Below are 71,417 nucleotides of genomic sequence, written 5' to 3' on the forward strand. Positions count from 1 at the left end.
CGGCGATCGAGAGAGACAGAAAGGAAGATTCTGTCCTGTGGCTGGCGGTGCGGCCGCCGCCGACGACAATGACGCAACAGTGAGGGACTCAGGAACAAAGAGCCACGCTCAAAAAAAGTTCCTCATCAAAGGCCCAAGCACATACGCATAACGCAACCTGCTCATACACACCTGTCAAACCGCTCGGCCGCAGCGGCGCTGTTTACTTTGAGAGCTCGCACATCCACATGGCTCTCACCTCTATATCGACAAATCTAAAAGGTGCATTCCCAGCTGTTATTTTCTCGTTTTGGGGGCACAGCGGCCTAAGCAGAATCTTGTTTGCTCGGTTTATGAAGTATAAAATACAATACTTGGCTCTGGCGACATCACACTTAAAGGCCAAGTAGTGCCATGATCAATGTCGACGAGCCATCAAAATTGCTGGCAGAATAGTGTCCAAGGGATGCGAGGATGTATGCAATTTCGGCGGCCAATCGCAACACGCCAGACGGTGTTGAACAACATATGCCAGGATTTGCATATTTCATTTAAGCGATCGTAACTGGCGGGACAAGATTGACCATCGCATCCCAAGATGTGTGCTTCACTTGCTACCCATCGCAACTGATGGGGTAATATTTGGCAGCCAAGCTCAGTTTGTGTACTTTGTTGGAAGGCCACCCCAATTTCCAGGGCAATATTGACCAGATTATACCAAGATATGTCTGATGCTCACGAGCCATAAAAATTGGCATGACAACATCCACCAACGAATGCCATGATGTATGCAACTCTGGCTAGCCACCGCAACTGCCGGAACAATATTCGCCATTGAATGCCAGGTTGCACGCGATGTTGGCAGGCGATTGCTTCTAGCTCTCTATCGTAGGTCGTGGTTCACCAGGTTAAGCCAATGTTGGGAAATAAAGATAATAGCCGAGCCATTAATGGACGTGTTTTCGCATCGAATCGCCATTATTGGTCACGCATTGTCAAGAACGGGTCACCATAGGACCACGGATCGCCAACGCGTTTACAATATCGGGCCGATGCTATGTGCTGCCTGGGCCTGAACAGTGCACAAAGAAGCCACCTGCGGGCAGCTCCACATTGGACAAACAATGTTTGCTATCTCTTTGCCCTAAGGAGTTTTTAACAATAATACTCTTGAATATAGTATGCTTAAAATCCGGTTATTACTGTCACTTCATTTTACAGTCCATAATGGTGGTTTTTAAAGAAAATTTTGAATGGCGTGCTCCACTCATGTGTTTAAAATATTTTCGAGTACCATTTTCATCCAGTCTATGAGTCCTCAAAGTCGCACTATAAAAGCAAAAGTACTCAGTGTAAGGAACACACAAAAACATGATATATATTTGGTGCTCAGTTCTTTTATTTTCGAAAAAATTAGAGTTCTTGGATTTTACCTACATGGTGCAAGGTAGTTGTGTATGTCAGCCATTTTTCTCCGAGACAGCTTTTTTAAGCACTTTACAAAAACATTTTTACCAGCACGTCCTCAAAACACTGTGCCCTCAAAACATAATTTCACTGGTGCATTCCAAGTATTCTCATTCCATTGGATGTTTGATACCACTGAATTACGCAGACCGCTGTTACAATAGCACTTCATTATCACAAATGTCAGTTACTGAGCTACATACGTAAATTAAATATGATCATATGAACATCAAAGGATGCTTAAGTATAACATGTCAAGCTTATTGAACTAAAGAGATATTGAATGGTCCGCGTAAAGTAATAAACAAAATGTGACTAAGATCTGTAGATTGCATTTTACATTTCCCTAAAACAGAGGACAATAAACAACATTTTCGACCACAATTTTTGGACAGGTATTAGAGATAAGGACGAATTTGAAATGGGAAGCTAAAATTAATCAAAACGTTTAATAGCACATTGTGAAAACTCATGCAGAGATGACTTCAGCACTTGTTCTCTACACTTCAGGCTAGCTGGCGTACTCAGATAAGGTTAGCTAAAAAATGTTAGGTACGGGACAACACAATTTTCTTAAACTCAGCGAATCATTCCCTGTAAAAGCACCGAAGTTTCAGCCAGTTGGTAATTATCCATCTTGAAAAAACGAAGCAACACGAAAAAACGGGGACGAAAAAGATACACATACGACAGGACGAATGCTGCACTTCCAACTGATTTTGATTGAGATTACCAAAGCTTAAGTACAGCGCTACTGTCGCCTTGTGGCCATCAACCGCAATGATCCAAAAACGCCATTTCATTATCAAGAAGAGACAAGGAAGCGATGCTGACTCAACGACCACCTACTTTTCAGAAAAGCAGGTGGTCACTGTGTCAGCACCGCTTCCGCTTCGATGGTGATGCAATAAGGATAGGGAGGCCATCGAACAAAGACTGGTGGCTTCAAGGGAACACAGACAAGCAAAGAGGGCGCAGTTATCTGAAGAGGAAATAAGCCAAATATGGGAATGTTATCGAAAAAATAAACAGCAAATGAAGTTCCTCGTCAGGCTAATATACAGCAGTCCTCTGTTCGCTGGCTAGCAGAAGTTCGCGATGCAACTAAAGGAGGGCCAAGAAAATTCTAGAACCATTTAACCTGGCTGAGTAAAACGAAACAATATAAGCAGAAACATATTCGAGATGTTCGAGATGCTGAGGAAATATGTTTAGAGGGAGACGACGCTGAGAGCTACATTGCATTAGTTATAGTTGAGTCAGATGTGCACGATGATAGGGTAACCTTCCCAAATGAGGGTGTGCGTACAGGCTGAATGCGCACGAATGTCAACTTGAGGGCACCAAAGTCTAGTCAAAAGCCCCCCTTCTAACTATTATCTCGAACCCTGCAATTCAGAACTCTTCAGTGCTATGCCTAGCGCTGACCGCACTCCTGAATATGAGGTGAAGCATACCTTTTTGCGCTGTTCACTTTTCCACTCCATTGGCTTTTAATTTTGCTATTGCTTCATTGTTAATGGCGGACCACGCATTGGTGCTACCTATAATGGCTTTCGGGTGTACTCAGCAGCGTTTAAGTGCGTTTGGGAGTGCATTCTCCTCCATAAATGCACGCGGGAAGTAAAAGTAAAATTGTTTCTTGCATTCCTGCTTCCACTTCAAGCTGTGCTTGTTTCGGGCTGAACACGCGATATCTGACGCTACCAATTCATTAAAAAACGGCCTGGATGTGATGATTTGCAGCTAAACTCAGATGATTTCTTCGTCGTTTATTACCTATCTGGCGGCAGTGACACTGCAAACTACGAAACACACAGTTCGGTAGTTACAGGCAAGTGTTTTGCCCTCTTTACCAGCAGACTGTCGTTATAATCGTTCTTGATTATGCTTTGAGCGTTGCTGTGAATGAGAAAACCGATTATGAGCTCGTACCGCGTCACAAAAGACACGGCGCGGTAGTCCTCACTGAGAGCGACAGTTAAAAGAATTATGAGATCTGTGGCAGTTAAATAAACCTTCGACATTTTCTAGAAAAAACACTGACCACATAAAATAAACCAACTAGAGCAGTTGCTGTGGTTGTAGGCGCCATTTCGTTTGGGATTTCTGCTAGTCGACTTGCGCCAAACCTAAATTCTGACGCGTATTTGGCAATTCGGAACAAAGGATGTGCGTAATCCTGTATGATCGACGGACGAAATGCAAGCCAAGAGCGTCACAGTCGTGGTACACACCTTCAAAGAAAAATTTCGAATCAACAAGGTGGCCAGTGAGTTACAGCAGGCATGCGAAGCTATGTACTGTCAGAAATGATCTGAAACGAAATTCTTTTTTCGTTTATAGCATGTTTACAACAGTCGACAGCTACGCTGCATGCTGCCATCTTTCCCCAAACGAAGTTTCCTTGTTGAAACTCCGGTATTTGCCTAGATTCTGCAAGCGTGTAAAGCAGGTGGCAACACACAAACCGTTGCATTAAGGTGGCGCTTTCACGTTGTCCAGAAACGGGCATGGGCGGAAATGGCAGCTCGTCCCTCAAGAATCAGTGCATTAACTCGAGACACTAGTGCCAAATCGTGCTTCAGCTCCATTCGCAGCGGTTGGAGCATGCTGGTGTGCCAAACGGACTGAACCATTTAGGCGCTGGTGTACGTTGTCTGGGACGGTCTGAAGAACCGGGCCTAGAAGTGATGCATTGGTGGTTGGACTTCGGAGGTCGCATGCGGCACGCGCTGCACACGCGCTGGAGAGCTCTTTTCACATGCGCTCCCTTTTTTAACGCGCCTGCGTTAAAGGTGCCGTGTCGCAGAAAAATGTATATATATATATATATATATATATATATATATATATATATATATATATATATATATATATATATATATATATATATATATATATATATATATATATATATATATATATATATATATATTGTAACAGTTGTTACACTGAAAAGGAACTGCAGCGGCTGAACGAGGGTACCAGAGAAACGGACCTACACTTCAGCGTCGTCTACTTCTAGAGGCTGCGATCTCTTTCTTCTACTTCCAATCCTCGTGTCACTGCCCCCTCTTCAGGAGCATCGCCCCGATGCGGTGTTACCGTCAGACCGAATAGCGGGGAGAAAAAGTGTTCAAGAGGTACACCACGAGTCTGACATCACGAAATATAACTACATGCAGCCGGAAAGTCACTCGGGGGGTCGCTCGTACACTCTAAGAAAAAAAGGAGTGGTCTTACTCCTTTAAGGGGGTAAATCCACTGACGCTGTGGCGACCCCCTTTGGGTGCAAAGTTACTCCTTCGTCGGGGGACTAAGTGCGTACGAGTAATGTTTAGGCTGTTATCGGGGTAATGTTACTCCGTTTGGTCAAGTGTAAGTATAAGCCTTTGATGACTAACGTTACCCTTCCTCAGAAAGAGTAACGCTTAGGCCATGAAGGTGCAAACATACGTTTTATTTTCTGGTGCATATTTGCACCCACTCGGAATAAGCTTATGCTCAATCTCAGAGCGTAAACTTATCCTTGCAAGGGTTATGGTTAAGCCTATCTAATGAGCTTACTACAACGCTGCTAGAGTACAACTTTGCACCTTATCAATGGGTGTAACATTGCTCGGCGAAAGCATATGGTTTTCATTTTAAACCAGCCAGAAGACGCGACACAAAGGAAGAAGCAAACAAGACGAGGCTGGACTAACAACTGAAGTTTTATTGAAAGGAAGAAAACAACGAAGACTCGCACTGAGATGCGCGCGCACATAAGCCGTATCAGTGAAAGGGCACAAAAAAAAATTCAATGTCAGGGTCTTACTAACAAGTTATCTAAAAAGGCAAATTCCTTAGCGTGAAGGTTTACCGACGGCTTAGCCACACACGTGTCCTTAGCCTTAGCAATGTAGAAGGCTTCAACTATCTCGCGAGAGAATTGTTTTTCATTTCTATAAACTACAGTAGTGTCGCTGAAGTCAGGCGTGCAAAGAGACAGATCATCGTCCGATTTGCATTCTCGAAATTGCACGTGCGACGCCAGATTAGAGTTCGCCTTCCCACCCAGAGAGTTAGAATGCTCCGTCAGGCGCACATTTAGACGTCTGCCCGTAGTAGCATCGACCACAAGGCAGCGGAACGCGATACACCACATTCTTTCTGCAAGGGGTGAGCCGTGTCTTATGTGACACTGTGCAACGGGAACGATCACTTGATGTTTTATCAAGCCTCCTTTTTTACGCTGGCGCACAAGCCTCCTATCTTGTTTTTAGCTGTGAAGACAACGCCAACGTCATACTTCGCCGCAAGTTTCTTGAGTCGGTGTGAAACACCATGGAGGTAGGGAAAGGCGGCCACCTTTTTTCGCCGCGCCTCCACGTCAGCATCTTCTGGCCCCGTGTTGCTCTTTCTCAAGCGAGTCAAAACACGTTCAGACAAGCGGGCAAGGTGGGCAGTTGGAAACCCAGCTGCCATTAACTTTGAAACCTGCTTTCGAGAATGAGTCCTCAACGCGGTGATGGCAGGACTTACGTAAAGCGGTCTTGATGCATGCGACTGCCAAGCCATCCTTTACCAACCTCGAGTGGTCAGACTGATAGCTAAGCAGAGGCTTCCCTGACCTGGGGCTGTAGCCCCAACATACGTGATCGTCCCCAAAGCACAGGTCTAAATCAAGAAACTGCAAATGGTTATCTTTAGGAAATTCAGACGTAAAAGACAGGCCCTGACCGCCCTCCTTGAACATTCCTAGAACATCTTGTGCCAACCTATCAAAGTCATCCTTGCCTAAGAAAATCAAGTAGTCATCAACGTAGCGAAACGCTACTACGCCGATGGCTTCGAAACCAGGCTGTAAAGCAGTGTCAACTTTGGAAAGAAAAATGTCGCTGAGCAAATGTGCGACCTGTGACCCTATGCAAACGCCTGACCTCTGGACGTACATGCTGTCTTGCCAACAGACAAACGTGGAGTTGAGGTAAAAAGACAACAGCTCCATGAAGCTAGCCACCTATACTCCGCACGCATCAATGAAATCCTGTTCATCATTATCCACCGTGATGCAATCTTGCACACACCTTAGGAGTCTGTCCTGTGGCAATGAATAGTAAAGGTCCTCCACATCGATGCTCATTGCTGAGCACGTGCCCGGGTTCTTGTCCATAAGAAACTGGATCACAGTAGAAGAACTTGGAATCAAAAACGGATCCTGAACTTTCAGCGTCTTCAGGTGCCTCTGCAGGAACCCGGAAATCTCGTACTGCCAGGTGCGACGTTCTGAAACAATAGTCCTGAACGGAATGTCCACCTTGTGCGTCTTCGCCGTGAAGAAAACGTCCAAATGGGCTTCTGAGGCCGCCTTCACCCTTGAACTCAATGACCTCAGATTGTGATCATCAAGCCATGCAACAGCCTTCTTCCTGTAAGATGATGGCTTTGCTTTAACCTTCTTAAAACTCTTGGCAATCGCAGCCGAGGCCTTTTCAGAAAAGATGCCGTTGGGCACAACGACAAAGAAGCCTTCCTTGTCAGACACCAGCAGACGCAATTGGTTGTCAACCAGGTAGTCACACACGGGTTTCAGTCTGTACTGTGGCCTCTGCTCACGTTTCCGTGCCGCTATTACGTCCGTGGCTTCAGTCAAAAACCGACTCTTCTCATCTTCCGGAACGTGACGAGCAATGTTTCGAGACATCGCCAAAAGATCAACTGGACTTACGTCAGGTTGCAGACAGAACTTCGGCCCACGCTCCAAGATGCGCTTGTGCCGTGCATCTATTTCTTCGTCTCCCAGGATTAGCAGTTTGCCCTGAGCAACTGTGCGCCTCTTCTGAGCAGGCAGCGTGAGGCGTACAGTCTTCCACATGAACTCCATTATTCCGTCTTCCGTCTTGCTCCAGTCTGCCAGTTGTCCTCTCCGTCGAGTACCACCGTTGCTAACACAGTGCGCGCGTAACAGTTCCCTGTAAAGACGGGCTTGCCTCCACCACTCCGAAGCCAAGATGCGGCTTATTCTACTCGAATGGCCCGGGGAAGGCTGCAACCAACCACACAGGGACTGGACATCAGGAGGGCAAATTTGGTGCTTGGCATACCATGACGCCGTCCGGGCTCTACAGATGCAGAGCGCTATCATAGCCACCAACACTGACGGGTTATGTACGTTGAAAGTGACCCATGGAAAAGAGCCCAAAGAACTAGAAATGAAATTCAACAAGGTTGAGGACTGGGCGAGTTGGTAAGTATTCATTTTAAACCAGCCAGAAGACGCGACACAAAGGAAGAAGCAAACAAGACGAGGCTGGACTAACAACTGAAGTTTTATTGAAAGGAAGAAAACAACGAAGACTCGCACTGAGATGCGCGCGCACATAAGCCGTATCAGTGAAAGGGCACAAAAAAAAAATTCAATGTCAGGGTCTTACTAACAAGTTATCTAAAAAGGCAAATTCCTTAGCGTGAAGGTTTACCGACGGCTTAGCCACACACGTGTCCTTAGCCTTAGCAATGTAGAAGGCTTCAACTATCTCGCGACAGATTTGTTTTTCATTTCTATAAACTACAGTAGTGTCGCTGAAGTCAGGCGTGCAAAGAGACAGATCATCGTCCGATTACCATACTTACCAACTTACAATACAATACTACCATACTACAATACTACAATACAATACTTACATTACAATACTTACCAACTCGCCCAGTCCTCAACCTTGTTGAATTTCATTTCTAGTTCTTTGGGCTCTTTTCCATGTGTCACTTTCAACGTACATAACCCGTCAGTGTCGGTGGCTATAATAGCGCTCTGCATCTGTAGAGCCTGGACGGCGTCATGGTATGCCAAGCACCAAATTTGCCCTCCTGATGTCCAGTCCCTGTGTGGTTGGTTGCAGCCTTCCCCGGGCCATTCGAGTAGAATAAGCCGCATCTTGGCTTCGGAGTGGTGGAGGCAAGCCCGTCTTTACAGGGAACTGTTACGCGCGCACTGTGTTAGCAACGGTGGTACTCGACGGAGAGGACAACTGGCAGACTGGAGCAAGACGGCCGACGGAATAACGGAGTTCATGTGGAAGACTGTACGCCTCACGCTGCCTGCTCAGAAGAGGCGCACAGTTGCTCAGGGCAAACTGCTAATCCTGGGAGACGAGGAAATAGATGCACGGCACAAGCGCATCTTGGAGCGTGGGCCGAAGTTCTGTCTGCAACCTGACGTAAGTCCAGTTGATCTTTTGGCGATGTCTCGAAACATTGCTCGTCACGTTCCGGAAGATGAGAAGAGTCGGTTTTTGACTGAAGCCACGGACGTAATAGCGGCACGGAAACGTGAGCAGAGGCCACAGTACAGACTGAAACCCGTGTGTGACTACCTGGTTGACAACCAATTGCGTCTGCTGGTGTCTGACAAGGAAGGCTTCTTTGTCGTTGTGCCCAACGGCATCTTTTCTGAAAAGGCCTCGGCTGCGATTGCCAAGAGTTTTAAGAAGGTTAAAGCAAAGCCATCATCTTACAGGAAGAAGGCTATTGCATGGCTTGATGATCACAATCTGAGGTCATTGAGTTCAAGGGTGAAGGCGGCCTCAGAAGCCCATTTGGACGTTTTCTTCACGGCGAAGACGCACAAGGTGGACATTCCGTTCAGGACTATTGTTTCAGAACGTCGCACCTGGCAGTACGAGATTTCCGGGTTCCTGCAGAGGCACCTGAAGACGCTGAAAGTTCAGGATCCGTTTTTGATTCCAAGTTCTTCTACTGTGATCCAGTTTCTTATGGACAAGAACCCGGGCACGTGCTCAGCAATGAGCATCGATGTGGAGGACCTTTACTATTCATTGCCACAGGACAGACTCCTAAGGTGTGTGCAAGATTGCATCACGGTGGATAATGATGAACAGGATCATTGATGCGTGCGGAGTATCGGTGGCTAGCTTCATGGAGCTGTTGTCTTTTTACCTCAACTCCACGTTTGTCTATTGGCAAGACAGCATGTACGTCCAGAGGTCAGGCGTTTGCATAGGGTCACAGGTCGCACCTTTGCTCAGCGACATTTTTCTTTCCAAACTTGACACTGCTTTACAGCCTGGTTTCGAATCCATCGGCGTAGTAGCGTTTCGCTACGTTGATGACTACTTGATTTTCTTAGGCAAGGATGACTTTGATAGGTTGGCACAAGATGTTCTAGGAATGTTCAAGGAGGGCGGTCAGGGCCTGTCTTTTACGTCTGAATTTCCTAAAGATAACCATTTGCAGTTTCTTGATTTAGACCTGTGCTTTGGGGACGATCACGTATGTTGGGGCTACAGCCCCAGGTCAGGGAAGCCTCTGCTTAGCTATCAGTCTGACCACTCGAGGTTGGTAAAGGATGGCTTGGCAGTCGCATGCATCAAGACCGCTTTACGTAAGTCCTGCCATCACCGCGTTGAGGACTCATTCTCGAAAGCAGGTTTCAAAGTTAATGGCAGCTGGGTTTCCAACTGCCCACCTTGCCCGCTTGTCTGAACGTGTTTTGACTCGCTTGAGAAAGAGCAACACGGGGCCAGAAGATGCTGACGTGGAGGCGCGGCGAAAAAAGGTGGCCGCCTTTCCCTACCTCCATGGTGTTTCACACCGACTCAAGAAACTTGCGGCGAAGTATGACGTTGGCGTTGTCTTCACAGCTAAAAACAAGATAGGAGGCTTGTGCGCCAGCGTAAAAAAGGAGGCTTGATAAAACATCAAGTGATCGTTCCCGTTGCACAGTGTCACATAAGACACGGCTCACCCCTTGCAGAAAGAATGTGGTGTATCGCGTTCCGCTGCCTTGTGGTCGATGCTACTACGGGCAGACGTCTAAATGTGCGCCTGACGGAGCATTCTAACTCTCTGGGTGGGAAGGCGAACTCTAATCTGGCGTTGCACGTGCAATCTCGAGAATGCAAATCGGACGATGATCTGTCTCTTTGCACGCCTGACTTCAGCGACACTACTGTAGTTTATAGAAATGAAAAACAAATCTGTCGCGAGATAGTTGAAGCCTTCTACATTGCTAAGGCTAAGGACACGTGTGTGGCTAAGCCGTCGGTAAACCTTCACGCTAAGGAATTTGCCTTTTTAGATAACTTGTTAGTAAGACCCTGACATTGAATTTTTTTTTTGTGCCCTTTCACTGATACGGCTTATGTGCGCGCGCATCTCAGTGCGAGTCTTCGTTGTTTTCTTCCTTTCAATAAAACTTCAGTTGTTAGTCCAGCCTCGTCTTGTTTGCTTCTTCCTTTGTGTCGCGTCTTCTGGCTGGTTTAAAATGAATACTTACCAACTCGCCCAGTCCTCAACCTTGTTGAATTTCATATGGTTTTGCTCTTTTAGGTGCACCTTTACGCCGTGTTAGGAAGGGTAACCTTAAGCGTAAACTTACCCTCGCAAGGGCTATAGTCAAAACCTACCTAATGAGTTTATTACAACGCTTCTAAGGTACAACTTTGCACCGTGTCAATGGGCATAACATTGCTCTGCAAGTGTGCATGTTTTGCTCTTTTAGGTGCATCCTTACGTCTCTTTTGGAAGGGTAACCTTAAGCGTAAACTTACCCTTCCAAGGACTGTAGTTAAATTTATCTAACGAGCTTATTACAACGCTTCTAAGGTGCAAATTTGCACCGCATGAGGGGGCATAACACTGCTCCGCAAGCGTGTATATTTTGCTCTTTTATATCTATCTTTACACGACTCTTGCACAAGGGTAACGTTACCGTCCAGAGGAATGTACTAAACCCTTATTACAGTGTATTGTTACATATTCTCGAAAGAGACGCACAGGCACGTTCGCTGTGATGCGAGGCACCCATTGTTGTTAAAAGCAAGGTCGTTTCTGGGCCTGTTAAGGAAACCACTTCACTTTGTAGGTGTGCGCTAATGGTGCATCTACTGCAATGTATAACTCACATTGCAACTAAACTCAGCATTATCATACACCTGTAGAACGAAGCTGCTTGCCGAAAAGGCATGATAACCACCTCGATGGCCGGCAGTTCAGAGATGTTTTTCTCTCCCACATTCCTGGTTATGTTAGTGTTAGTGCGATAATCTGTGGCGTGCCGCGCAGCACTTCAGTGTGCACTTCTGCACGCCAGTGATAGAACATCAGTGCGCACGACAGGGTTTATTTTTTTAATGAATTTAAAATTGCAACATAACACAGCAGTCTTCTGCCAACGCCATGATGGCATCCATGCTCCAAGTGAACCTGTGTGAAAAAAAAAAAGATCGTTGAAACATGACGGACAGTGCACACATTTAACGCATGAATTCACCATTAGCGGAAACCTGTCAGTCATCCTGTCTGTAAGGCTTGTTTTCCAACCAAAAGATCTCCAACCCAAACGACACACTCTCATTCTTCGAGCGAATGAAAACTGCGGATGGTCGCAATCTGCCTGCAGCAGTCTAGGAAGGAAAAGGAGGGAGACCGTATTTTGTCATAGTGCTGTGGGGAGTAGGTTGTTCCTTGTTCTGGCCACGGGTGTATTGGGGTAAAGGGAAGTTAGCGCGAGGGTGTTGTTCAGCAGGAAGTTTTAAGAAAGTGTAGTATGAGGTAGCTCAATACTGCTGGCACAGGAACAAAGGCCCAGTTTCTTCTAGTTCCTGCCTAGCCTCTACTGCAGTGCTACAGAAGGTTGACCTTGAAGTAAACTGGAGACATTCCTGAGTTTACTCAGAAGGGGGAACTTGACTATTTTCTTTTCCTCAAACAATGCGAGAGCGTCGTCTGGAAACGAGACCGTTTGGTTGGAAAACAAGCCTTGCGGAGAAGCTGATTTACAGATTTCTGCAAATGATCTGTTTCATTTATGAAATCAAAATTTAAGCTTCGGCAGTTTTGGCCAAAAGCGTGAAGGTGTATGTGTGGCGTTTTCGAATCGAGCATACTGTAAGGCGTAATAAACAAAAAAAATGAACCCCCTTTGGACACCAAATCATCGCAGTGGCTCAGTGGTTATGGTGCTCGGCTGCTGACCAGAAAAACGCGGGTTTTATCCCGGCCGCAGCGGCCGAATTTTCCATTGAGGTGAAATGCTACAGACCCATGTACTGTGCGATGTCGGTGCACGTGGAAGACCCGCAGGTGGTCGAAATTATCCGGAGCTCTTCACTACGGCATCCGTCATAGCCTGAGTCGCTTTGGGATGGCAAACTTCCATAGAACCAAACATATCTGAAATGCAGTGGAAGTTGGGCGCAGCTCCCACTTCGAAATGGCCTAGTTCTTTATCTACAGTGTTTTTCTGGCTTTGATTCAAAAGGGCATACTATGACCCTGGAACATTTTTACTAACAAAAACAAGCTGAAATAAACATTGTTCAGCTGATGAGCAGTAATGCTTTTGGCACAAGCAAAATACAACTTGCGTAATATCAAGCACCCGCTACAATTTTCCAACCGAAAACCCTCAATCACAAACGGAAATCTGACATTCTTCTTCGAATAGGGAGGGGAGATGTCCCTTTATCTGTTTGAGAGGGAAGTTGTTGGACGGACACAATAGAGCAGGGCTGCGATTTTGAGGAGCGGGCTAGACAGGTACTCGTCAAGGAATGTATTATTAGACGCCTTTAGCATACCGGGAACACACCGGTTTACCCGACCCCTCCGGCGCACGCGCAGTGGTTCCCCCTAATTCCAACAATGCCACTGCGCGTGCGCATGAGGGGTCGGGTAAACCGGTATACGTCTCAATTATGCTAAAAATGTCTATAACCTTTCGACGACTTCCGTTTATATCTACAAAGATGGTGACGAGCATCGACTTCAGGTTCTCCCACACTAGGGGGCAGTCCCCCTCACATTTTGGAAAAAGAATACAATGGAGGGCGACTGACTCATCTCCCCTCGCGCTAACTCTTTCATTCAGCAGAGCAGGAAGTGAAAACGCGGTTTGAACTAAACCATCTATGGTCCGCCTGGTCGGGTTCTTGAGATAGTTAAGAGAAAACTGACGCCAACCATCCGACTAATGAATTCAGAATCCAACCCCCTCGCCGACCACTCCGAGCGCGCCGACCACCGGATAGCCTTCGAGAAGGTGAGCGTCTTGCACCATGGAACCAAACATGTTCAAGAGGCGACATGTTGAGTCATGGCACATCCGGCTCACAAAGGAGACAATGAATAGGACTCCAGGAACGCTCCCCTCCGCGTACGTTATTGGACTGCGCCACGTGCTAACAAAGGCAGAGCGAAGGCAGCAACCCGCTGCTGCGGCTGGCACAGAGTTTTTTTTATATAGTCACCCCTGAAGAAGGGACCGAGTAGGTCCAGAAACGTTGGGCAAAAATAAAAATATTGGTTGGCGTCAGTTTTCTCTCAACTTTGAAAACGTGGTCTGTGAACAAGGGTTTTTGGTTAGAAAACAACTTCCCGTAAGTCAGCTTTCTTGCAATTTTGCAAGTTGTCCATATAAAAGGTTCAACTCCACATCTCACCGCCTGCGTGCAACAAAATCGCATGCGCACTGATTCGTGAGTTTCTTTCTGCAACAACTTGCAAAAGTATATGTTAGCTTCTGCAGCAGGATATTTTCCGACTGAAAGCTCTCGTATACAGACAGCAGTCCCGCATTCTTTTTAGAAAATGAAGGTGGGAGAAGTCCCTTATTGCATCTGGTGACCGACTGACGCATTTTGCATTTTGTGGGCAGGGGGAAGTAAGTGAAAACGCAGACTGCGAAAAATGTCTTCTTTGTTGGAAAATATCTTCTAAGCCAGGGGCAAATTTTGCAAGTTGCCAACTGTCATGAGGACTTAGTGACGTGGAACGGCGATAGAAAATTGTTTGCGGGTGAAGCTGAAGCACGCCCTTAGGGCTTGGAGGGAATGCTAGAGTACGGGGGGAAAAATACGCCGTATTTTTGCATTAAAAGTGAAAATAATCCTGCGCGCGTATCTCAGCTTCATCTGGAACAAAGGCACTAAATGGATTTAGGCCTCACAAAAAGAGGCCTGCACTACAGTTCAATTAATTTACATTTAAACTATTCCGAACAATCATCAGGGTTCCGAAAAGAAAGTAGGACTCACCATTTGAAGCACAGTCAATATTAGCTGCGCTCATGCTGGAGGTTGCATGCATTTTGCAACGTACACCCGCCGTAAAGAGTTTATGAAAGGCGACTCTGTCGAAATTAAACATCTAATCGTTTTGCGTTCAAAACTTACTGCTGGAGATATAAGGGTGCACTGCGCAATTTTCACCGTGAAAATTAGTCTGCGTACGGTGGGCACAGCTGGCAAAGGAAAGGGTTAATTGGAGAGACAGGGGAGATGCCTTTGCCCTGCAGTGGACGTAGTCAGGCTGATGATGATGATGATCTATTCTAATGCATGGGAAGACGATGACAAAATTGAATCATTTTACTAAAAGTGCTATAAAAGTTTGACGACGGGTGTACGTGAGCATAAGTAATTTTTCACCCCCGCCCTACTACCAAATACGAGCAGATAAACGTTTGAAAGTACTTACCAAGATTGATGGCGTCATTGCGACCTATGTTAGCCTGTGGCAGGCTATCAAAACGCGTTATTCGCTCGGCGACTGCGCACCACAGATACAGAATCTGACAGCAGATAGTATGACGCATCGTCCAGAGACGCGAAGTGCAAAGCATAGCTGCCAGTACCAGTCAGTGCTCTCTTGTGGCTACATGGGGGGAATGTGCTTGGCTTCTGCCAGGTGCCTCGATGCGCGCCCTCTCCCCACTGAGGGTGGTGCCACTCTTGGAAGGGGTCGTAGCTGCCAAAACCGGTTCTCGGGAGGTGCCGCCGCCATTTTCTTGCATTCCGCTCCCGCCGTCCCGCCGACTCCCACGCTAGACACGGAAGGCGGCATTCTTCAAGGATGCTCTCATGGGAACAGCAAGCAATGAATATGCCTCTTTTGACAATTCTCAAGGAGTGTGTGAGTGATGGACGGAACTTGATTTATCCGAGCAGTGAAGTGATCCGCACTCTCAAGAACTAGGAGGAATACGTTACAGGCGCTGCCGCGTGGTGTACAATCAATATACACACGATGAAGTCCCCGATGAAATTGCTTACAGAATACTTTTCGAAGGTAGACCGGCCATGCGCAGATCACAAAGAAGCAATAGGCAAAATGCTGATAGCCACCTATACAAAACTGCGGCTGCGCATCCATCTGCGTCAGTCCCCAGCCACACATGCTGGTGGTCATGGAAGCAGAACTTGTGCTGGTGTTAGTCTCCTGTAATCTGTGTAATCAGACGCTGTAATCAGTGCGAACTTTTCGTCTACATGCACAAAAGCATGAGACAAATTTAAGCGTCAGAATCATAAGCTGCATTATGCTTGCAGTGAATCGTCGTTCGTAATCGTTTTGAAGATATTGTATTTGTGCATTAGGGTATTAAATCATTGTTCTTGCATGCGCCTAAGTCTGTGTTTTGATTGCATAGTGTATGCATGACACAGTTTTCCGCCATTGCATAATAGTGTAAGTGGACGTAAGCATGCCATGCGTTCGATCTTGAATATGCAGCTGTTCATTTGGCGTACTTCACTTTCTTTCCGCTATATCACACGTAAGCGCAATGATAGCAAGTTCATAGCGCCGGCATGACAACGACGGCGAGCAGTTGCCCGCCGTGATGGCCTATTGCAAAACAAAGAAAGATATCCGCTATACTCTCGCTAATCGTCTCGAAATATCTACTGCATCATCGACTCTTTACTCTTACTTTTCATCTAAACTAGAAAAAGAATGATTATCAACGGTAAAGTCCAATTCAAGCTCTCACTGCCGGAGGGGGGGGGGGGGGGGGGGGTGCACCTCATTCCAGGCGCGTCACGCAGCAAACGCGCATCTTGCGACCAGCGTATGCAAGAAAATGGCGGTCGCGCTAGCAGACGACGCGGTTGTCTGGCGGAAGGACGAATGAGCGAACCCACGTGTCCCCTGCACCCTCTCTTCACCACCTCTCACCCTTCGGACCTTGTGCAAGCCGATTCTTTATTCTCTCCGCTTCCTTCTCCGAACCGATGTTGCTGGTTCTAGTAACATTGCCCGTGTATGCTTTCTTGGTATTTACTCACCTCTAACGTTTTACGTACCCTTAAAACAGACAAAATGAGGAAAGACAGATGAATTTGTAAAAATATCTTTTCCTTTTTTCCCCACCTTTTTCGTAATGAGCATAGGTACAAACCGCATTGCGTGGTTAACTATCGGCATTAAAAATCGCCTGTTTTCTTTACTTGCTGAGTGCTAAAAATAGTGAGAAGTAGGCAATATTAGAAATGTACACATGCTCTGCGCTTGTCGTCCCTAACATGGCACCACCTTGCACGCTTGCACCACCATGAAGGTGGTTCAAGAGTGCTTTAACATAAGTTTTCGGAGATATTGCACATAAATTAGAAAATGAGCTAGTCACGCACCTGTAGGGACAAGGCCTGTTCTCGGATTGTGTTTCTGCCGCTTCTTACGTGTACCTCAATTGCTTTTACTACTGCTAGAAAGAAAACTAAAAGGTGACATAGCTCCATTAAATATTAGATTTGCACACGTTATAGAAAATAAGCAACCGATTACATTTAAAATGACTCCATCTGAAATGAAACTGATTATCGTGGTGAAGTACAGTCCCAGGAAAGTAACTTGGCAATTACAGAAAGGTAATCGACTACTGTTGCGTCACTTTCTTCCCGACATTTATATTACCATAAAGGGCCAACTCAAAGGGCCCTTCCTGGGCGTACGCGCTCAGCATTGGCGCTCTTGGCGTACGCCAGAATCGGTCTGCGCATGTGCACTGCAGGAGACGCCAGCAAACCTCATCTGACCATGCTAGATATCGGCGCCAGCGCACGGGCGCTCGCGTACGCGTCGAAAGCGGGGTCTGGTTTACAACAATAGGAGAGTCGCGGGGCTCTCGGTGGCTCTTTTCTTCATGGCTTTAAGCTTTTCAGGCCCAGCCCCCCCCCACACACACACACTTTTCTTCGCGGTTTAAGCTGTCCTTTCATCGCCCCCCAACCCATTCTCTTCACGGCTTGAAATTTTCTCCGTCGGCTCGAGAGGGGAAGAGAGCCTGCGCCACGAAAATGGAGATGCATGCCTCTTTTCGACGCCCGTTCGGCGTACCCCAAGAGCGCCGACGCTGGGCGCGTACTTCCAGGAAGGGCCCTTGTAGTTTGCACTTAACACAAATTTACTGAGACTGGAGTGAACTACAGCGGCCTGCTTGATAATTTGTCCTACGCTGTTAATTTCCGAGAGGAGTTGTTTGTCGAAGCTGCGGTCGGTAACCTTCCTATGTTTCCTTGTGAAGCGGTCAGCTGCTGCACTGAACACGCCCTCAATTCATGCGCTACACGGAAAAGCCGTACTATAAGTTAACATATGAACACCTTGCGCCGGTGTTGGGTGTAAGGGGGGGGGGGGGGTGTACAGGGCGGTCACATGATATTCTCGGGTGGAGAACTCCCGTCGACGGCGGTGGTAACCCGGATGTGGTCCGGACATGATCGTGCGCAATGCTTCTCTGCAGCCGGTTCGTTGTCACTCGATCACAAAGAAAACAAGTCCCCTAGCACCAGTGCCGTCACGAAAGCTGCACCGTTGGTTACCACTAATTTTTGAAAAAAAAAATAGCTGATTACGTGTGATGAACTGCAGAAAAAGTAACTGAATTACCTGAAACATCGTTTGAAAGAAGCAATCGATGCACACAAGCTGGGCTTCTACCGCACGAGCCGGATTTAGGGTTGCTGGACGGCGGAACTTAGCTCTGATCCGCCTTATTTCTGATCCGTCAAGACAGCGGTTTGGCCCAAGAACCTTTTCCCAAGCATCTCACCCTATAAGAGCCGAGCACAAGGCCGGGGAAAATCTTGTAGCCATCAAAAAACAGGCGGGTACCCGGTGGCACTGCGGATCGAACCCAGTACCCCCCGAATGTTAGGCTGATGCTCTACCACAAGGACACCACTTCGGTACGAAGAAAGCACATTCCAAAGTAACACGAAAATGCAACTGCTTACAAGTAATCAATTACATGTAACGCGTTACGTACAACTTTGGTACGTATCATCAGTTCTTCCATACTTTACGTAGTCTTCTAAGCGCGATTAATTAACGTCCAAGAGAATGTGACAGATATCAAAAGAAAGCAAATCTCAGGACAGCGAATCAAGCCAAATGTATTAAAAATGCAGGTACTTGTTTACTCTCAGACACGAAGACTTAAGCACACATACATATATTCGAAAAATGATGCATGAAGAGATGGTCTAATGGACCACAGGCTGTGAGACACACAGAGATATGTGCGCTTATATGGACGCATTGAAATTTGCTCAATCAAATTATATATACATTTATGTCAATACATCCTAGCGGCAACTGCATTTGACGTCATCCTCGCGGAGCAACATGTAATTAGCAAGAACATAGATATAAAACATAAAACAGTTTCACAACGTCTATTTCATGCATTGTTTGCACATGATCTAGTATCCACACTGACTTGCGCTAGCATTACCACATCAGTCAAAAAGTTCGTAATGCGGGATAACTTCAAACCCCTGACTGTACTCGTACATGTCCAACGCATGATTGTCTAGTTCTTGTCCTGGACGCAAAAGCAAGTCTGTTCCAGACGGCGACACACCATAGCTTTGACGATGACGTGAAAATCCTTTTGTATGAAATTTCTCCAAGCAAAGAAAAAGGCAATTTCGAAAAATCAGCAACTTTTTCACTTCAGCAAAGACAGGAGCTTCATTTTCCCAGCCTATGTGTAGAACATCTGAACACCTGTACGAGCAAGCGTCGACGCTGGCATTTGCCACAGAGAACATTTTCACTTCCTGATCTGTGATGCCAAGTTCAATGCGCACGAACTCTGGTACATCTGCTGGCTTGACCAAGGACGCATGAGAAGTGCTCAAACTGTCACTGACGACCATAGCTGACTGGTCGTAGCATGCTCGCAGCTGATGCCTTTCGCACAAAGTACGACAGATGTTCCTGAAGTTCCTGCTGCGCGTGCCGATATTCTTGAAGTAAGCATGCTTTGCTTCAAACCGCATGCTCCAGTACCGGCGTGGAGGACCGAACAATGAAATGAATCTTGGGTAATGGATTAAGTAGTGAATCTTGGGAATGATATGCACATTTGGATATCTGGATCCAAAATTCTTTAAAAAATAAGAAATTTGGACCTCCAAATAACTGCAGCAATCTTCAGGAATTTCTTCTGCTAAGACTATATTAACTATCTCCCGGAACTGAAGATATATCTCCCAGTCAGGGTCACCTTCTGGCACTATGTCGGCGAAAAACTGCGGCAGTAAACGGAATAAGCACTGCTTCTGGCTTGCTGTGCCTTTGAGCACGATGCCCTTCCGAGAAATGCTGATTGCTACTGGGCGATTTCTCTTATCATTTTGTTGGAAACTATAGTTACAAATGTTCTTCAACTGCTCGGTCTTTAGCACACCAGAAGACAATAAGCCCTGGAGCACACGTTTAACCACGAATCCTATTCCTCCCTCCAGAATATCGTGCATACAGTCGGGAAGCAACTGTTGTGTGACGTCGAAGTCAGGGATTTTCAGGAGGGAAGACTCCGCATTAACGCCATACAGTTGCGCATTGTCTCTGTCAAGCGTTACAGCCGTGAGGTGGCTGCTGTGTGCAGCTGCTGTTCGCACAGTCACATCTGATGCCGACAGTAGTGTGTTAAACTTCTTTTTGTGAGCACGGCAAAATCGGCAGACCCTGCCGTTTGCAAAAGATGCGCGGAACCCGCCTATCTTATGCAGTGACAGGTTGTCTCCGGTAAAACCAACTACAAAAACACGGAGTGCAATCTCGGAACTGTTGAAAAGAAATGTTAAGCCCTCCTCGTAAAGACGCTTTATGTCATTCACTAGCGGAGCAATTACTTGACATATGCCAAATCTTCGCACATCGGTGTATTTGGCAAGGAGCAGCAGGTGAATAGAGCTCAATTTGCTCCTGTATTTTGGGTGGAGATTCAGGATCGAAAAATACACTGCCAATATTTTGTGCGATCCGGCAGCCGAGCCGAGAGGATTGCAGATTTCGAATTCGTCAGTATACAATAACAGAAGTACTGATTTCGCTGAGCCTTCTATGAGTAAAGCGTGCTCTTTAACAAAAGCGCCGTCAGAAAAATCCCGAAGCTTTTGGCTGGAATCAATTCTTGCCTGATGCAAAACTGCTTCAACTACTTCATGAGACGTCAGCAGAGCTTTAAGGGAACGTTCCAAGGGTACATAAAAGCACACACCACAGACTCTCGGGTCAGTTTCTCCTGAAAGTTTAACTTCCTCTAGCTGAACATATTGAAGCCTTTTCTGCGCGTATGCCAGAACGGCATGATCACTTTGAAGGTCAGCCCACAGAAAATTGACAATGTCAACTCCCAAAGTTTCCACTTCATCACACAGACTAGTGCGGCCGTTCTGCCCGGCCTTCAAAGTGCGCCGCAGAACTGCAGATAACAGAAGTTGCACAAACACCTTAATATCATCAAATATGTCATGCGCAACACTCCGTGGCAAACAGCGCGTCTCTGTCGTCTTCAAAAAAAAGAGCATCAAATGGCGCTTAACTTCGTCGAGCTCATATTCAGGGCTGTCGTCAGTAGGTGGATTTCCATTTGCTCGCCGAGTCTCGTCGGACGTGGTCTCGATGGAGTTAGGTGATGGGCCTTCGTCCACGCCGGTATCCGATGCTACGTTGTCACTGCCGCTGCATGGCTTGTAAACTTCGGCGGTCTTGATAAATTCAGAGTGCTTTCTGTTGAGGTGCTGGCGGTATGACTTGTAGGAGCCGTAGACGTTAGGACAGCCTTCTATCCCGCACACTACTTTAAAGTTCGGCTCTTGAGAGTGAACCTTCCCTATGTGGTTCACTACGCTCGCGTAGCTTGACGCATAGTAGGGACATCTCTCACAGCTGAAAACCATGACTACTTTAGCATTCCACAGTGCTCGACTTGTACATGCCTGTATTGACCAAAATGATCGTCTCAGCGAAGGAGAAATACGTTCTCATGAGCAGGGAGTCAGCACAGTGCACGGACAGCAAGGTAATCGCACGGAGAGTGGAGAGCACGTAGCGGGTATGGGGGGTGAAACTAAAAGGCTCTGATGAACAAGAGGGGTTAGCATGGCTCCCGAGCTGCGCGTCCGCGTCTCTTTCCCTCCTGTGCTATTCTTTAGCGATAGAGTGCTTTGAATATTCGTTCGTTCTTTATTTGCCCCATCTTTATCGCTCGTCTTTTCTGGGAGATTTTCGGTGTCACTGAAAACTGCTGTTCCAAATGTGTTTTCTCTGGAAAATGTGTAAAGATTGTGAGAAGTCCTTCATCGTGGCGACCAGTTGTATGTAAGTGATTATTTATTTAAAATAACAAAAGGAATGTAAAAGATGTTTGCTCACCCCGGCATCTGCCATCACTAATCGGTGGCACCTGAGCTGGGGTAGCGGAAATAAAGGATAGCAGGTAGTTTGAAGAAGTGAAACGAAAGAGGTGAGGGGATAGTAGGAAAGAGATAGGGGTGAGGGCGCCAACGAACATTGCGACCAGTTCTGGGAACAGAAATTTGGCCCGTTTTGTTCTTTTTCCTGCTTAGCCTTGGCTGCAGAGCCACAAAAAGCTGTCCAGGAGTACAATGGACAACTCGCAAAACTGCAGGAATGCTGACTTACAGGAAGATATTTTCCAGCCAAAAACCATTGTTCAATTACCGCGTTTTCACTTCCTGCTCTGCTGACTGAAAGAGTTAGCGCGAGGGCAGATGAGTCACCCAGTCGCCCTCCACTGTATTCTTCGTCCAACAGGTGAGGGGAGAAACGGAGGAGAGAATCTGAAGCACGACGCTCGCCGCCAGATTTGAAAATAGAGTGTAAAGGCATACGCCAGAACAGGCGTCGAAAAGGGGTATGCATCTCCATGTTCTTGGTGCTGGCTTGCTTCGGCTCTCGAGCAGACGGAGAGGATTTCAAGCCGGGGAGAGAAGGGTTTGGGAGCATTGAAAGGACAACTTAAACCGCGAAGTTCGTGGAACCTGAAAGAGCTTCAAACTGTGACGAAAAGAGTCATCGAGAGCCTCGCGATCCTTCCATTGCTGTAAACAGGACCCCGCTTCAGTCGCGCTGGCGGTGCGTGTCCCCAGGGAGCGATTAACATTCTTTCGTGTCTATTGAATGTGCCACGCCTCGAGTAGAAGCCTTCTGCGCGGGTTATAACTGTGCTACACGGGCGTTTCGAATGCCTCGAATGCCTTCCAACGAATGTCATTCGACTCGACTGCCATAGCTGCGCTGCTACACGACGTCTTTTAACGGCATTCGGTTCACATGAAATTCGAGTCGACGGAGCTCCGCGGAGACATTCGAAATTTTGGAATGCCTTCGAGGCGCAAGCGCGACTACTCTCCACCGCAGCGTCTTCGCGCCATAGGTGGCAGCATAAGTTTTGAAGAGCAAATACGTTCGTTAAACAATGAAATTCTAAATACTATTTATATACACTACACGGATCTTTTCCAGACGTTTTGTTAGCAAGCAAATATTTTCCGCATACTCTGGAACCCATCGTAGGAAAGAAAGGCAGCCATTTTGGCCCGGTGCCAGTTTTTTCACTTTGTGCTGTTGCTTTTGCTGTGTTTTGTCATCATCATCATCATCATCATCATTTATTAACCCTTAAGGGTCCCGTCAGGGACATTACATAAGGGGGGGGGGGGTGGTACAGGGGTGTTCAGCCGTCATACATGAATATAAATAGAATGAATATAAATATAGAAGGAATATAAAAATACAGAAAAATATAGAAAATATAGAATAGAAAAAAAAGTAGAACAAGACGAAAAAAGACAGAAGTAACAAATTCCAATAATCACGTCATGACAGAGTGTAGCAGAAATATAAACAAAAACAAATTGCAACTTTGGAAGTAGCACAGGATGGTCAGTTAGCAGGGCTTGGAAGCTGGCATAGTGTGCAGGAAAAAATTATTTGTCGTTGAGATGGTCGATTAGGAGCTGTCTGAATCTGGAAGGATTAGTCTCAATGACAATGTGTTCGGGGAGGTTATTCCAGTTTTCTATAGCACTGGGAAGGAAAGATTTATTGAAATAATTGGTGGAGCCGTGCAAACGCTGTATGCTTAAGGAGTTAAATAAACGACGAGATGATCGTACCGGAGCTCGTAGAAGGTTTTCTCGAAGTGCTGGAAAGTTAAAGTACAGTTTGTGAAAAAGACAAAGAATTGTAGTTTTCCTGCGAAAGACTAATGACTTGATGCCGAGAGATGATTTAAACGCTGTGATGCTGAGCTGAGATTTATACTTTGAGGTGATGAAGCGTGCTGCCCGATTCTGGATGGCTTCGAGTGAATCTATCAAGTAGGCTTGCTGAGGATTCCATATTGTTGAGGCGTATTCTAGTTTAGTTCGAATGTACGTTTCATATGCTAGTTGTCTGGTGGCTGCGGTGGACATGGAAAGTGATCGCCTGATGAATCCGAGTGATCTGGAGGCAGTAGCACATAGTTTCGTGATGCGTTTAGCCCAGGTTAGGTTGGTTGTTATCTCGATGCCGAGGTACCGGTATGAATTAGTCTTTTTATTTTGCGGGCGTGTGCGTCTGTGTGTACATTTTAAGTGAGCTTTTTTTTTTATTCAGTGAAGTTTATTGCACTTTTTCGTTTTTTTCGACAAACGCAGGAGATAGAGCCCAACGTAGCCAACAGACCGCACACAAAAAATGGCATGGCTATGGGCTTGGGCCTCTGTTAGAACAGAGGCGTTTAGTAATGAATAAATAGTAAAATTTATTAGAAATGACATATTACTTTTAAAAGTAGCAATTTTATAGCGGACTGTAACTATACAAATTAATTGTTGCTGCTATATTTGTTTAAAACAAAACTTGACGGCAGCAGCGCCCCTGTAGCTTGGCGGTATAATACTGAAGCTTTCGAATGCTTTTAGAATAGTCGTGTAGCACCGTGCGGGTCCGTTCAGCCGAATGCCATTCGAAGTTTCGAATGGCGTTCGACTCGAATGTCATTTCAACGTACCCTTGTAGCACAGCTTCGGTTTCCAGTACAACAGTGCCGTCAAAGTCAATTCGGTGGTCGCATGCCTCGCAGAGGTCTGCCACAGCTCTACGCTGACGGTGCATTTGTCGGACGTCCTCTTTGTGTTCAGTCATTCTTTCCACGAAGTTCGTTTCCTCTGGAAACCGAAGCTAACCCGCGCAGGAGGCGTCTACTCGAGTCGTTGCACATCCAACAGACACGGAAGAATGTTAATCGCTACCTGGGGACACTTCCCTCTTCTTAAATCCATGGTTTGCGGCCACTTACCCGGAAGTCTTCAACACGAGGGCTTAAATAGCCAAGGTGCGCCTCGCCCACAGTCATACCATGAAGGGACCGAGCCGGTCCCGAAATGTCGTGCTTTTCAAAAATTACCCTGGTTGGCGTCAGTCATCTTTCTACTAATTGGTTGGTTGTGAAACTTTATTTCCAGCGGATATCGAGGAGCGACACGAAGTCGCCCCCCGCTTAAACGGCGGCCGCTATCCCTTGGGCAGAGGCGGCGTCTTCAGCCAGCTGGAGGAGCTTGATCTGTATCCCCGGGTCGGGGCTGAGCAATAGAGCCTCCCAATGAGCCGAGTCGGTAATGAAGTGACTCGCGGGTAGGGACTGCGGGCAGTTCCAGATCATATGATTTAGATCGGCATTCGCATCACAATTTTTGCATTTGTTTGAGTAGAGTCCTTCCGAATAGAAGCTACACAATTGGGGATTTGGATAAGTGTTAGTTTGAAGTTTACGCCAGGCTTTGGCCTGTTGCTTGGAGAGCGTTTTATCTGCTGGGGGGAATCTGAGTCTTGCAAGCCTGTAGTGCTGCAGGATTTCTCTGTAAGAAAACAACCTGTCCTTGCCAGAGTATAGGGCGAGTGGGCTGCACGACCCAGCTCGGCGGGACAGTTCTCAAGCTAGGTTATGAGCCGCCTCATTACCAGCAAGGGAAGCATGAGCAGGCGTCCAGATTAGGCGAATGCGCCGCGTGGGCTGATACTTTAGCAGAATCCGTGCTGCTTGTGGGGAGATTCTTCCAAACGTGTAGTTACGTATAGCCAATTTTGAGTCGCTGACAATGGTTTCTGCCGAGGATCCCACAATGGCTAGAGCGATGGCTGTTTCTTCTCCAACATGTGTGTGCTGAGTGCGTATAGTGCCCCCAGTTATGGGTGTACCACGTTCCGTGGTGACCACAGCTACCATCTTGTCAGCCGAAGAATCTGCCGCATCTACATATACCACAGAGGTATCATTAATAAAGCGTTTGCCTAATGATTTGGCTCTCTCTGTACGACGTTCAGCGTGGAAATCTGGGTGTATGTTCCGAGGTAGTGGAGGAATGACCAGAAGCTGGCGTATATGTTTGGGAAGGTCAGTTGTGGGTCCGCCTTGTCGTTCGTATGTTATGCCTAGTGTGGACAGAATGTGTCTGCCAGTTGGTGTGGCCGATAGTCGTTCGTACTGCGAGACGGTTACCGCTTCAATAATCTCGCTTAGGGTGTTATGAAGACCGAGACCTAACACTTTCTCAGTCGCTGTGTGCATGGGTAGCCCAACTGCCTGTTGGACGCATTTTCTGATTATGGCCTCCACTTTTTCTTTTTCAGCTGACTTGAGATGTAGGTAAGGGCATACGTAAGCTATGCGGCTTATCACAAAGGCTTGTACTAAACGGAGAGTATTGCTTTCCTTCAAGCCCGAGTGGCGGTTACTAATGCGGCGAATGAGTCGCATAATTTGCTGCGAGGTTCCCTGAAGCTTCCGAATTACGTCACCATTGAAGCCGTGTTCTTGTAGAATTAGGCCCAAGATTTTAATTTTGGGCACTCGATGAATGGGAACTCCGCGAATACTGAGTTCGATGGCCGGTGGGGTTTGCGCAAGGGATCTGATGTTGCGGAATATGAGAAATTCAGATTTGGCTGGAGAGCACCGCAGCCCCCTAGGGTCTACATAGTTCCCCACGATCTTTCTACTAAATTAAATTTACCAACCAGACAGACTTCCGTCAAATGTTTTCTGTTTTTTTCTTCAAAGCTTGTGTTTTCTTGCTTCTTTGGCTTAAAGCTTAGACGCCTACCTGTTACTGTCCGCTTCCTTTAAAAATAGCCCCCTCAGGTAGAGCCACATCATAATGTCGCAAGTTTGTGCACGCACCAAATTCGCATTCGTTCGCAGAAAGGACGTCAGCCTTTTCTTTCCTTCACCTCCAAGAAACCTTCCTGCGGCTATCCACACCAAAAAGGGGAAATATTTCTTTTCTGTTGGTGCATGTTCAGATATTGCTGTTCCTTGAACCTCAACCTACCACCCCTTTTACCTCTTTCGCAGAAAACAGAACAAAGGGTTCAGTCTTTTTTTTTTTTTCCTTCCTGCTGGAGGGTATCAGAAGACCAACACAGGCCTGCATCAAAATGGAAGAGGACGAAGGAGCGTTCGTCACATAGCTGCTTCGTGCCCTCGCCCTTTTTCTTTACCATGTCAAGAGAGGGGGTACTTGAGAGGCTGAGGAAGAAGGTGCAGGAGAAATATGGTATAAAAAGGCCGGTGTGAACGCGTGGCAGCATTCGTTGTGCGCCTCGCCTCGTTCAACAGCAAAATGTCCACAGTCAGATGTCTTGCGATTTTAAATAACCGCAGAAAAGTCATAAACGTTGGAGGTGCGTTCCAAGAAAGCGACGTACTTCAAGCGCTAATGGAATCTGACCTTCAGCAGTTCATTCCAGTTTCAGCGAGAATACAGGTAAGATAAAATGTTATTCTCGTCTTCTTTTGCTTGCAAACGCAAAATAAATGTTTAGCTGTTTAGCCTCGCATGATAAGTGAAAAGATAATAGTTAAAAGCTTGTTCGTCAACTTTAGATGTAGCATGTATTCTACGTATGTAGGCATATTTTACAAACCGGCTTTTCCGAATTCAGGAAATCGTGATAGCGAGGACGAAATGTATATCAAAAACGTTTGTTTGCTCATCAGTGGTAAAGATGCAAAATTATGTTTTTGCAAAATGATTATTGCCGTGTATACGGCCTCTAGTTCAAATTGAAATGAGAGCATTCTTCACGACACAGCCTATTTCCAGCACAGTCACCTTTGTTTTTACTCTTGTTCTGCCTCCGTGCTCAGCTATATGTTCGCCCCTCAGAGCTATTAAGATTCGTAAGCATGCAAACATCTCAAACATCTCTCGTAATGTAGATAGATTTTTATCAGTGACTCCATGACGACTTGAACTTAAACATACGCTGAGCAACTCGGCTTTCCTTTTAACCTTTCCTGTTGTTCTGTGTGTGGCGGGGACATCACGAACCGTAAAAAAAAACAATGTAAAACGCATCTACCGCAGCTGTACGACAAGGACTTTGAAGAGTTCGTTGACATGGACTCCGAAAGCGTTGTGCAAGAGCACAGTAAGCTCAACGTGATAGTTGAAAACGACCTTGGAGATGCCCTCAACATGGAAACACCTCCACCGGCGACAGGTATCAGGTAGGAAAAATGGAAGTTTTTTTTGTTTCTACCGTTAACATCAAAGCTTGTTTATTGAGGCGTAAAAGTTTCGATCATAACACGACTAAATTACAAGCTTAAGATGTGAACTCGCATCCCTCGCCGTTGCAAGTGGTCACGTTCACCTAAATGGATCGCGAGAGCAAACGCACAATTCGAGAACACCCCCATGAATACTGTTTCGCATGTTTGTTTTCTTTCATTACAGAGAATCCGCGCGACTTCTGCAGAAGGAGAAACACAACTACCGTTTGCCGGAAATGCCTTACCATATATCTAGGCAGCCTGCACAAATTTCGGAGAGCGCAGAAGTTTCGAGTGATCTGCGCCGCGCCATAATTCGGTGGCTTCACGCAGACCTGCTTTCTTACGGACCGTAAGTTGTACGATTTTGATTCTAAGCTAGACCAGTGGTTTTATGTGATTAGGTGGTCTCACTCTATGTCTGAAAGCAGGTAGCTGACAAACATGCTTCATTGCTTGCCTCTGTAGCAGGTGTCAGAAGTTTAACACATAATTTAGTGGGAGTGAATGATCGAAAAGACTTTAATTAGGCTCGCGATGAAAATTTTTGAGAAGTCACCTCTCTTTTCCGATCTGTTTTCCTGAAGTTAATAGGGATAGAGCCAGCTTGTGAGCCCTTATGGCAATGCGCCCAAAGATGCTACTTATTAGTTTTTATTTCGGTGTTGGTGCTCATGTGTAACAGTCATTCTTCTGTCTTGAAACAGGTACCCTGGAAATTTATACGCGTAAGCAGCCAGACGTCTTGTGATAAAGCACCCAGTGCTCTCTGATAAGACGGGCTCAAGTTTTGTAAGACTATTTTATTCTTTTCAAATTTATGCCAAGTACAAGTGCCGGCTTTTTTTCTTCTTAATCCCAGACGTACGTACGTTTTTCTTCAGCAGAAGGTTTGTTTTGCCCATGAAGTCGATTTTCATCAACAGGGGTCTTGGCAGATAGCTCTCAAATTCCGAACCAAGAATGAACGCCGAAAAATTACAGACGTTGAGGAAGTAAATGATGCAAGAAAAAAGGCAAGAAGAAGTGCTGGAGGATGCCCCATCGTGGCATCAAAGGCGGCAACTAAAAGAGGGGTAAGTTTAGAAAGCCAGCATTTGTGATACCATGTGTGCGACAATTAAGAATGCGACGATAGTAATGTTTTGTTTTCTTTAGGAAATCCCCGTTAACGATACAGACGACGAGCATTCTATCCAGGCCCTAAAAGAGTTCATGAAAAAAGAAACAAAAAAATGTGTGGAGGACCAAAACATTCCCCGCTTGCAAGACGCCATGAGGCGTACTTTTGCAGAAAGAAGAAGATGGATGGCACAAAGCAATGCTACAGTCCTGGAGGTGATAGCAGAGTACCCGGCACTAGCAACACTAGAAGCTGTATGTATCTTTCATCTGTTGCCTTCCATAGCATTTCGCTCACGTGTCCCTTGTTAGATGCCAATATCGCTGTGTAAAGCCCGTGTAAACGTGCAACAGTACGTGACCGCGCAAACATCGATTAGACAGTCTCCCTTTCAATGAGTGAATAGTTATGAAGGCAACTACCTTTCTTTTGTCATGCAGGTACACGAGGAGTTCACGAGAATCACAAAGCAAAACGGAGAAGAAAATCTCCTTTCTTTCATTAATAAGCACGGAGAGAGACTGCTGGAGAGAGCCCGAAAGCTGAAGAGTGCCGCGGCAATAATTAAGCCCATGACGAAGCCAGCTCACGAGCAATGAGCGAAGAAGAAAAGAAGTGTGAGGGCAATAGACTGTTTCTGTTAAACGTGAAATGTGCTCCACTATTCATACTGACATTTAAATTGTTATTTCCAGATTGCTTCGCAAGCGCTGTGCTGCAGCTGATGCCCTGTTTTGTGAAAGAAAATCCCAAACGGTTTTTCAGCCAGGTAAGGTTGTCATAGCATGAGTATAAACCATATCTACCCAATTACTTTTTTCGTCTTTTTTTTTCTTGTGTAGGAGGAGAACTGCAAGTTCCCATCTGTTGTCGCCGCTGGCGATCCGTTCCAGTTATTTCCGCAGGTGGCGGCAGTGGAAGGTCTTAAAGTGGATACCGTAGATTTCATTTCAGCTTTGGCTTGTGTTTTTGAACTCTACTGGGCGTTCAACATTCATTACGATGCACAGCTTCGGCAAACTTTTGCTGTGTTCGAGTTTGCGTTTTGTGTTGAAGCGTCGTTTGCGCCTGGAGTTCTAGCTACAAGGATGGTAACTTCAATGAAGTGGGTGTCAATAAATTCAAGTGAAAAGTGAATTGCTTTCTGTCTCCATTTGATGTGCCTTGCAAAGCCTACAAGCGTGCTTCCTTTTCTGCCATGCCTGGGCTGAGCAGAATGCACGTGCTGTGTACGCTACCCTTAATTATTGGCCCAGAGCCAAGCTGCACTTCTATTCTACAAACGGCTTGCTGAATTGTAGCATGGCGTTTGTCTGCTCTACGCGTGAATGGAGTGCAAGCACAGTTCCGTAGGGAGGCACTGACAAAGAAAATTGGAGCGCAGGGGCAGATGGCATTTTTTTTCTAATTTGCGCTAACATCTTCCACGAAAACTACTTCACTGCGTAAACAAGAGCCGCACATGTTTTGCGCGCGCGTGTGGCCGCTCCTTGCGGGTTGCAATGCACTAGAGCGCGATGGTGCATGCCCACCCTCATCTTTTATGGCGCTGACTAGGTTCGCTGACGTAACTGTGGGAACAGTGTCACTCCGCGGCGAAGTGTAGCCCCGACTAGCATTTCTCTTTGCCACATTTTTCTTCAGCGCTAAAGGACAATTTACCTTAAAAGCTACTTTTTTCCGCATAAGGGATGAATGCGTGCCCTTCCGCGAGCTTCACCGCACCTCATCGGTCGTTTAAAACAGGCGGAATAGCTTACATGCGGCCAAAAACTATTTTCACTAATTGCTGCAGTGACGCGTGGCCAAAGGCGCGTTCCTTTTTCCCCTTTCCTGCCCAGCCCTTGCTACAGAATTTTTTTTTGCGAGTGTGTGATGAGAAATTGGAGATGTAACAAGTTTTGAGAATTCATTTATTGATCATATTTATGTATGACAAGCAGCTTTTATATTTTTCCTCTGGGCGTATTATACCCAAAGGTCCGTTTCAAGTTTAGTGGAGAAATAACCAAAAGATTACATTGCCAGGGAGGAGGAGAAAGTTGCCGAGGACCCACCTTTCCTTCACACAAATCAGAAGTTTCCTCTTCCCCATATCCTGAAATGTTACCATTGTGCATGCGCCACTGAGCATTTCCCTGTTTCGTTCTGTTCCTTTCTAAAATATTAGCTTGGGCTCACCCTCGCCACAGGCCTGCTGTCGGGTGAAAAGGTTGTCGAGTGGAAATTGCATTTACGTTATTTAAGCACTCGTAACATCGTCTGATGCATTATGTAAACCACGAATGTCTGAGTGACAAATGTGAGCTGATGGTGCGAGTTTAATAACCATATTAAATCGGAGCCCGCTGACCTTGCTGTTACATGCAGTTGAGCGCCTATGACAATAGTGCATTCCTTGAAAGTGGACACACATTAAATTCGCAATAGAACGTGAGCGTTGGAGCTGATCGTCGCATGAAAGAAGCATTGAATATTTTTCGTCGTACTAGAAACAGCTTATAAACCAGAAAGCTCCAAGTATTTGCATTCCGTTTTAAGCACAGACTTCTAACCTTGATATTTTTACTTTATGTATTTACCACACAATAGAAATCGACCATTTTATACCATCTTTACTGCCCCTCTATGAAGATGGCATGCGCAACGAGACACTCCATACAAAATTAAGGTGCCTCGATGGGCCAGCGCCGCTTTCAGGAAGAGACAGCTCTCGGCGGGGGCATGTTGGGCCCCACCCTCCCGTTCGGCTGCATTCAGTGCTATGCGGCGGCACTCTGTTTCGAAGAGAAAATGGAGGCTGCCGCCTGGAATTCAAAAAAATTGGTATTCTAGCAAGACAGCGTGGTAACAGAGATTGTATAAACAGTAAATCAGAGTTAGTTACTCGAAATTATACTATGTTTCGAATCTAATGTGCCGATAAAGTTGGCGCCCTCTGTGCATTCCTCGAACACACGGGCTTGACGTCCCGTCTGTTCTCCGTCAGGTAGTTAGTTACACGCAGTGACCGAACGCTCCGCGAGTTCTACCTTGAGCGATTAATAACTGGATGCCCCACTCCAGTTGTAACCAACACAGTGCTGTGCGCGTGTGTGATTTAATTCCTCTAAAATGAACTAATCACGCGCACAACCTGGCCACATTTCTTATTGTGTAAATAGTGTGCACATATTACTTCTCCCCCTATCGTCTCTTCCTGTCCCCTCACCTCTTTCATTTCATTTCTCCGTTCTGCCTGCTATCCTTTATTTCCGCTGCCCCAGCTCAGGTGCTTCAGTATCAATGGCAGATGCCGGGGCTAGCAAAAATCTTTTCCTTCCTCTTTACTATTATTTTTAATAAAACCACTACTACCATAAAATTGGCGCCTTGTGAACAGTCGGTGCTCTACTGCGTGTTGGTTCTCTTCTGTCTCGTTCCTTTTGCGCTGTGTTCCTCCATAATAGCATTATTCCAACGTGCGCAGCATATTCCAGTGCAATCTCTTACTACATTTCGATTACTTTTCCAACAGTCAGGATTACTTATTTCGAGCTTCACTTGCATATTCGCCAAAGACTGCCATTAAACAGCTGCTCGTTCGTCATGAAATCAATGCGAGAAGGCGCCTTTCATGGCTAGTAATTTCAATAATTATGAGGATGCAAAGTTAAGTTTGCATTATTCCTCCGTCCTCAGCAGAAACTGTTCTGGAAAGCAAGCGTTTCGCATGCCGTACCTTGCATACTTTGGAGTTTACTGTTGATTCAGCCGTCTGTCTGGCTTCACCTGCGATTGCCTTTCTTTTTTTCGCCGCGTGCTGTCACGAGCAAATCCAAATAGCCAGTGCTCTTTAATAGTGTGCGCAGAACACCCGTGAACACAACAGTGTCTAGCTCATAGTGTGATCTCTTGACTGCTGCGTCACACACACACAACACGAGCTCACTTCAAGCAAAGGGACGTGGCCCGATGGGCGAAATCGCCTTTTTTTCATCTCGGTTTCACATGTTTCATGCATTCTCAGCCGCCTTTCTTCTCCCGATTGGAGACGCCTCGTTACGCGTCGCGGCCTTTCTTCTCCCGATTACAGTCGCCTCGGTACACATCGTACGTTCTGCCGCCACGCTGTCAGAAGTCGCATATTTTGTCCACCAGACCACAAGCGCTTGCGCAGACGACGTGGGCCAGGAAAGCGAAAGGCCAGTGTTAAAACCTGCCAGGCCACATCAAGATTTGCCGAGCGCCTTCTTCACAACCTGACCACAAAGACGTCTCCCATAAGGCAGCCGTATTATTTAGGCGCTCTTGCGGGTAAGCGAGTATGTAAAGTTCTCGTCGCAGCGTTTTGTTCAGTCTATCATGTCTTATCTTAATGTCACGAAGGCATTATAACCCTCCCCTCTCTCTACTTTTTTGCATCAGCTCACTGCGAATATCCTGGCGCCAAACCTATCTTCTGTGCGTCAGTAAGCAAAGAAGTCGTGGCTGCGTGACGCCAACAAAATGCGGATTTTTCTCCAGTAATGGTTTATTTGCGTTCCTTTTCGTATCGCTTAAAAAGAAACTACAACTGGAGAAAAAGGCTCTTTTCATTTCCGCCATGCAGCCACATCAGCAAAATTCGTCACACTTGTTTCTGGGACACAACGTCGTATAGATTACTCTTTTTTTCCCCTCAGCTTTCGATGCAGTGGGGATGAGAGCTTGTCAGTCGTGTTCACTAGCCAGCGTCTTCCTGCGCGCTTTACCTCAAACGTGGTTTTCCTACTAGCCCAGACCCATCTACAGCCCTGCCCGACGACTAATCGAGTGCGGCAGTAAGCCAGCGTCTTTTAGCAACTGAAGCAGACGGCTCCGCGGAAGCGAGTAAGGCGGCCTGTGTTGCGTCGGCTTCTCTTTGTTAGTGTAGCCTGGCGGGGACAACGGTATTCAAAATAAGTAGTTATTAGAAGCTGATTTGGGAAGTGTGTTTGTGAATCAGTCGATTTGAATGATTTTTCTTCGTGTTTTGGAATGAAAAAAAAATTGTTTAGTTAAATTTCCCTCAAATAAAGCGACTTACCCCCGAATGCAGAAATGTAACTTGGCTCGCGCTTCGACTCAACTTCGGCAAGTCGAGTCGAAGCACCAAGGCGGCTTCAGAACGGCCAAGTTGGGTTTCGTGTTTCATAGATGCTCAACCTGACTTGCTTCGTCAAGTTAAGCGCGTGCTTGAAAGCGAGGGCGCATTGCTCGTCTGGGGATGAGAGTATTGAACAATCTATTATAATAATGCCCATTTTGCTCCTATAAAACAACGCATCTCGTTCAGCAGTCATAAAAAGGCACTAGGTGTGAGTGACCTGCATAAAATTGCTAAAAATAAAAACTACATGACAGTGCTACCCGCTGCTTCCACTTGATTGACGTTTTTGGCTGGCAACGTGCTCCACATTGAGCCAATCCTAGTTGAGCCATAGCCAGTTTTTCCCATGCTTTTCCTGCTCCCAGCGGAGACCAGCGCCTCAGTTCACGTTCGAGGAAAAGGAATTGTTATTGTGTTTTGTTAACGCACGTCGGCATATATTAGAGTGCAAAAAAACCGATGTGTCGTCGCTGGCAAAAAAAAAAAAATACGCCGCTTGGAAGGAAATTGCCGGGCTGTTTAACAGCAATCACGGGGTGACCCGACGTGACCCCAATCAGCTCAAGAAATGCTGGGCCAACCTAAACAAAAGTCGAAGGAAGAGGACGCGAGGAAAGAGAGAGATCGCCACAAGACAGGTGAGCGCGGCTTGCAGGCTGTTTACAAATGTTTGTTCCTGCATGCTTTGTATGCCATGGATAAGGGCATGACTATTCTTCGGTGGGCGTAAGCAACGTGTACTGGAATGCATAGTTTTTTAGGAACAGTGTGATAACACGTAAATGGGCACGTAATAACGTTTCGGTGCAGTGTACTCTGCTTTATTTACAAACGCAGATGAATGCAGCCTGCGTTAATCGTGTAAATAATGCCCAAGCAGTATCCTGTACAGCCTCCGTAATTTTTAAAAACTACAGAGAATGTTTGCTACATTCAAGTCAGTACGAAGGCATGCGATTTCTGCTGCATAGAAGACTATGATGAGCGGGCAGTGCAGTGGGACGGAGGGCTCGCGCCTGGCCAGCAGCGAACTGACAACGGACGATTTTGCTCGGAGTTGGTACCATTCGCATACTATCGCGCCGCGAAGCCAAATTGGGTGCACCGTAGACCAGACGGTGTCTACACTGGCGACCTTCATGTTCATGAGGAAACTTGCCGCGCTATTGACAGTTGCTTGGTACTATTGAATATCCGGAAGGCTGTACATACAGCTACCTACCTTTACTCATTCCTGGCACTGCTGAGACGGGTGGCACAAAAACGTAGCGAAAACAACACACAGTTGCATGCATTGGTGTGCCTTTGGTTGCTTTTGTGTGGCACTTCATGAACAAAATATTTTAATGGCGCATTGTCTATAAATTAAGAGTAGCTTCACTGTGTGCGGTGTCTTTTTTCTTTTCAGGAGGAGGGTCAGCTCAATGCACTGTGAGCGCTCAAAGTGAGCAAGTCATTGCTGTTGCCAGCCACATAATGACCAGGGTAGGCAACCAGACTGACTCTGATGGAGGCATCGACCTGCCACCAGTGGCAAGTTTGCCTGTTATAAGATTGTTGCAGCCAATGGTGGATGGAGCAGGCAATGAAGAATTCCATTATGCAGGTAAAGAAAGCACTTTGCATGTTGTAGAAAAACAGCACTCCTCTCTTTATATTCCTTTGATGACAACGGCAGCGTGTACTGTCAATTGACGCTGTTTCAATGTTTTTTATTGCCTTGAACCTGCTATGAGGACTGTGCAGTTCATCTACAACAAATTATAAAAATCTCATTTAATACAACACTGTGGAAAGCTGCTCTACATGTGGTTGGCTGAATGTTTGTGCAGATAAAGGCTGCATTGGTTGACAGTGCGAAAGGATGACCTGCTCCAAGCTGCATGTTGTTGGACAGCACTCTGAAGGCATTTTGACTTGACGGCTTATATTCATGTGAGTGGTATGCTGTGTTCCTGTAGCGGAAGGCGAGGAGTTGGTTAACCGTCGGACACCGAGGGAACAAGCATTCAGTGCTGCAACCTGAACTGCATTCATTATGACATTCTCTCCTGGTGATGTTTTTGAGTCTTGTTTGCCATTCCTGCCTCACTTTAAACGAATACCAACTTTAATGCAGTTTCATTATGCATGCACTCCTTCACATAAATTTTCATATTTCTGTGTACTTGTACATGATGGTGCTCCAGGGATCATTCTTGTTGTGAATAATGGTGCAGCTTGCCTATGTGTAATGCTCAAAGCCTTTTCGAATTTGGCTGCTAGTTTCAAGGAAATTGTTAGTTTTGCAATGCAGAGGTTTCACTCGAAGCGCATGTTTTCTGTAGCCCTCAGGCTCAGGCTGCAGTATTTGTCACCTTTCTTGTATGCCTCACCTTGGCATTTGTGTCGCATATATGCGTCGAAGCAAGCAGGCAGGCATTACAAGGAAACCTTTGCAAAAAAAAAATGAAAGTGGATTAGCTCAGCTACTCCAGGATATACAAAGTGAAAGCTGTCGGCGTTCATTGGCATTGACAAAGTTCTAGACGCTGATGATTTTGAAGAAAGGAAGGGCGTATAACTGGCTCCCTGGGCCAGAGGACATGCATGAGTACAAACTAGCAAATATACTAAAATTGAAAAGAAACCCATTGAATGAGCAAAAAAGCTGCAGGTGCAGAGTTAGAGGATAACCACATGTGTAAAACTCGGGGCCTGCGTGACTATCACTACTGTATCAGCAGAAAAAAATAAAGTGAGGTCATCAGGCATAATTCAGAGCGAAAGGTGAGGAATATGGCAGAACAAAACAGAATGACTAAACTGGGGCCCCCAGAAACAACGGCAGCTATTTGGCGCCGAGAAGGGCAAGTGGTGCCTTATATAAGAACATTATAAAGCTTTCGTTATAATGTCTCTTCACCAATTGACCCAACAATCTGTGCTGTTGAGGCAGACAGCTAATGTGTTGTAAGCGCTTAGATTTGTCCAACTAATTTTTACCTTTTCTTTATTACAGAAGACGACTGGGAACCACCGCTCGTGGATGAGCCGCAGTCACCAGCGGCTGCTGTTGGTAAGAGTGGGGCAACTCCAGAAGCAATTGAGCAGGAGAGCAATCTCTTTTTTCCTGCTGTGCAACCTGCTGATGCTTCCAGCACAGCTGCAGCAGGCTGCAGCAGTGCTACAGTTGCTTCTGGAGCTGCCGCTGGTCCCACTACTGCTGAAGCAGTGGCCACCGGTGACGCTGGCAGGGCTCCAAGAGGGCGGATGGCCCTTTTAGAAACGTCTCTGGCAGATGAGAACGACTATAGAGTGGCCTTACTGCGCGAAGAGCATGGACTGCGTCTGCAGCTGATGCGAGAGGACCACAACAGTATTCTGCAAGAGCGGCAGGAGAAAAAACTCCTTGATATCCAGAAAAAAAAATTGGAATTGGAAATCTTAGAAATTGAAAAACAAATCAAACTTGAACAGCTTCGTAGGCTGCGAGAGGCACCAGAATAAACGGTGCCTATGACTGAATGAAACTGGAATGCTGTGTGAATGCTTGCACAAATATTATGTGGCAAATCCACATAACTACACTTCATTTGCACATGTACCGTATTAAGCACATGACTCGGTGGGAACAGACATACAGCCCTGTCACCACCTTGCATGCAAGTCTGACAAGCTATCGCATAGCAGGAGGCAGGTAGGATGGTTGTGTGGTACTTATGCTGCTATGGCTATATGGATCTTTGGATGCAAACAGCAATTTATTCATAGAAATACGCATTGCTGTATGCTACAAATATGGCTGCTCTAGGAAGGAAAAACCTCCCCTGGCATTGCTTGCAAAACCAACCAGTAGAGAAAATTGCAGGCCACATTGTTAAAGTTTCTATGTATAAAAAGTCAACAATATTGGCTCACGCAAGTCAACACCACATAAATGCTCAAAGGCCAACACCGCTCTCTACTCCTTCCATTATCTTTGCTGTCTCATCTAACCTAAACCCTCGCAGCTAGTGCCTCCTACTCAAGAACCGAAACCCTTAAAGAATGCAATTCCTCCTATGCTGTCTACAAAGTGGGCCCATAGCTTGAGTCAATACAATGCCACAGCCTCCCGCTTTGCTGAAGTAATCTATTGCTTCAAAAATATGGCCACCACATTCCTGTGACAAGCCGCACTAGGCATGACAAAAAAAAAGACTATAAAGAAGCATGCATCAAAAAAACACTTGCTGATGGCACCCACGTTCTGCTATTTCGAACCCCGCCAAACCATGTAACAATTTCAAAACATGCCAGTTCTCGAGTGGAATCAGCCCAGTTCCAAGAAGGCCGGCTCAAATGCAAAGCCAGATTTAAGCTGTGACAGCCAACCAGTAACTGCATGTACAAATCAAAAGAACCGCTAGTCCAAGTGTTTGCATGTAAAAGATTTCACTACAACACTTGCGAGCTAGAAGTAGCTACCTAGTCATATCACAAACCATTCATTGAACCCACAAAACAAAAAGTTGCAAACACTACTGGGGTCATAAATTATCTTTCAGTGGTCCACCATGACTGCGGCAGCAAGGCGTTCCCAAACATCAGTAGTGCCCGCACACAATGATCTCGACTAACTGCTGGTGTTGGCTCATGACGACTCACTTTATGATCTAGGGTTTGTATTCAGCCATGCAAAGCAAGGAACCTAACAAACACCAGGTGCATTTGGCTCGAGGACAATGAATATTGAGTGCAACTGCTCGCAGACAGATTGTGTAGCCTTAGCAACAGTTACAGGAGTTCTATGTACGACCACGACCTTTACACTTGGAAATTAAAAATGCTCACAGGTCACACACTGTAGGTTGGTATGTTTCACCATGACACAACAATGCCTGGAATCCTCTCCGCACATATGCTGCTTCTTTCGCTTCTTTCTCTGTGCCAGTTACTGCCCGTTATGCAACTTTGTTGTAAGAGATTGAGCTGGACGAGGCATGTGGATCATGTCAGGAAGCCCATTTCAGACCTAAAGAATCGACCTTTTGCACCATACTATGACAACAACCAACTCCCACTTTGAACAGAGACGGGAGAGAGCGACAATGCACAACAAACCACTCGAGCATCGTTCCTTGAAAAGAAGGCTCCAGTGTGACAGCTGAAGGTTCGACCGTTCTACACCATCTTGAAAGCAAACCAAATGAAAAGAATACACTCATGTTTTTTTTTACCTCAATACAGCAAAAAAAAAGTGAGAAATTTAATAACTGATTCATAACACACCTCTGTTGGCAAGCCAGAAAACAAAACTTCGCAGTGATCTGGAATTTCATCATTGTAGGCAATTGGGAACGTCTCGTTTTGTTGTAAAAGGGATATTTGAAATTAATGATTGTGCAATGGGTTTTCCGGGCAGAAAGTACAAAGTGCAGAACAGCGTTCACAGACAGTCAACGGTTCCAGCAGCACCAACCCGAAGCATGCGCTTGCCGAGAGCAGTCCCGCTGCCACATGGGCACTTCTTTGTCATTACAATTGTGACATAAAAACAAATTTATACTCAACACATGGAAGACATGCAAGAGCCCAAGCTTGAAGTGCAAGCCGGGTGAAAGTAGGAAAGACGAAGTAGCAGAACTACTTGCTGTGAGGAACCTGAATTCCATGCCGCTACCAAAGCAGCCACACAAATGTTTGCTCTGTGGAAAGGTGCACAAGCCCTGCGACTGCTCCACCTAAGGCCTAACTGTTGTACTTTACCAAATCTGGTAATTTTTCACATGCGTGTAAGCAAAGCCGCCAAGGCAGCAGCTCTTAAACAAATGAACTGAGCGCCATTAAGACCCTCAGCAGCAGGGTCAACAAGAGCTTTTCTGGTATTCGCCTCCTGCAAGATCAATACAGCGTTCTTGAAAAATAGCATTTGAAATAGAACACTATAGCAAGAAATGCAGAACCTAGAAGTGGAAGAGTAGCAGTTTGTTAATGCAACAAGCTCGCAACTTAAAAGCTTCCGAAGCTGAGAAAAAATTCTAGTGTAAAGGGGTGTATTCGCAGTGAAGGTCTGCGGTCGTAGATCAGAGAGCGTCATGATGAGCACACTCTCAGGAGTCACTCAGGATCCCCAGCTGCACTTCGTCGACCTCTTCGTCCCGCCGCTTGAACTGCTGCTAGTCGTTCCCATTGCTCTAACATTTCTTTAGTTCCTGCACAAAAGTTGGGATACGGGTAGCATGAGCAAGTGCGCATTATAAACATGCTTTATTCAAAATGCATGGGACAGTGTTGAGGACTGTGCATTTCTTACCTATGTGAAGCTCTTCTGGATGAGCACCCGTCGTGCCTGCATTCCCGACAAGCTGTCGCTGACAGCATCAACAGGTGGCAGGTGCTCTGGCCGCCTCGCTGCTGTCGTGCTGGTGCGAGCCGGTGGAGCGTCCTGGAAGGGAGCGCTTTCAATAGGAGGCTGTGGCTCCTTCATCAAACATGCAAAGTTCTGCAGGGCTGCATACGCTGTGATGATCACTGCAGCTTGTTTCGGCTTGTGCTGGAGCCCCATATCCAGACAAGGGAAGAGGCGCTTCCAGACGCCGAATGTCCTTTCGACCACATTCCGTGTCTTTATGTGGGCTTTTTGGTACCTGCACGTATAAAGGAATACTGCGTTGATTTAATGCCACAGCTTGAAAGTGTGGTCAAGCTTTGTCAACTTTGTCATGCACTGTCATTGGAAACATTAACTAACCTTCCTTGCGGTGAATTTGCACAGTGATTGCGTGTTAATATAGCGCCTAGAATGTAGTGCTACTCTTCAAGGAGCATGGAGAACGAAGCTACACTCTTCATGGAGTACAAAGCTACATTATAAAGCAGTACTAAAACAAAATGCTGGGCCTCGATCGCATATTCCGAAGAGACACATTTCGCTATGTGGGACGCCGTAGTGAAAGGCTCCGGAAATTTCTACCACCTGGCGTTCTTCAGCGTGCAACGACGTCGCACAGTACACAGGCCTCCAGCATTTCGCCTCCATCGAAATGTGAACGCCGCGGCCGGGATCGAACCCGCGTCTTTCGGGCAAGTAATCTTGTGACTGTACGTTCGTAGCACCGCGGGGAAATAAATAAAATGACAGCACGTACACGACGCGAACGAATACGAATGAGCTGAACAGTGGGAACTGTTCAGAGAATTTCAATTTTCATTGCTCACCTGCACATTGATGGAGAAATAGCCTTTGCGGTTTCGGTAGACTTCCGCATCTGCGCCACTCGGGCTGTTGATGCGGACATGCGTGCAATCTATGCAGCCGGTCACAGCAGGGAATTCACCGATCTCATAAAAGTCCCGCATCAGCTTTTCAAACTGCGAGACCGCTGAAAACTGCACCAGCATCGGGCGCAGGTGCTTGGCAATCAGCAAGGTGACCTTGCCAACTGCGCGGCACACCGTGGGCTGCGAAATCCGCACCAGATCCCCGGTGACGGTTTGGAAAGTACCGGCCCCATAAAACCTCAAAGCCAGGAGTAGCTGCAGCATCGGAGGAACAGGCTGTCCCCTGTTGTCGGGCCTTTCACGCAGGGGCAACACGGTGAGCAGCTCCCGCACGGCCGGCGTTCTTGGAGAACCGATAGCGGGCGAGGAACTGCTCGTCGTCGTAGGGCTCCATGGGGTTCCCCCGATCTCGTAACGCTGGCCGTGGAATCTTCGGCAACGAATGGGCCTCAGAAAATACTACGTCCATGGCGTGGCAAGCGAACTCGAACGCAGCTACCCTCCGCGCGACGTCCGATCGGTAGGTGGCCATGTTGGAAAATACAACGAAGTCAGCTTCAAGCAAGCTCCTCAGCCGACTTGAAGTTGGACCGAACTAGGATCGAGCCAAGCCGGTTTCAAGTCGCACTTCAAGCCGAGTTTGGTTTATGAAACACGATGGAGCTCACTTGAGACCGATGGAAGTTAAGTTCGAGCCAAGTTACATTTCTGCATTCGGGGGTTAGTCGCTTCGAATTACGAAGACGTCGTCGCATCGCATCATGAGTCTACTTGTAGTCAACACCATCCAAAGGGAAACGCAACCATCTGAATTATTTTGTTGCGGTACAAGCCGCTAAGAGAAGCAGTTAAGAAGATATGGTCATTTGGTTTGAGACGCGTCCTCAGCTTGAATTCACTCCAGAGCAGTGCCACGACGGACCACTTGGAAGAGAAACTTGACATTGTTACGTGGAATACTTTTCACATACAGTGCAGTAATAAGACAAATGCACTTCAGATAAATCTGGAAAAGTGGGTGTTAACTACGCAAATTATTACATTTGGCACGTCATCCTCCGCGTTGCTTGTATAAACGAGAAACTCGGGGCTTTGCGAAAAGTCCGTACGTTCAAAACAACAAAAGCCGCATAATTTAATGGAATTTGGTGACCCTAATATAGTCTATTTTATCACTATCAATGAAGACCAAATAACTGCCGTCGATTTTCAATGCAGCCATTAAAGAAACACAGCAATCCGTCATATCTTGTCGATTGTCATGTAGTCGGAGCGAGTGCAACATGCATAAAATACACTCAAAAGTGCTAAAACACTACTGCCACTAGTGGGAAACATGCCGCGGCGAGGGGGGAACGGCGGCGCGGGGTGGTACAAAGCGCGTCCTCACCCTGAAAGCGGAGGTGAGCGGGCGTCCAGGCACCCTACACAAAATGCTCTACGAGCGCCCCGTCGTGACATACGAGCAAACTAATCTTCCCGCTGTTTTAGGGGCGGGAATGGACGCGCAGTTATCAACACTGGTAGGGAGGGTAAGTAGAGAGTAAGTTTTCTAAAAGGGGGTAAGTGATCAGGAGCATGCTATTGACGGGTGCAAAGTTATTCCTAGGGTCCTCTAAAGGGTGTAAAAGTCTTTTTTACCCCCTTCTCACACCCTTTTTTCTTAGAGTGTAGTACGGCTTCATTCGCACCACATGCACAACGTCGCTGCGCTTGCCGTTGTGCGATGAACGAGCTGGCGAGGCTGGTGCAACTTCGTACGTTACGTCGCTGAGGCGGCGGACAACAAGGTAAGGGCCGAAGTAGCGGCGCAGTAACTTTTCGGACAGCCCGCGACGACGAACGGGCGTCCAAACCCACACATAGTCGCCTGGGTGGTAGGTAACGTAGCGGCGTCCAAGGTTGTAGCGGTCAGCATCGATCTGCTGCTGACGGTGAATGCGGTGTCTGGCCAGTTGCCGTGCTTCTTCCGCGCGCTGAACATAGGTGGCGACGTCGACAACAAGTTCACTCTCACTGTCAGGGGGGTCCACAGGTAGCATAGCATCGAGGGGGGTGGTAACCTGTCGACCGAAGACTAATTCGAACGGAGTGAACTGCGTCGTCTCTTGCTGCGCGGTATTATACGCGAATGTTGCGTATGGGAGAATTTCGTCCCATGTCTTAATTGTGCTCGATATCAATATACATGGAAAGCATGTCGGTCAAGGTCCTGTTGAGGCGTTCTACCAAGCCATTTGTCTGCGGGTGGTAGGCTGTTGTACGTCTATGGCTGGTGCGCGTGAGCTTGAGTACAGCCTGAGTGAAGCGGGCCGTAAATGCAGCTCCACGGTCAGTAATGATAGCTGCAGGAGCGCCATGACGCAGGACTATGTTGTGGACGAAGAAGTCGGCGACTTCAGCAGCAGTACCGTTTGCAAGTGACGTGGTCTCAGCGTATCGGGTCAAATAATCTGTCGCGACCGCAATCCACCGGTTTCCTCTGGTCGACTTCGGAAAAGGGCCGAGGAAGTCTATGCCAATTTGCTGAAAAGGGGTCTTTGGTGGTGCTATGGGCTGAAGAAAGCCGGCTGGCTTCAAAGGAGGAGATTTGCCCCGTTGGCAATCCCGGCATGTTGTTACGTATCTACGCACGGATGGGAGTAAATTGGGCCAGTAATACTTAAGCCGAATCTTTGCCAGTGTGCGACTAACCCCCAAGTGGCCGGCGGATGGTTCATCATGACAAGCGCTTAAGATTTCGGAGCGTAACTGGGATGGCACAACAGGCAGAAACGTCTCTTTGTTGCTGTCAAAGTTTCGCTTGTAGAGGACTCCACGCCGCAAAATGAAGGTCTGTAGTCCACGGCGAAACACACGAGGTACATGAGAATTCAAACACTCCAGATACTTAACGAGTGGCGCCAACTCAGAATCTGCTCGTTGAAGCTGCGCCATACGGGAGATGCTAATGGCACAAAGAACAGGGCAATCTTCGGGGATGTCTTGCGTAGCCGGTTCCACGGGCGCTCGTGATAAACAGTCCGCGTCCTGGTGCTGCCGACCCGATTTATAGACGACCGTAACGTCGTACTCCTGTAAACGGAGGCTCCATCTGGCCAACCGGCCAGAAAGGTCTTGAATGCTGGCCAGCCAGCATAGCGAGTGATGATCGCTGACAACACGAAACGGTCGGCCGTAGATGTAAGGTCGAAACTTACTCAGAGCCCAGATGACGGCAAGGCACTCTTTTTCGGTCGTCGAATAGTTCCGTTCCGATCGAGAAAGTGTGCGCCTCGCGTAGGCGATTACTCGCTCTGCGCCGTCCTGCACTGTACGAGGATCGCTCCGAGGCCGACATTGCTGGCGTCAGTGTGGACATCAGTCTCTGCATTCTCGTCAAAATGAGCTAGTATTGGTGGACTTTGAAGGCGGCAGCGGAGTTCCTCGAAGGCTGCGTCTTGGGCGCTTCCCCATACGAAGGGTGTGTCATCTCGAGTGAAGGCAGTCAATGGCTCAGCTAGGCGAGAAAAATCTTTAACAAAGCGGCGGTAATACGAGCAGAGGCCCAAAAAACGTCGGAGGGCCTTCTTGTCGGTTGGGCGTGGGAAAATGGAGACGGCGGAAGTCTTGTCGGGGTCTGGAAGAACACCTTGTGCGCTGACAACATGTCCTAAGAAACGGAGCTCCTCGAAGGTGAAATGGCATTTCTCTGGCTTGATCGTTAGTTGTGCAGACTGAAGAGCTTGAAGGACAATGCGCAATCGCTGCAAGTGTTGTTCGAAGCCAGACGAAAAGATGACCACGTCATCCAGGTACACAAGGCACGTCTGCCACTTCAAACCAGCTAAAACAGCGTCCATCATGCGTTGAAATGTGGCCGGAGCGGAGCAAAGTCCAAACGGGAGCACCTTAAATTCGTACAGACCGTCGGGTGTCACGAAAGCCGTTTTCTTGCGGTCTCGCTCGTCCACCTCTATCTGCCAATATCCGCTTTTCAAATCTAAGGAAGAGAAGAACCTGGCGTCCCGGAGTCGGTCAAGGGCATCATCGATCCTCGGGAGTGGGTATACGTCCTTTTTGGTAACATTATTCAGTTTCCTGTAATCAACACAGAATCGCAACGTGTTTTCTTTTTCACCAGGACCACCGGCGACGCCCACGGACTTTTTGACGGCTGTATAACGTCGTCTGCAAGCATTTCATCCACTTGCGTCCTAATAGCTTCGCGCTCTTTAGGCGAAACGCGGTATGGACGCTGACAAACTGGTGGCGTGGCCGAATCGGTGACAATGCAATGCTTGGCTACCGGCGTACGTCCGACCTTGGAGCTCGCCGCGAAGAAATCTTTAAAATCAAGTAGCAGCGACGACAGAAGGTTCTTCTGATGAGGTGACAACTCCGGGTTGATTTTAACCTTCTGAAGGGCGTTACTTGGTGCGGCATCGTCGTGAAGATTCACCTGTACGGGGCACAGATTCGGCAACCTATCCACGTCGTCGAGGAAGGCGACGGCCGTTCCCTTGGCGAGGTGGTGAATTTCGTTCATGAAATTCGTCAGAAAAACTTTCGCACAGCTGTCATTCAGTTCAACAAAACCGCGCGCAATAGCCCCACCCTTCTCGATCAACAGCGAAGGGTGACTGTCCGCAATACCTTCGTAGTCGTGAAACGAGTCGTTCCTCACTAACACCAGCACACTGGACCGTGGTGGCAGCATTACGTCGTCTTCGACTATACGCAGAGCGTTGACTCCTGGGCCTTCTGTGTTACTGTGCGCCACGGCTTGCTTCGTCGAAAATGTGACTCGCGCCTCGTGTAGATCGATCACTGCACCGTTTGCCTGTAGAAAGTCGAGGCCCAGGATCAAATCTCTCGAACACTCGCTCAACACGACGAATTCACCCACGTAGACGAAACCGCGGATGCCGACTCGGCCTGTGCACCTTCCGGCCGGGCTAATGAGGTGACCTCCGGCCGTGCGAATGCTAGGGCCCAACCATGGTGTCAAAACTTTGCTCAATTCCTGGGCGAGGGTGTGGCTCATCACGGAATAGTCTGCCCCAGTATCATGTAAAGCGATGGTGTCAGTTCCGTCAATCGTCACACGCAAATCAGAAGTAGCGCGTCGGATGCTGTCGCTACCCTGCCCCGGTGAGGAATCAGCGTATCGGTATATCGGGGGCGGAGGATCTTCAGTTTTCCCGACAGCAGCGGCCTTGCCTCCGGAGACCGCTGCAATTAGTTTTCCCGGCGTGGACTGGGAGAACGCCGCTCAGGGTAGCCGGCGTCTCGGCGAGGGCTTGGGGAACGGTAACGCAGCGGAGATGACGACCTAGGATCGTAGCGACCGTATGTCCCAGGCCTGTGACGGGCCGACAGATGAGCTTCAATTTCGAATGGTCGTTCGCCATTCCGGGGGCAAGGGTCGTCGGGCGCGAAACCACGCAGACCCACTCGGCGGTGCGGGCAGGTCCTGTAAAGATGTCCCGCCTCACCACAGTGGTAGCAAAGGGGCCGCCGGTCCAGTGCACGCCACACTTCACACTTCCGTGGCCGCTGATAAGCTGGTCGAGCAGGCACGCGGGACGGGAAAGACCAGGCTGCTGCGCTGCGTGAGTCGCGGTATTCACGTCGTAGCCTGGCGTTGGGGCCCGGCAGAGGACAGATGCATAGGTTGGTCTGACCTCAGTCTGTCTTGGGATCTCAGGCAGTTGTTGCTGCTGTGCTGCTAGGCGCACCTCGTCCCGGACGACTTCAGACAGCGATGTAACAGACGGCGCGCTGGGAGGCAGCTGGAGGGCTTGCAATTCCTCCCTGACGATCGACCTGATTAGTCCCGTAAAACGGCCGCATCACTCCCTAGCGGCATCGAAGAAACAGCGGGCCCAAGCGTGCTTACATCCCGATTGTATTGCCGGGCTCGTTGCAGGAGCGTCGTCTCCATGGTAGTCGCTTCCGTGAGGAATTCGGCAACAGTACGCGGTGGACTGCGCACAAGACCGGCAAAAAGTTCCTGCTTGACCCCGCGCATGAGGTGGCGAAGCTTCGTCTCCTCCGCCATGGATGGGTCAGCACGCTTGAAGAGGCGCGTCATGTCCTCTACATACATGCGGACGCTTTCGTTAGTCCGCTGGTCACGGGAGCAAGCGCAGCTTCAGCTTTCTCCCGGCGGTCTGCGTTGCGGAATGTAGCTATGAGATTTTGGCGAAATGTCTCCCAGGTGGACAGGTTGCTCTCGTGGTTCTCGTACCATGTCCTAGCGGAGTCCTCGAGCGCAAAATACACATTATAGAGCTTACGGTCGTCGCTCCAACCGTTGTAGCGGGCGACCCGCTAGAAGATGTCCAGCCAGTCTTCCGAATCTTCGTACACGTCGCCGTGAAAAGATGGCGGTGTTCGCGGCGTGTGGTAGAGGATGGGCGCCAGGAACCTACTGTCCGTGGCCATTTCCGGTGGGACCGTCGGTCGAGGCTGCGTCTTCCTCGTCGGGTTGTCAAGAGGCCCGAACTCAGGTGTCTCACCACGGAGGCGGCGGCTTGGGCGCTGATGGACCGGTGTGAGTGCCGTCTTTATCTCGTAGGCGTACGCGGGTCGGGAAACGTACCCAGCACTGCTCCACCAGATGTGTACCAGTTGTTAAACTGAAAAGGAACTGCAGCGGCTGAACGAGGGCACCAGAGAAACGGACCTCCACTTCAGCGTCGTCTACTTCTAGAGGCTGCGATCTCTTTTTTCTTCTACTTCCAATCCTCGTGTCAATATATAAAATATAAAATCACCAAAAAGTGAGGAAACATAACAGGATTTAATTCCCGACGTTTCGACTGGTCCTCCAGCTGAAATGTCGTGAAATATATCCTGTTTTGTTTCTTCAATTTTTGGCGATTTTATATTATATTGACCAAATCAGCTGCCAGAAATCACTTTGATATATATATATATATATATATATATATATATATATATATATATATATATATATATATATATATATATATATATATATATATATATATATATATATATATATATATATATATATATATATATATTAAGGAAGCCAACAGTCACCGAAACCAAGGTGCACAGGGGAATGTTTCTATTTTTATTTTTTTAAATATCTAGAGCCAATCAGTTTTTTTTAAAAGAAAATTACTTATATAAAGCAGCAGAAAAAACAACCATGCCGCCGGTGGGATCCGAACCCACGACCTCCGAATATCGCGTCCGGTGCTCTTACCAACTGAGCTACGGCGACGGCTGTCCAATCTGCTGCTTTCGTGGGTATTTATGTTTTGCGTGTAAGCGAACCTTGAGAGTGTTCACCAGCGCCACCCTCGTCCATAGCGGTGGGCGTAGCACGTCTTGTAATACCGCAAGTGTGACGTAGAACGTCATCTAACGACGAGGGCGGAAACTGTGCGAGAGCCCTCTTATACTACCTATGGCATCAAGACTGCCAGAACCGAGACCCCCGTTAAGCTATTAGCAGACATGGGAAATGAAGTGAGGGGCTCGTTTGACAAACATATTAAGGAAGCCAACAGTCACCGAAACCAAGGTGCACAGGGGAATGTTTCTATTTTTTTTTATTTATTTTTTTAAATATCTAGAGCCAATCAATTAGTTTTTTTTAAAAGAAAATTACTTACAAAGCAGCAGAAAAAACAACCATGCCGCCGGTGGGATCCGAACCCACGACCTCCGAATATCGCGTCCGGTGCTCTTACCAACTGACCTACGGCGACGGCTGTCCAATCTGCTGCTTTCGTGGGTATTTATGTTTTGCGTGTAAGCGAACCTTGAGAGTGTTCACCAGCGCCACCCTCGTCCATAGCGGTGGACGTGGCACGTCTTGTAAAACCGCAAGTGTGACGTAGAACGTCATCTAACGACGAGGGCGGAAACTGTGCGAGAGCCCTCTTATACTACCTATGGCATCAAGACTGCCAGAACCGAGACCCCCGTTAAGCTATTAGCAGACATGGGAAATGAAGTGAGGGGCTCTCAAGGTTCGCTTACACGCAAAGCATAAATACCCACGAAAGCAGCAGATTGGACAGCCGTCGCCGTAGCTCAGTTGGTAAGAGCACCGGACGCGATATTCGGAGGTCGTGGGTTCGGATCCCACCGGCGGCATGGTTGTTTTTCTGCTGCTTTATAAGTAATTTTCTTTAAAAAAAACTAATTGATTGGCTCTAGATATTAAAATAAATAAATAAATAAATAAATAGAAACATTTCCCTGTGCACCTTGGTTTCGGTGACTGTTGGCTTCCTGAATATGTTTGTCAAACGAGCCCCTCACTTCATTTCCCATGTCTGCTAATAGCTTAACGGGGGTCTCGGTTCTGGCAGTCTTGATGCCATATAGGTAGTATAAGAGGGCTCTCGCACAGTTTCCGCCCTCGTCGTTAGATGACGTTCTACGTCACACTTGCGGTATTACAAGACGTGCTACGCCCACCGCTATGGACGAGGGTGGCGCTTGTGAACACTCTCAAGGTTCGCTTACACGCAAAACATGAATACCCACGAAAGCAGCAGATTGGACAGCCGTCGCCGTAGCTCAGTTGGTAAGAGCACCGGACGCGATATTCGGAGGTCGTGGGTTCGGATCCCACCGGCGGCATGGTTGTTTTTTCAGCTGCTTTATAAGTAACTTTCTTCAAAAAAAACTAATTGATTGGCTCTAGATATTTAACAAAATACATAAATAAAAAAATAGAAACATTCTCTTGTGCACCTTGGTTTCGGTGACTGTTGGCTTCCTTAATATGTTTGTCAAACGAGCCCCTCACTTCATTTCCCATGTATATACACACATATATATATGCACAGTTGAGCAACCCTTCGTTTACATAGTATAGTATCAGGATCTCTCCGAAATGCCGGCACAAAATTAATTTTTGTCTACATGAAGAGTTTCTCAACTTTGCCTTTTACATCTAGCGACCAAATACGTTTAGGGACATTCCATAAGGGGAGGGGGGATACAAAGTGTCCGACGCTCATACATATGAATAGGCAAACAAAATAAAGAAAACTGGGCCAAGCAAAAAAGAAACAATTATTATAGTGAGTTAAAAAAATTTGATGAAGAAACACGCAGAAATACACACTACAGCAATAAATGTTGAATAATGTGTTTATCCTTTTGCAGTGCATCGTAGCTGACACAAGGTATACGAAAGTTTTATTTTTCTTTGAAATGGTCGATGAGTAGCTGCCTAAAGTTGAAAGGATTAGCCGCAATAGAGGGCTCCTTCCGAGATACTGAGACAGAGGAGAGTAAGAGAAATAAAATGGGGAACGAAGGCGCGAAATCGCCCAAGTGTCCGTTATTGCAATGGGTTACTGTCCTATATGAAGCATCACGCTCTACTATTTGCAAAGCGGGAAAAAATAAATGAAGCAAAATAAAATAGAAAAAAATATAAGAATTTAAGGGTAAATGAGCAATATGCTTTGCTTTCACAACTGCTTTCTCTGGTCACGATCAAGAAAGAATTTCAGGGGGAGGAGAAGGGCGGCTTATGGAAGCAAGCACGCAAATTGGCATGACCTCAGGCGATGCAGTCAGGGTGCTGTGAATTTCAGTAGGGCTAGGACTCTGACCTTTGAAGTGTGGAGAGAGTGCCAGGGTTCTCATTCATACCGGCCTGCACAGTATTATGCTTATATATAAAGTATGATTCTCGTTGCTTACGCTCACGGGTATTTTGGAAGCCGCTCTGTAGCAGCGTAACTTTTAGTTTGTGAAACTCGTGACCTTCGTGGGAAAGGAGTTGCGACAGGGGAGGAGAGGATATATATATATACATATATATATATATATACATACATACACACACATATATGAATATATATATATATATATATATATATATATATATATATATATATATATAGAGAGAGAGAGAGAGAGAGAGAGAGAGTGAGAGAGAGAGAAGCCAGTAGGCATAGAAGCCAACAGCCACAGAAAGCAAGGAGCATGGGGGATTAGTTTTCGAGTTTGTGGTGTTAATCAATGAAAATTACTGGTGAACAAGTTATCATTTCAAGATAAATGATTCGAAAAGCAGAACAAAAAATAAGCGCATGCTGCCGGTGGGCTCACGACCTCCGAATAGCGACTCCAATGCTCTACCTACTGCGCTACTGCGGCGGCTGTCATATCTTCTGCTTTCAAGGGTATTCATGTAGTACGTGACGAAACCTGGAGAGTGTTCATTAGCACCACCTTCATCAATAAGTGGTGGAAGAAATACATCCTGTATTAGCGCTGGTGTGACTTATTACGTCATCGAACGGCGAGAGTGCAAGCTCTGTGAGAACCCTCTTAGGCTTCTCGAGGCATCAAGGTTGCCAGAACCGAGGCCCTCGTTCAGCAAACAATGAGACAACAAACAAGGAGAGGAAAATGAGGGGCTCTTTATACATATCACAGGAGCGAACAGCAACGGAAACCAAGGAGCATAGGAATTTTTTTGAAATTGTGATGTTGATCAATGAAAATTAAGAACACGGTATCGAACGTAAACCAATGACTATAGAAAGGCAGAAGAAACAACCATATGCTGCGGGTTGGCACCGAACCAGCTGAATATATATATATATATATATATATATATATATATATATATATATATATATATATATATATATATATATATATATATATACGCGATCGTAGGTGATGGAAACCCGGAAAAACCTTGGCATGAGGAACCAATATGCTCTTCTTCATGCTGGTGAATTGGCTCGGCTCCACAGTCACATAAAACCCATCGAGAGTAGTGTCGCGGCAGGAAACCGGTACGCATACAGCCGAAAAAGGAGGCACGACCGTATCTTCCTTCCCCAAGGCCGGTGGTGAAACATTTGCCGACGCTGAGCTCACCGATGTGACAGTCGATGTTTTAGCGCCGCACATCTGAAAAAAGTCGAGACCAGGAATGACGTCGTGAGTCGACCGTGCGAGCACCCCAATTTCCGTTCTGAACACTTCACCATTCAGTGAAACCTTAGCACTGCACACTCCAACTGCTGGCAACAGTTCGCCGCTCACAACACAAAACATTTTTGTTCGATCGAAACAAATCTTTACGTCCTAGGAAACACTTAAACGCAGCAGTCATAACTGAAACAGTAGCCACGGTATGCACTAAAGCCATCACAGTCACACCATCCACTACCACATGCACTTTGCTCCGTAGCATCACTACTGCCAACGCTATCTCTTCCGGCGGCAGACATCCAGCGATCTCGCCCACGTCGGTGGCGCCGAGTAGTTTTATGGCGGACGCGAGGAGGAGCGGCGTCGGGGTGATGAAGAGTGACGAGTGCGCATAGCTGGAGGCGGTGTCACACTTCTATCCGATGCCGGCGAACATCGAGTGCGCATTTATGCATTGCAGCGAACGACCGTCGCTCCCGTAATCCTGCCACGAACTGCTGGACACAGATCCCGGAGCGTCGCCATCGAGGGACATCATGAGAACAGAAGGCGGCAGGTCAACAATGCTACGACTCCAGCGAAGGTGAAGTTGGAGATCCGTCATCAAGGAACCTGTATAGGCCTGGTGCGCTGCAGCTTTGACCGTACATGTGGCGCCACCTCCCGTTCGCGACGTGCGTTATGTGTAAGTCAAACGTGCAGCCGCCGCAGTCGCCGCAGTTAATACCATGGCGGCAAGCGGCAGCGCAGAGTGTACGCGATCTAAAAGCAGGAGTTCTATTTACTGTTGTGTGTACGGCTGCCACAACAGTTATAAGAACACCGCCGGAAAGTTGCCGAAGATTAAATTTTACAGCTTTCCCTGGAGGCCGTATGAAGAGGAAAGAAGGCAGCGCTGGGTTAGAGCGGTACGCCGTGCAAGGTAAGCATACACGCGTCGTCAGCGTTGTCAACGGCTTATTGTATTTAATTGTTTCCATTAGCCCGGACGGAAGCCCATGGCAACCGAACCGCTGCTCGACCCGCATCTGCAGTGTACATTTTGTGTGGAACGAGAAAAGCACGATTGCCGGACACCCTGCATACATTCCTACGCTGTTTCCGGCGAGCTATGGGAGATGCGACGGTGTCTGCAGCGAGACGAAGATTGGGAGATACGAGCGGTAAGCAGCGCTGTTCACGGGAAAGATTTTGCTGGTTTGCAAATACTGTCGGCGCGGCTCATATGTGGTCCGGAGCAGATATTCCGATGTTAGTAATATTTCTGATATTGAAGTCCAGTGTAGAGCTATACATCAGAATTTAACCTTGGGCATATCTTTTCAAGAGCTCAGCGCAGAGGCTTGACTACCGAAGCGTCTACTTCCGGAAAGCTACGAACTGCAGCCGAGGCTGTGGGCTCCCAGTCTGCAGTTTCTGGTGCGGACGGCTTGTCCGCTGAAGCGACGGCACCCGACGAGCCAGAGACCACGGCAGACGCTTCAAGCCCCAAGGCTGCAGCTTCTGGTGCGGGCGGTGCACGAAGTTCGTCCGACAGCGTCGCTACCATGTTATCTGTGGTATGTTGTTTTCTTCATCGTCTTTACTGATAAAACTTTTTTCACTCCCCGTTCATTGTTCCATGCTCTGCTTGCAATTGATGCTGCTAGTTATAAAGCACATGTTAATAATTGAAGTGTTCCTCTGAGAATTATACTTTGTACTATTTAATTACTTTACCAGTGCTGAAAAGACATTTGTTGAGTCCTCTAATCTGCAGATGAATTGACCAGGAACACAAAGCTTTTGCAACCAAAGAAAGCTAAAAAGAGGGCCGCTTGCACTCTCTATTCAAAATACAGATGACAAAAACTAATGGAAACTTTTACCATTTTCCAGGCTACGCAGACTGAAGGGAGTCTACATCAAGGACAATGTACCCTCTTTTTGTCTGGGGCCTCTCAAGGCTGCGCTTCGACTCAAGTCTGCCAAAATGACACTGTAGACACCAGTGTTCAAGCCCAGGTGGCTACAGAGTCAACGTTCGCTGGTCCAGAAGAGCGCAGCTGTGTTTTCTTGGAGTATGAGTCCATGTGTCACAAAGAGGAAGCATTCCGGGAATTCTGTGGCGTCAGTGCAAATGTATTTGCGCTCCTTTTATCTGTCATTTCTCCTATACCTGTCCGGCAAATCGATGTGCCCGTAGCTCAAAAGCTGGCAATTTTTTTGATGAGGTTGAAACTGGGGACTTCATTTTCCAGCATTGCCGTTCTTTTTGGCCTCCACCGTACAGCTGTAAGCAGAATATTCTACTTTGTTCTGAGCAATATGTTGGCTGCACTACAGAATTTCATTCCAAACCCTTCACGTGCGACTGTTGATGCATTAATGCCTGCTTGCTTCATGCGCCACTACCCACGTTGCCGTTTTATTTTAGACTGCACTGAGGTTAGAACAGAAGAACCACCAACACTAGAACAGAGACGTGCTCTATTTTCCCACTACAAGGGTGGCTACACCTTAAAGTTCCTGGTGGGAATTTTGCCAAATGGTTGCATTACATTTGTCTCGGATGCCTATGGGGGTCGAACGTCGGACACCCACATCACGCTGGAGTCAGGATTTCTGGACCGAATAGAGCCAGGGGATGTAGTACTTGCTGATAAGGGATTTCCCGGAATTAAGGCACCAGCTGAAGGGAAAGAAGGAATTGTTGTTCTACCCCCATTTTCGAAAGGGAATGTCCAGTTCACCTGTGAGGAACTGCAGGAAACCTACCATGTTGCGCAGGTATGGATACACGTTGAAAGGGTGATCCAGCGTTTGAAGCTGTTTAATGTCTTGAACACAAGAGTCGCCGTGGACATGATTCCTCATATGAGTTCAATAATGCGCATGTGCTGCATTCTGGTTAATCTTCAAAACCAAGTTATCAACACGAAATGGCCTCAGGTTAACAAAAATGGGGACTGAAAGCCTGACTGCATCACATTTCTTTTGCTGGTTTGGTTTTACTGTGTTTACATCCCACAGAGAAGGAGGAGGAGGAAAAACATTTATTCAGAGCACAAAAACTGGGTGGGTTCAGTACGAGAACCCATTGGTCGTCATCATAATCCGGCCCCTCTCAACCAGCAATTTCTGGTCGAGTGGGCTGTGGCTATGAAGGGTTGCCTCCCAGGGCTCATGAGTCGGATCGGGATTTCTGTCCAAGTCTGGGTTTTCTTGACATTCCCAAACCGCGTGAAAGAGTGTGCCAACTGCTCCACAGAAGGGGCAGGACGAATTGTAGATTTCTGGGTACCATTTACTCATTAGGTAAGGATTGGGCAGAGTATTAGTTTGTAGTCGCCTGATTATGTGCTCTTCATATTTACTTAGGGTTTTGTGAGGAAGAGGATATTCCCTTCTTGTGATCTTATTGTACTCCGTAATTTCTGCGTAGCTTAGTAAGGGTGAGGGGTTGTCAACTATGTCAAAGAGAGGCTGCGTGCCAGATGCTCGGAGGAGGAGAGCTCGAGCAGCTGTGTTGGCCGCCTCATTGCCCGTCGTTGAGAGGTGCCCTGGCGTCCAGAAGATCTGGATCTTGGAAGGATTAGACCTTCCCAAAATTTCCCAACACGGAGCGCCAACGCGGCCTCGAGCTATGAGGGATGCCGCAGTGGTTCTTTAGCATACACTTATTTCTTTTGCAGGTGCTCTCGAGTACAGTGTGAAAGACCAGTATCGTATGGTATACGGAGTGTTGTGCTGCAGATGTGTGCATATGTATTGAGAGACACAGGTATAAGATGGCTGTAGGCTAATTTTGAGCTATGTTGATGTCAAAACCACACAGGAGCGGGTCTGTTGGAGAGGCTTTGCTGACCTAGCATGACCAGTGCGGTACTTGTCTGCAACGATAGGTCGAGAATGGGCTCCTGTCTTGCACATCCGAGTTATTTCCGACATTCATTTTTGCCCTTGTTACAGTTTTGGGTTGCACCTTTCTGTGTCTATTCAAAATCTGACAGTCTTTGCTTGTTGTCTTCGTGACAGTTTGAGTAATGCTTTCATGTGTCTGTGCCTGCAACCTTGTGTTCATATGTTCCCCTCTTATGTTTTTGCTAATTCTCAAGTTCTTATGTCCCCGCCGACTGAATTGTTGAATTGTGCTCATTTATTGCTCAGGTTCTCTTAATATCTATAATGCATTTGTTGTTAAGGTTAGTTTTCTGCTGCCATCGTGTTTTTGCTGCGTGTGGGCACTTCAGTTTTGTTGTGCTGCCAGTTATAGTAGTTATCTCTCTAAAGTGGAAAGCAGTAGCTGTAGCCACCTTTAAGCACCAACCTCTCCTTTCATGTTTTGTCATCTTTGACCAAAATATGTCAAAGCCCCTCCATTTCACTAGCACAAACATAAGTTTATTCCAATGAAATACATACTTGCAAATCAAACTTGTATGCTTGAATATGTTTAGCTTACATTGAAACAAATTGATGCACACATCATCTTATAGTGGTATTTCAGGTGGCTTAAAATTCAGGGAGTTCATGGCTGTTTAGGAAGGTCACAAGCAGAACCAAAAAAGCAATATTGAAACTTTACCGATTTCTTTTTTAAAGTAAACTTCAGTCATATGTTCAAGTGATGAATCTGTCACCATCAATAACCACTCCATCTTGTGTTCACTTTTTATTCCTGCAAATACAAGGGATGCCTGCTGTTAGTGCTGCCAGAAGAGTTGGAACATAATTGCATGATGTTTATGAAATGCTTTTTTTTACAAGAGACATGTATAAAAATATGGAGCATTTTAAGTAAAATGACTCGAGCATGCTTCTGCGTTCAAATGATGAGTGTGCAGTGTGCCAGGGTTCTTGATCACGTTTTACGGAAATATGGAGGTTGCACCTCAGCTACTAGTAAGCTGCACCTGTAAACATGCAAAAGGGAATAACACCTTGAGTGAAGGCTGCAAGCTTGACTCCACCTGGGGTTTTCCCCCCGACAGAAACTGCAGCCACACTATGAGACTGCACTGTGGGGCTTAGTGAAGACATATTGCAAAGCATACTATCATTATGTTTTGTAGTTGTGCATGGGGAGACTAAATGTTACACATCACTCATTCCACTTGCAGCCATTTATTTCAACAATCCATAGCCAACAATATGAGGCTGTAAAATGACTCAGTTATTTGTCAGTGTCAGAAGGTCTTTCAATCAATGCGTGAGAAACCTCAAAAGGTGCTTGAAATAAAAGCCTTCCAGCTTCGGTATGTACTCGGCTAGGAAGCCATCATCTCTCTTCACAGTGACTGTTATGCTGTGCTGTGGTGAGTAAACAAAAAAAGGGCATGATCTAGATTCAAAATGTACAGCATCACCATCACTTGCGTGTAGTAGGCATGTCCTTTCTTAAGCATCAAATGCCCATTGCTGTACTCAATATATGGGACAAAGCTGAGCTCATGCTCATAGTCAATCAAACGGTGGTTTTCTTTCAGCGAGAAAGGGCACTTGATTTCAACAAGGCATTTGTTTCCATTGGCTACGTGGATTCCATCAGGGCTGCAACATAGCCATGGTTGCTCCGGATGTATTATAAGCCCAACCTGGAAAAGATATATATATATATATATATATATATATATATATATATATATATATATATATATATATATATATATATATATATATATATTGCCTAAAAATGTTACATGAAAAACACCTATACATTACCTCATAGATTGGACTTCCAAGAGCCATTGACAATTCTCTTCTAGCTTCAACTTCTGTCATTTTGCTTTGAATACAACAAAACCATGCAATATATTAGAATAAAACTAACGATTTGCTTTATGAAATCATTCCAGCATTACAATTTAAACAGCACAAAATATAGTTTAACACAAACTGGGAGAGGACATCATGCATGCACAATTTTCTTGTATGCAGCTCATGCTGGTTAGCACCCAGTGCAAAGCATTCTACCGTATGAGGTGGCCGCAGTTGAGAAGAACCTTGGTCTTGCCAGAGATTTCGCCAGGCTTTCAAAGTTCGATGTGCGGGTTTTAATTCTGTGCGCGCTAGTACTTGTCACCCGAACGCGTCGTTCTTGATGCCACCTGTGGCGAAATGTGAATCGATCATTGACAAAAACAAAAAAAAAGGTATAGCTGGCCGGGAAAAAAGTGGGAAAACTTCCGCTCGCAAACCTTGCCGATGCTGCCTGACCTCTCGTCATTAGAGCGATTTCGGTGATCTCGTCAGCATTTTTCCTGACTGCCTTATCAAAAAAGGTTTTATCCTTTTCGGAAAGGTGCATCTCGCATTTTTTCAGCCTCAGCGGCCACACAGCAACGACTTCCATAGCAGTAAAAAGCTTCCTTTTACGGGCCAAGCCACTGCCCAAACATTCTCTGATGTGCTCAGCTTCAACAGCTGTACGCTCAGAAGGGAGCGCAACAGCACACTTCTCTTCCTCTGAGCGCGCCACTCTTTCCTCCAGGGCAGGCACAAGAGTACAGTTCACTTGGGGAAATTTCGCGAGTGTGGTATTTGGGCACAAAGCCCCAAAACTGGAACCGGCAGGGGACGACCTACAGGAATAATGAAAATAAAAACATACCGCCTCACGAAAGCAAGCAGTCGTGCCTGAAAGTAATCTTACTTGTGAATAGCTCCCGCACAGATTTTTTTGTGTCAAGCGTAGGGCGAGCGGTAGGCTTCCGCCAAGTACAAGGCAGGTCTGTGCACGACACGTGCTTGTAGCTGTTGACGAACACAGCTAACGCGGCTCCGTGCTTACACCAGCCCCGGCAACCAGCCTTGCAACTGCAGCTGGCATCCACTATACATTTTGGGTTTGCGGACAACTGAAGAACAAACTTGCATATTAATAAAAATAACAGCTGTACACAAAAATTAAATTTACCTGCAGCCGGACTTCGTCCTCCGCAGTCTTCATTTGCGCCGCGCATTTCCCGATTACCTCGGATGGCGCCGCTGAGGCCACGATCTCCTCCCTCACAGCATATACGTGATTGCTGTCATAAAGGTGGCGACCACGCACCAAACTGCTTGTTTTAAAGTATGCGTCTACGTTTTCAATTTTTTAAACCCGCAGTATGAGCTCCGTGCGCTGGTATGGTGGCGCCAGCAGCGACCGCATCGCCAGCGCCGCCTTGCGGCTGTCCCCGCGTTAACCGGACGCCCAGTGCGTTTTTGTCAACCTGCCCGGCCACATCGCAGACGCGCTCTGACCATCGTTGTGAGAATGGCACCGCGGGAGAGCCAACGCCTGCTTTTCTGCGGATTTCAACGCATTGAAAGCCTTGATGTGTAATTTAAAAGAAAGAGTTTAAAAAGTGGGCGACGGCTGTATGAAAGCAATCATGTGTATGGCGTTCAAGAGGAAGCAGTCGGCGCAACGGAGCCTTCCGACATCATCGGCAAGTGCGTCGCGCAAATGAAAAATGTGGACTACGACATTCGCCTTGAAGTAAGCAAAATTTACTGCGGTCAGCACTGTTCTAAGGAGGACTAAAATAACCAGGCGTGTTGTTTATAAGCTCTCAGGAAACCCAAGGGAGATCGCGAGGGCCAGTTGCACTTGCAAAGCTGGGGTTCGTGGATGGTGTAAGCATGCTGCAGCACTGGCGATCTTCGTCAATAGCCACGAGAATAGCTCATGCACGGACCTTCCGTGTGAATGGCGCAAACCGTCGAAACCAACGCTGGACACAAAAAAAAAAAGATTTGAGGAGTTGTTTCCAAGTGAGAATTACAAATTTTGTGTCCATTCAACATTTATTTTGCGCTATGTCTGTGTACGTTTTTGCGCAGGCCCGTCCCGGCAACCCCCAAACCTACAACCCCTTGATCCGGCAGTTGTTCATGCTAAATTTGCGGACCGGAACTGCTCAATCAGGCATGTTTTAAGGACGGAAAGCAGGCCTGCTGAAATGCATAAAAACGGACCAGTGGCATCACAACTGACAGAGAGGGAACAAAATTGTGAAGCAGAGCTAGTGAATGCCCTGGTCAGCGGGAAGCGACGGCTTTATACCATGCTTGAAATCGCAGAGATTTCCCCAAGAAAATGAGAAGGCTCGACATGGAGCGTAATTTGAATGAAAAAGAGATTTCCTTCTACAAAAAGGTCGTGCAAAAAAGTCGCAAAGAGATAATTGAGATAGCCCTGATTACAGAAGGCCAGGCAGCAGTTCAACGGCTTGTTTTTTATTCCTTTTATTTATTTATTTATGGTATATGCTGTTTTTGTTTGTGAGCACAAACTATGCAATTGCTGATACAGATGGCACCAAGAACGACAAGTGCGCGTGAGCAGTTCGACTGCGCACCGGATTAAAACAAGAACAGCTGAGTTCCAATACTTAGCTGATGTTCTTGCCTCGCAAAGACCCTTTTCAAGTGCTGCAACCTCATACGGTATGTGCTGTGCCCTGCCTAATATATTTGTTTATTTAAAGTGTCCAGTACAGTGGCTGAAATAACACTGTGCAGTAGTGTCTTTGCAAGGTGTGATGCAGTTCTCTTCCACATGATGGCGCAGGAAAGAAAATGGAAAAAATGGCCAGACAGGAGTTGGAGCTGGCACTTGGGACGAAAATACACGAGGTAACTTCAGTACAAGCCTAATGAAGCCATGCTACATTTACTCTCGATTACTTTCAGGTTGGGCTCATCATCGATGCCGAGCAGCCATGGTTGTGTTGCAGTCCAGACGGCATTGCAACATCCGGCAGCACACTTCAACTTATTGAAATTAAGTGCCCTTATAGTTTGAGGAGCAAGTGTCTGGTTGACCCAGATAACGAAATCAGCAATTTGCCATATATTCACTACGTGAATGGTCACTTAGAACTGCGAAAAACGCACTCCTACTACACGCAGATAATGATAATGCTTTACATCCTGAGGATTGACACCGCTTTGCTTTATGTGTACTCCCCTCAGAGGAGCATAGCAATTAACGTAGAAAAAGACGAAGTGTTTCTTGCGGAGTACGTACCAAAATTAGAGGACTTTTATTTTAGGTATTTTCTGGAGGCACTAATTAAATGAATGCTGTGAAGTTCGCAGAACTTTCCGTGGCGCCAGTCGGCCTTGGGTTCGCGAGGAATGCCGCACCAGTCAAGTCACTTGCATCAGAGGGACGCCTGATGGGGATTAGGCGGCGGCTGTATTGTGATCAGCGCGTCGCACACAAAGGGACCCGTCCCGTCCCTGCCTCGCCATCGTGCAGAGGATGCCTTTGTGTTCTTCGCGCCGTCACGGGCATAACCCGTCTTGAAGAAGCTTAGGCAGGTACATCTGTCGACATGTGTGCGGCGTCAAGGGGTTGCCGAAACTTCGGGAATGCAGGAGATACGTCTGGGTAGGATCGAGTGACCATGAAGCGCATTTTCCCTTGACTACTGCCTTCTTTTTTTTTTTCCTCTGAAGAACCCACCACCTTTAGTGATCGTTCCTTCGGCATGCGCGTGTGCGAAAGAAACAAATTAGGAATGTAACTTCTGTGCGGTGGGAAATGGTAGTGGTGTTTGTGCTGGTTGTGTGTTTGATTGCCACCTCTCCATTCCCAAATGTTTGGCTGGTCGAGGGAATTGCAGATTTTGGTTTTCCTTTCCCCGACCATTGTTTAGTCCATATTCGTTCCCCAATCGGCGATTAGTTGGCGGAAACCTTATTTTCCTTTCCCTAACCACTGATTGGTGAGCAGGGTCGCTTAATGTTACCTTGTTAGTTGCTGTCCCCGCTAAGGGCGGAGACAAAGGGGTTAAAAGTGAGTTCATCATATGTGAACTGGGCTCTGCCTTTTGAAAACGGGGGCAAGACAAGAATGGCTTTCTGGCCTTCGGTTGGTGCGCGAATTCCTGGGAAGCCTTTGTCGGCCAGAATTATGTCTCCTGGCTTAACTCGGTCGAGAAAACCTGATTGTAAGGTGATATGGGTGTCTGAAGCCAATCCACCATATGCTTTTGATACAAATGTTACGACTCCATTGGGCAATACCGCGATTAAAAATTTAAGTGTATAATGCCCTTTGTAATGCGAAAACAAAGCACGCTGCTGCTCAACAGTTGGCGGCTCCTCTGTGTTTAGTTCAGTACAGTCAATTATGAAGCGGCACCTCGGGTAGTGCCGTTTAAAACACGAAGGCATGGACGCTTGGATAAGTTCAAGTGATGGGTTCGGTATCCAGTTTTGCATTGCAGTGACAAGGTTATTCAATACAAAATAAAAAATGCGGCTCACTGCTGTTCTGTGAATGCCAAATAACACTGCAATACTAGAAAAGGACACACCTAGCTTTAACTTCATAAGAAATATAACTAACTTCTGTGCGATTGGCACATCAACCCTCCTGACGCAAAGCGGAGCCAACACTGACAGTAGCAACGCAAAGGCATTTGCACTCACACCACAAAGTTCCACAAATGCATCCTTTCTTTCATAAAGGGAGCTGTATCCAAGAAACACACAACTTCTCTCGTCTTCGCCGGTGGCTGTAGATGCAGTGGTAGGCTTTGCTTGGGTTGAAGAATCCACAGTGCTAATATGACACACCTGTGTCGAAGCTATGCAACCTGATGTCATGGAAAGGAGAATGGTGCAGGCGCCCTGACATGATTTACCGTCGGTCTGCGTCAGCTGCACACGCAAAGAAGACTGGTTAGCGATATCCAATGCGAGCCACATATTGCGGCCGGGGACAGACATAAAATTTAACCTAAGGTAGAAAACAGGAAGGCTTAGCAGCAAAATCGAGGAAGGAAAGAAAACACTCATACGAAAAGGCAGTTTATGGAAAATCACAAGAAAAACAATGACACCAAGTTTCCTTTGGTGGCAATGTGTCCATTGCCTAGGGTTTAATATTCAGAAACTAATGCAAACGTAAATAACGATATGGCCGGAACAAACGAAAACCAACATAACATCATCAAATGCAAACAAAAAACTCGAGTTCTAATCAGGGGGATCGCGAAATTTTGTCTAGATATTGTATACTTGTTTTTTTTTTATCCTGAAAAATGAAATATCTGTCGCTTACCACGGATGTGCGGAGAGTGCTACCCCCTTCCATTGGTATTTGTGCATCTTCAATGAAAAGCAATGGTGATTCGTATTCTGGATCTGGTGACCATTCCTGTTCGTGTAATGGAGAAGCGCTTTCCTCTGCATCATCGTCCGAACTGTCCGCAGTCGTCCGGTCTGCTCCACGACGCTGAGACCTTCAAATCAAAAGGATACATTTCGTGTTGTCATGCGCCAGAGAAAACAAGCGCACTATTTCATCGGTTTCAACAGACGTATGTATGACTCAGGTCGTACATAGTCATTCCCTTTCCTTCAGTGGTGCTTACCTGAGGTATCTCTGTAGTTTTTCACTAGGCATCATTCCATCGTCTTTCCCATAAGACGGAGGGAATATGGTGGGAACGTAGGCCGGGTGCGAAGCAATGCTACTTTTCTCATTGCCCACAAAGTGCGCGCTGCAAATTCTTGTTTCGTGCCGCACCGGCTGCCACGGTTTTCCGTCAGGGCTGGTAGGGCATGACGAAAACAGAAAAAAAACTCAAAATTATTTCTGGATTGAGCCTTCCCCATAAAAAAAGGCCATCCTCACCTTGCACGCCGCACTGCTTGAATCCAGCGCTCCCTCTTTTCCGTTTCGTACGGTCTCCAAGGAAAGCGATAAAACTTTATCCTCGGTACCTGGCCTGAAGTGTTTTTATAGCTTTTATGACACTTGTAAACACAGCAGTAGGTCGAGCCACCCATAATTAGCGAAATTTCCTTTCGCCTTCGATGGAAACACCCTACCGCTCGCCTATAGCTGACAGCAAACTGAGAGCGCTGCGTCCGGTTTTCGCCACGTCTGTTAACCAGGGGGCGCCACCAGTACTCGGCAAACTGCAGCGCACGGAGCCCATACTGAATCTCACTGCAGTATTTTGTGATGCAAAAAGATATTACAGCAACTATGCACTGCTTTTCTTGGTGGAAAAGGACTGATGACTGTCTCAATGAATGTTTGCAGGTGCCGGCCGGAATGAGCACGAGATTCCAGCCCTGCTGGAATCAGTCAGGGATGTCCTCGGGCCTCAGAACCCCGTGCTTGTGGGCCTGTCAGGCGGCATAGACCTGAGCGAGTGAGAATTCTTTGTTTACTCCAAGCAGCAGTGAACATGGGTGTATTGTTATAATCAAGCAATCACTGTAGAGCACAAAATTCCAGCAGTCATGATAGAAGTCTTCGCAGTTTGCTTGCGAAGAACACTAGGTGGAAGAAACATTCGAGGCCCACATGCTTCCATGTGATGCCTTACGAAATCGCAATCAGCACACTTGCAAGCTAAGTCTCTGCAATGTACACAGCCACTGCTTCTGTTAATTAGTGGCGCAAACATGTGATCTCAACGATATTGCCATGCTCTTGTAGAGGTGATGTCGTCCGGATGCTGATTATGCTAGGCTCCAGTAGAGGTGACGATACAGAGCAGCTAGCAGACTCCATTTCACAATCTCTATCTTCGCAGTGAACAGGAGCAAAATCAGCACTGGGAGGATGGTTTACTTGGCTCAGCCGCAGCTGCAGTGCCCCAGGCACTTGTGAGAAAGGGTGTACATCACACTACGTACATACTAATGCTTTGAAAGCTCGATATTTTGAACGGAAGTAATTCAAACTTTTGGATAATTTGAAGCATACTGCTTGACCCTTCCTGGCCCTCCGTCATGTTTGATTACAACAAAAGGTAATGGCTGTTGCCTTCTGGAAAGAGAAGCAGAAGGTGAACATTCAACTGGAACTTCGGTTAATTTGAAATGTGGTGGCATCAATGTGTGATTCTTGATTTGATGAGCTTTTACTTCACATTAGTTATGTTTTATAAAAAAGCTGAAGTTCCTTCATTTTGCTATGTCACACAGTTCAGTAAACAAAGCACAGTCGGTTAATGGCAGAGAATGACGAAGAGTGCAACAACAATCAGCAGACAAGAAGTGGAAAGATGAGGAAACTGCTCTCTCCTGTCTGTTATTGCATTGTTTACCATTCCCTGCTCTGCAAACAGACAGGCAGCTTTCTCTAATGACAGAAATATACTGACAACTTAGTCAGCTGGAATTCATATTAGTGAACGTCACCACTAAGAAAGCTTGTCTTATCTGCACAGGGGCACCACAGGCAACCAGCAGGTGCTGTCATGCGATGCAGCTGTGCCAGGGCCATCTGGACAGCAGACCACAAACACTGGCACTGACTCCCTAGAGTACTACACCAATTATATGACATGTTCCTGATGCCGTCGACGAGGATACATTTTACGCTGCTGCTGAGGTACCAGCAGAAGACATAGGCACTGTTATCACAGCTGCTTATGTGCTAGTAAGCCCACTATCCTTCAACAGCACACAGTCAGATGCAGAGGATGGCCAGACAGCCACAGCAGCAGGTGAAGAAGCTTCTACACACAACAGCCACCAGCTGCAGGACCAGCCGACATTGAACGAGGCTGCACCTATCAGCAGTAGCAGTCACTAGCAGCAACACACCACACCAGCCAGCAGCACACGGCGGCCATCAGCAGCAGCAACAGGACAGCCTGCAGCTATGCCGGCGGCGGTCACAGTCAATGCAGCAGGCTGGGCACCTACAGGAGGTGATCCAACTTAATCGTGAGAATGTTGAGCTGGAGACAGCTTCTCTACAGGCACAAAAAAGGGCAGCTGAGACTTCAGTCAACAGCACAGACTGCAGCAGATGTAGTAACTAAGATGGTGCATGCAGCCGAACATTTCATTAAGTTTAACGACGCAGCTGTTAAAACAATTGAAAAGTTTGGCTGCATAGCTGATGCACTAACAGAACTGACACAGGTCCAGACAGAACGTGCGAAGATAGATTTAGAAAATGCCAAAAAAGCACAGGGAGCGCCAGAGCTCACAAACTTTCTGTACTTAGAAACTTCGCACTGGGTGCCTTGGCGAGCATCATTACATTTGAAGTGTTTAGCTATAATGTTTTACTTGTACCTCTCCTATGCATGTCCTTGTATATATGTGTGCAGCACCCTCTGTTCATCATGACTGACCGACTCGTCCAACAATGCACTCTCTTAAGTACTGCATAATGTTTATTGTACAGCATGTGCAACCGAAACGGTGGCCTTGTGGTAGAGTATCCGCCTCACATTCGGGAGGTGCTGGGTTCGATCACCTGCGCCGCCGGGTACCCGCCAGTTTTTTGATGGGTACAAGATTTCCCCCGGCCTGGTGCTCGGCTCTTCAGGGGTAAGATGCTTGGGTAAAGGGTCCTGGACCAAACCGTTGCCTTGACGGATCAGACATAAGCTCCGCCGTCAAGCAACCCTTAATCCACCTCGTGCGGTAAAGGCCCATTTGTGGCCCTTTTTTTACGGTTTGGTCCAGGACCCTTTTCCCAAGCATCTCACCCCAAAAAAACCGAGCAGCAGGCCGGGGGAAATCTTGTACTTATTAAAAACCGGTGGGTACCCTGCAGCACTGGGGATCGAGCCCAGCACGTCCCGAATGCGAGGCAGATGCTCTACCACAAGGCCACCGCTTCGGTTTTGCTTGTACCTCTGCTATGCATGTCCTTGTTTATATGTATTGCACACATAAAAAAGGACGAGAAGGGTACACATCAAGCGCTTGTTGTATATCCTTCTCGTCCTTGTTTACATGTGCACAGCACCCTTTGTTCATGACTGACCGACTAGCCCAACAATGCATTCTCTTAAGTACTGGATAATGTTTATTGTATAGCATGCAACCTCAGCAGGTATTTTCACCCGTAGGCGCTCTGTGATTTGAGTAGACAAGTTTCCACTGTGCATTTCATGCGCAGTATGTGTGATGCGTTTTGACAGCGATATAACGTTTCTGTGATACGTTTTGACTGATATTTTTGAATGTGATGCATTTTGACTGTGATGTGTTCTGACTGTGATATGTTTTCCTTTGGCTTGTGGGGGTTTAACGTCCCAAAGCGTCCCAGGTTATGAGGGATGCTGCAGTGAAAGGCGACGGAAATTTCGACCGCCTGGAGTTCTTTAACGTGCACTGACATCGCAGAGTACTCAGGCCTCTAGGTTTTCGCCTCCATTGAAATTCTACTGCCGCCGCCGGGATTGAAACCACGTCTTTCGGGTCAGCAGCCGAGCGCTATAACCACTGAGCCACCGCGGCGGCTTGTGATATGTTTTGAGAGTAAAATAAGCTACTTACGTGCGCTAGGGTTCACAGCTTGCTTGGCCCAGCATTGCCATGAAATATGCTTCCTTTAAAGAAAAGATAAGCAGTGAATTGGGTGGGAAGCATGTGTCAATACTAGCATATTTAATTACCCTTACTGCTAGTGTGCATACATAAAATAAAATATTTCACTGAAAGATAGTTCTAAGTTTTTGTTTGCTCCCATGTATTCATTGCAGCCCGAGAAATTATTCTCCTCGCGTAACGGAGTATGGTAAATTTAGAATCACTTAGTATAGTATCCGCGTTCATGATAATGATGGCAAGGGCGATAGACTGCCTGTTCTGCCGTTTCTAAGGCTCGTTTTAGTAGTGCCGGAGACTATCAGCCTGCCTGGCGTGTTCTCCGCCGATGGTGCGAACGCTTGTTTCTGTCGGTTTTCTGCGGCATCTGCATATAGCACTTGTTCATGTTTGCTGTACATTCTGTGTAGAGCTTTTGCCGTAGCTTTCCTTCTCTCATCGTGGTGAGCAGATATTCTTAGGTAGTGGCGCAACTAGTATTGCCTTGATGCGTTTAGGCATTTGTGTCCTGATGTCTAGTGGTGGCAGCTTGATGCCTATTCTTAGGCGATGAAATATGGCCCTTCCTGCTTTGGTGCGGGAAAGCTGACCTCATTGCATTGTGAAGTGTGCTTCCTTAATCTCATCTAGAGTGTTGTGTACTCCTAGGCCCAGCAGTCTGGCGGTGGAGGTATACTTCGGTAGCCTTAACACAACCTTGTATGCGTGTCTAATTATACCGTCTAGTTTGGCTTTATCAGTGCTGACTAATTTCAGGTATGTGAGTGCGCACTGAAGCCTGCATAGTACAAATGCTTGTACAGTTCTGCACAGTTCTTTCTCCTTCACTCGTGTCCTTTGGTTAGCAATTTGTCTTATTAGTCTTACTGTCATGTTTGCAGTTGTCTTTATTCTTAATAATGTCTCTTGTCCTTCCTGTTTGAAGGAAGAGTCCAAGGATTCTTATAGTTTGAACTTGCTTTACAGGAAGCCCTTCCTCCCAGATGTTGAGACGGATGTTTGTAATTTTTGTAATTTATGGGTCGACGGCCTCGTGGTGTGTCTCTGATTCGCTGCTTTACCAGTCAGGTCCTCTATTATTTGAGGACAACGTTACCTAATGCACCAAAACACACCAAAACAAACTAAGCTATTAATGTACAAATCCTTAATTCGTCCCGCAACTGAATACGCGTCTCCCATCTGGAATAATCATTAACAATGTGAAATTATTCAAATTGAGACCGTCCACACGAAAGCCATCAGGTTCATATACCGTCAATCTGATCGGCATTTTTCACCTTCTTGTGCCTTGTCTGCTTTTAATCTAACCCCCTTGTCCGTTCACCGTCATGTGGATTCACTGCAGTTCTTGCACTGCATCGTCAATTCACTTTATCAAGTCACAACTAGCGTTTATCTTACAGGATATTCTCCGATCACCCAGAGTAGCCATCACAGCCTTAATGTTGAGCCGTGCTTTGCCCGTACTAATTATTTCAAACACAGCTTTTCTCCTGGCAAGGTGATGGTTCGGGCTAGTGGGTATGCGTTATGATCCATAGCGCATACATCGGAACTTAATTCCTGGCATAACGCGGTCTCTTCCATTGAAGCAATTTTTAACAGCGATCGGTGCCACATGATGTTTCCTTTTGTGTTGTGTTCATTGTGCATTGTATCAATTTATTAGTTACAGCCTATCACATTGGTTGCACTATGTATTAAAACATGTTAGGTGCAATCTTCTGTGTGCGTGCGTGTGTAGTTTTTGTTGTATGTAGCCGTTTGTACACGAATTGGTAACCCCACTCCTGCAATAGCCCCAATAAAGTTTGCACTATGTGAAAATAAATAAATAAATAAGATTCTACAGCTCGTTGCAGTGTGTCCTCTATCTGGCCATTGCTGCCAGTTTTCGTTCATAAAATGATATCATCTGCATAGAATATGCGTTGCAGCCACGGGAGAGCAGCTAATTTAGGAGGAATTTAGATTAGGTAGCGTTGTCAGTTTGCCTAGATATGCATGTTGAGATGCTTTCACCACGCATTTCACCTCAGGATTTCAAATAATTAAGTTGCACTCACAGTGAGAAAAGTGCTGTTGCACAAGAGCACTGCGGACTGCACTGCCATCGTCGTTTCCACAGTTTGGCACAGCCGCAACTTCTGAAAGCCCCTGGCACGCTCCGTCACAGTGGCATGCATACTTTTTAGCCACATTGTGCAGCACACAGCACGCCACAATGATGGCAGGGCATCGGTCTGAAGCCATCCGCAGCTCTGCATGCAGGCAGTGGGATCTTCTTTTCAGCTGCCCTATGGTCCTGTAACAGAAGATTGCGGCAGTGCTCTTGTACCACCGCTAATTGAGCGACGTGTCCTGAGACACTACATAAATCTGGCCACTTCGGTCATTGAATGGAAGCCTTATGAAGGACATCAAGTGCAATTATCTGTTGTGCAGATCAAGGTATACCGAGTTTTATTTTTCCTTGTTTATATAACTGCAGAAAATGAGGGCACTCTGAGAGGTCTGGTGACTGATTGGGCAGGCTCGTGCAGAATCACGACAGAGAGCCGGAGGATGGAACAGGCAAAAAATGATGGGTCGGTGCTCATTCTCTTGTTCACCTGTCCCATCCTTTGTGTTGGTTGCCATGAGTTTGAATGAGGACAACACTGGAATGAACACATACAGCAAGTAGGAGGAACAGAGCCTTAGTGCTGACTGCACAGTTTTCGTGTTCATGAAAAGATGTACTAATATGAAGCCTTTGTGAATGCTTCGGGCTATAACCTCACGCCGTACTTTACTGATTCATGTTTTATCATGCGCAATTATAATGTCATGTGAATCAACAAATGACTAAACAAAAGCTTTAAAAATGTGGCAGTACAGTTACACCAATTCAAAAGTCGCCACTTGCACTGTGACAAAATGATGAATGTCAACCACTGTACATAAACAGCAGAAAAATAACTTGGGAGGTAACTGAAGGCTATGAGCAATTGAACTGTACAAATGACTTTGTGCGGACATTTTTTCTGGTGAATCTTCCAGCGCACTCATACCATTGCATGATTTTAACATAACGATATAATCATAAAATGCCTAGCAACGTCTCGGCACGGGCTTCTCATTATTTCATTTATGCGCACGGTGCAGTGGGAAAGGCAAAACCGACAGGAAAGAGTTTCTCGTATGGTGACTGAGCGTTGACGAACCTTTCCACCACTGCCCTCGTAGTGCCGTGCGCTGCATTGTAGCGCCTCTTCCCAGGAGTGCCTGGCGTCCGGAATGGGGTCATCAGCCATGGCTTGCACGGGTACCCGCTGTCTCCCAACAGCAGGCCGGTGTACAATCCCCTGTCAAAGCGTTCGGCAAGGGTGCTGTTGGCAAGCACCCGCGCGTCGTGCGTTCCACCTGCCCACTTGGCGACGACGTCGAGGATCCGGCAGTTAGCGTCGACTACGAGCTGAACGTTGATGGAGTGGTAAAAATGCCTGTTGACGAAGGCCGCCTCGTTCAGCCCGGGTGCCTTGATCCTCACGTGCGTACCGTCTATTGAGCCCACCACGCAGGGGAAGCCGCCCAGAGCGTAGAAGCTGCCCTGCAGCTCAGCC

The 71,417-nt window shown here is 46.8% G+C and overlaps 1 protein-coding gene and 5 long non-coding RNA genes across 7 annotated transcripts; 3 read left to right on the forward strand and 3 right to left on the reverse strand.

Annotated features, from left to right (window-relative positions):
- Positions 1-28,805: 28,805 nt before the first annotated feature.
- LOC144105495 (uncharacterized) lies at positions 28,806-29,745 on the forward strand. The gene is made up of 4 exons (XR_013308811.1): positions 28,806-28,885; positions 29,020-29,169; positions 29,252-29,470; positions 29,657-29,745. It is a non-coding gene; the product is annotated as an uncharacterized LOC144105495 (long non-coding RNA).
- Positions 29,746-34,592: 4,847 nt separating this feature from the next.
- On the forward strand, positions 34,593-36,328 carry LOC144103837 (uncharacterized). Its single transcript, XR_013308332.1, has 3 exons — positions 34,593-34,964; positions 35,735-35,932; positions 36,159-36,328. It is a non-coding gene; the product is annotated as an uncharacterized LOC144103837 (long non-coding RNA).
- Positions 36,329-40,469: 4,141 nt separating this feature from the next.
- LOC144104164 (uncharacterized) lies at positions 40,470-41,660 on the reverse strand. Of its 2 annotated transcripts, none has more exons than XM_077637017.1 (3): positions 41,509-41,660; positions 40,604-40,735; positions 40,470-40,502 (listed from the first exon to the last, which is right to left on the reverse strand). In XM_077637017.1, exons 1-3 carry the CDS (start codon positions 41,586-41,588, stop codon positions 40,496-40,498), a joined length of 219 nt encoding a protein of 72 aa, XP_077493143.1. In that variant the 5' UTR covers positions 41,589-41,660; the 3' UTR covers positions 40,470-40,495. The 2 variants fall into 2 exon arrangements, with proteins under 2 accessions (XP_077493143.1, XP_077493142.1); XM_077637016.1 differs by having other exon boundaries at positions 40,604-40,937.
- A 16,294-nt stretch (positions 41,661-57,954) lies between these two features.
- LOC144104256 (uncharacterized) lies at positions 57,955-58,279 on the reverse strand. Its single transcript, XR_013308481.1, has 2 exons — positions 58,216-58,279; positions 57,955-58,088 (listed from the first exon to the last, which is right to left on the reverse strand). It is a non-coding gene; the product is annotated as an uncharacterized LOC144104256 (long non-coding RNA).
- A 2,521-nt stretch (positions 58,280-60,800) lies between these two features.
- LOC144105649 (uncharacterized) lies at positions 60,801-61,288 on the forward strand. The gene is made up of 3 exons (XR_013308845.1): positions 60,801-60,927; positions 61,052-61,116; positions 61,174-61,288. It is a non-coding gene; the product is annotated as an uncharacterized LOC144105649 (long non-coding RNA).
- A 2,318-nt stretch (positions 61,289-63,606) lies between these two features.
- On the reverse strand, positions 63,607-64,237 carry LOC144103922 (uncharacterized). The gene is made up of 3 exons (XR_013308375.1): positions 64,133-64,237; positions 63,870-64,049; positions 63,607-63,737 (listed from the first exon to the last, which is right to left on the reverse strand). It is a non-coding gene; the product is annotated as an uncharacterized LOC144103922 (long non-coding RNA).
- Between the last annotated feature and the right edge of the window lie 7,180 nt (positions 64,238-71,417).

Source organism: Amblyomma americanum, chromosome 9 (genome assembly GCF_052857255.1).
Source record: "Amblyomma americanum isolate KBUSLIRL-KWMA chromosome 9, ASM5285725v1, whole genome shotgun sequence".
In the NCBI taxonomy this organism is placed as follows: Eukaryota; Metazoa; Arthropoda; class Arachnida; order Ixodida; family Ixodidae; genus Amblyomma; species Amblyomma americanum.

Bases quoted from the DNA above. Each gene is read 5' to 3' on its own strand.
- LOC144104164 (XM_077637016.1), bottom strand. From the start codon at position 41,588: ATGTCCGCATCAACAGCCCGAGTGGCGCAGATGCGGAAGTCTACCGAA. The intron at 40,938-41,508 runs GTGAGCAATGAA...TTATACGTGCAG, and splicing joins ATTTCTCCATCAATGTGCAG to GTACCAAAAAGCCCACATAA.